The 72,089-nt window shown below is 36.2% G+C and overlaps 4 protein-coding genes across 5 annotated transcripts in view; 2 read left to right on the top strand and 2 right to left on the bottom strand.

Annotated features, from left to right (window-relative positions):
- The window catches only part of LOC134656991 (glucose dehydrogenase [FAD, quinone]-like), a 12,997-nt gene extending 7,950 nt beyond the window's left edge, over positions 1-5,047 (bottom strand). The window contains exons 1-5 of the mRNA XM_063512556.1: positions 4,980-5,047; positions 4,122-4,364; positions 1,876-2,047; positions 1,201-1,400; positions 355-482 (exon numbers count right to left, since the gene is read on the bottom strand). Of these exons, the coding sequence (XP_063368626.1) occupies positions 355-482; positions 1,201-1,400; positions 1,876-2,047; positions 4,122-4,364; positions 4,980-5,000 (764 nt within the window). The 5' untranslated portion in view covers positions 5,001-5,047. The remainder of the gene's footprint in view (positions 1-354; positions 483-1,200; positions 1,401-1,875; positions 2,048-4,121; positions 4,365-4,979) is intronic.
- Positions 5,048-31,095: 26,048 nt separating this feature from the next.
- LOC134657140 (uncharacterized) lies at positions 31,096-36,677 on the bottom strand. The gene is made up of 3 exons (XM_063512692.1): positions 36,459-36,677; positions 35,078-35,177; positions 31,096-31,314 (listed from the first exon to the last, which is right to left on the bottom strand). Exons 1-3 carry the CDS (start codon positions 36,675-36,677, stop codon positions 31,229-31,231), a joined length of 405 nt encoding a protein of 134 aa, XP_063368762.1. The 3' UTR covers positions 31,096-31,228.
- A 3,358-nt stretch (positions 36,678-40,035) lies between these two features.
- Positions 40,036-45,357, top strand: LOC134656871 (uncharacterized). 2 transcript variants are annotated; one of them, XM_063512405.1, is made up of 8 exons: positions 40,036-40,928; positions 41,449-41,521; positions 41,658-41,741; positions 41,860-42,796; positions 43,323-43,399; positions 44,293-44,348; positions 44,540-44,664; positions 45,055-45,357. In XM_063512405.1, exons 1-8 carry the CDS (start codon positions 40,364-40,366, stop codon positions 45,055-45,057), a joined length of 1,920 nt encoding a protein of 639 aa, XP_063368475.1. In that variant the 5' UTR covers positions 40,036-40,363; the 3' UTR covers positions 45,058-45,357. The 2 variants fall into 2 exon arrangements, with proteins under 2 accessions (XP_063368475.1, XP_063368476.1); XM_063512406.1 differs by lacking the exon at positions 44,293-44,348.
- A 10,256-nt stretch (positions 45,358-55,613) lies between these two features.
- Positions 55,614-69,317, top strand: LOC134657139 (medium/long-chain-fatty-acid--CoA ligase FadD8-like). Its single transcript, XM_063512691.1, has 9 exons — positions 55,614-55,727; positions 56,243-56,450; positions 57,626-57,818; positions 59,739-59,876; positions 60,120-60,270; positions 61,320-61,454; positions 68,695-68,838; positions 68,977-69,142; positions 69,199-69,317. Exons 1-9 carry the CDS (start codon positions 55,614-55,616, stop codon positions 69,315-69,317), a joined length of 1,368 nt encoding a protein of 455 aa, XP_063368761.1.
- Positions 69,318-72,089: the final 2,772 nt, after the last annotated feature.

Here is a 72,089-nt window from a genome sequence, read left to right as displayed (position 1 = left end):
CTTAATGGGTGCCTCCAATAGTACGTAATTAATATCTAGGGTCCGTCTAACTAAACTAACTATGCCCCTCCTTTGAAGTGAAAAAGCCAGGAGCCAGTATGGAGGCAATTCCACACTGTCCCCGCCAAGTTCGTGAAGAGTTGGTGGTCTGACTCTATGTGTAAGGCCTGAGTGGACGCTCGAGTTGGGCGTGCAGCGGGGCGGGGCGTGCGGCGTGCATGTTAAACAAATGCAAACGTATAGTAGCGGCCTTAGTGCACGCTGCTCAAATCACTTGTGAGCCCGACGCCACGCTGCACGTCCCGCCGAACGCTCCGCTTCGAGCGTCCACTCAGGTCTTACACTATGGCTTACTCATTAAAGGTCTGTGCCACGGTGAATCCTTCCGGAGTGTTGGGGTCGTTCATGTCTGCGATGACCGGCAGGCCAGCCTCGCTGATGGCCGACAGCAGCTCGTATGTGAACGGGGGCTGGTATCTGAACTGCAAACATTTCCTTAAGATTATTAAGTATGTAGTTCTATTTTCTTATTCAATTTATGTCACGATGTCCAATTTTTTCCGTCGAAATAAAATTGAATCTCATTTATGTCATGAAGTTTCACTAAATTATTTATGTAGAGATTATATTAAGGACCTCTCTTCGAGTAAAGGCCTCCTCCATATTATTGCACACGTCATTTAGTTAGCTTTGGTCATCCAGTTTTTACCAGTTACTTTCAAAAGCGGACTATGGCTCGCCTTATTTAATGCGAAAGTGCTAAGATTAATAGGAAGAACACAACAGATCTTATGATATCCTTACCTGCTGAATGGGCATCTGTCCTTTATCCGAGTGGTAGTCCTCGCTCACTAGTGAGCCGACCTGCCTGTTGCCCTCATTCACGCCGAAGTAGGGTAGGTTCTCTTCCCAGGACCAGCCCGTGGCCCCAGCCTTCACCCAGTCGTAGGCCGAAGCTTAATGCTTTTATATCACTTTACCACGAACTATTATGACCCTTACCTGCTGAACGGGCATCTGCCCTTTATCCGAGTGGTATTCCCCGCTCACTAGTGAGCCGACCTGCCTGTTGCCCTCATTCATGTCGAAGAAGGGTAGGTTCTCTTCCCAGGACCAGCCCGTGGCCCCAGCCTTCACCCAGTCGTAGGCCGAAGCTTAATGCTTTTATATCACTTTACCACGAACGATTATGACCCTTACCTGCTGAACGGGCATCTGCCCTTTATCCGAGTGGTATTCCCCGCTCACTAGTGAGCCGACCTGCCTGTTGCCCTCATTCATGTCGAAGTAGGGCAGGTTCTCTTCCCAGGACCAGCCCGTGGCCCCAGCCTTCACCCAGTCATCGTAGTCCGCCGCGTGGCCGCGGTGGTACATCATGCCGTTTAGCACGCTAGAGCCACCTGTCAACCGAATATAGTTAAAAATAGTGTCCGACCGAAGTTACGGTTTCGGCATAAAATCAGATTTCTGCCGAAGGTTTGGTTTTGGTCTATACTCCATCATCATCATCATCCTGGCGTCAATCCCAGCTGTGCCCCCGCGCGGGGCGCGAGGACCCGGGGTCCGCCTTCCGACTCCTTCGTGCCCACTTTGCCCGATCTTCGGCGTCCCTGGTGGTGAGACCGTTGGCACGCATGTCCTCCTTAACGACATTAAGCCATCGCTTCCTGGGCCGGCCTTTTCTTCCCGTACCGGGACGAGGCGGCATGGCCAGGCATTTGTTACCCACGTAACCGGTCTGCGCGAGACGTGGCCATACCAACTAAGGCGGTACTCTATACTATCTAACATAATATAACTCGTATTTTGCATTCCTCATTTTGCAAGATATAGTTATATTGGAAGAGTGCCACTCTTGTAGTAAAAAGAACTCACCAAGAACCTTGCCTATCGGCCACGAGCAGCCTTTGCCATCTTGGTTGAGACAGTAACCCTCAGGAACGGTGTGGAACCCCCAGTTATAGCGAACGTCGCCCCAGAATGTGGTGTAGAAGGAAGGCACTTGAGTGGCGATGGGCGCTTCGCCACCGGCCTCCAGAAGAAGTACCTGAGCATTTTAGAAAAATATATTAATATACGTACCTCATAAAAAAATGGTGTCCATCAAAAATTTCTTGCACAGCAGAATTATGCTTAGCTATGCAATTCGTTTTTTTTGCTGTTAATCCGTTTTTAGGTCATGTCAGGTTAGTATTTTTTACTGATCGTTTAAATACCAGCCTTTTAGACATAGGTAACAAAAAATATGAGCTTTTGCGTTTGCGTCCCCCGCACCAACTGATTTGATCAGACAGTTTAATCAGATTAGCGAAAAAATGTCCCGTCTGGACTGGCCTTAACCTTTTGGACGCCAATGACCGATATATCCGGACCGTAGACCGTAGGTTCAACGCCAAAGACCAATTAATCGGTCACAGACCACAGAGCAACATAGACCTACGTGCATATGCATGCATTCGCTATAAGCCCCCTCCATACTCGTGCGCGAATCGCGCGAGTGTGGAGCGGGCTATAGGTTGCCGGCGCCGGCGTTGGGTCAAAATGTAGAGAAGGATCTATAGGTTACAGTCTGTGCGGAAAGAGAAGAGTCGTGGCAGAAACGGGAACTAACATTTTCAATTTCATATGGCAATCAAACCTTTGACACCTGTCTTGTAAAAAGTAAACAAACTTCTCTCATTGTATATTTTTATTAACAAAAACCGCAAGTTTTATGTATAAAATATTTTCAAAACACGATAAAACAGTACATAAAACCACAAGAAAATAGTTATTTGTACAACAACAGATCAAAGTTTGATATTTCTTCGAGTGCTTATTTGAGTCCCATGCAAGCGAAAGATTCTATAGTAGATTCACGAGCGTAGCGAGTGAATCTAATTTAGAATCTTGAGCGTAGTAAGGGACTCAAAAGCGCACGAGATGTAAATAACTTTGATTACGTGTAGTTCACAAAACTTTTCACCTCAGCAGTGAGAACATATTAGACAACCCGAAAAATGTAATCCTTCTTCATCACTTACCTATTCAGTCATGTTTTCTTAAGATATACTAACAATTAAGTTTAATTACCACAATCAAACACAAAAAAAAACGTAGTAAATTTCAGTAAAATAGGCAATATATGAAAACAACGCCCAAGCCCTCTCGCGCGTGAGAAGAGGCCTGTGCCCGGCAGTGGGACGTATAAAGGCTGAATTATTATTTTATATGAAAACAACGACCATCAATTGATTGACATTTGAATCGGCAACTTTATTTTTGTAAAAAAAAAAACATTGTAAGATACGGTCCGAATTGCGGATACTTACTATTTGTAAACTATTGTAGAGATTCTTAAAAGTATAATTATTTATTTTACGTGATATAAGTATAACTATTTATTTTACGTGATATACTGTGTATTTTTTGAGTTCATTATTTTAATCGTACAATAAATTACGTAAAGTATAGTCTTTTTGTCAGTTTTTATCAAATCTGAAACTTTATTTTCATTAATTAATTATTAAGAATTCATACGTATGTGTTTTGGAACGATGCATGCTGACGTTTTTCGAGGGTCTATTCTAAACCGTCAATATACCGTTAAATGTCGTTTGAACTTTTTTTGTCTTTTTCTTTTTGATAACGACGTGAAAGGGACAGAGATAATAAAATCCAAGTATTTCGAACTTGTATTAGACCCCGCATGTTGAAATGACATTTGAATATTAAGGTCACTTGAATGTCATTTTGTCTCACTCAGTGAGCAAAATGCGATTTTGCTCACTGTTTTTAAGTAGCAAAATACCCTTGTTCGAGCTGCTGAGGTGAAAATTATATTTAACATTGTTCGGTTTTGTCAGCGGGAAAAAAACAGCTATAAGTCGATAGTCGGCTTGTCGCGGAACGTGTTTCCGCTATTCACGGGTATTGATGCTGTATTTAATATTAAATAATTACCTATTTAATAAGCCCCCTAAGTAATTTGTCTCCGGTACATAATCGGTAAGTATATTCATTCAAAATATATATTCATTTTCATAAATATGCAGGTCATTCATGATCTTTAAAATAATTGATAAATAGTGTTGATACTTGCCATTTTATGCATATTTATTTGTAAAACGGTAAGGACTCACATTGAACGTGGTATTCTCTGCAAGACGCCCCGCGACTATAGCACCGGCCGAACCGCCCCCGACGACTATAAAGTCGTATTCGGCAGCGACCGTGTCCACGGAGTGTACTCTACGGCATGGATCGTTGATGGCGCAGCGCCCTTTGATGTACTTCTCTAGAAGCACCATGAACAGTATGGCGCCCCCGTAGAGCGGAGCGTCAACTAGGGCTGAAGGGGAGTCTTCCAGGGGACATTGGCAGATCTGTGGGTTTAGAATAAATAAGTCTTACATATTTATAAAAACAAATAAAATACTAAATGTATAGTCGACGTCAAAGATATGTTCACATATTTCGTCATATTACAAAGAAGCAAGGTGCAAAATTGTAAACACGACTCGTACAGTCGAGTCGTGTTTACAAATACATCACGAAATGGACCCAAACTCAGCAAAATGTCATGCCTAAGTTTTTTCGTGGGACCGATTCTGAAGTTTCGTTTGCACTCTATTCATAGCCTCATTTTATTCATAGCCTTGTAAACCAAAATATAAATATTGATTTCTTTGGAGTAATAATATTTGCCTTCAGTTTTTACCAGGTTGTCTTTTTGGAACTAGGTTTCTAGGCTTTAATATTCCTAGGAAATATTGCTTACATATCTGGACTTGTGAAACAGAGTGACGCCTACGCCTTCATATTAAATAATATATTATGATATTTATGATATTATGGCAGTTGAAAGGTAAAGACATTTTAAGACCCAGACGTTTTGCTGCCAGGACATATATTAATCGTATTAATATAGAAAATCACTTACTACACAATCCATAAATACTTTTAAAATTATTTTCAAGCAAACGCATGTTTTCACTTACCTCGGGTGACAATAACGACATTTTAACAACAGCGTATACGCCAACCGCGCCAACTAATAAGTAAAAAAAAAATCCTTATAATTACAACGATGTATTAACAATATAACATAATCTTTAATAGAAAAAAACCGACTTCTCTAACTACTAGCCTGGACCCACTTAACGGCGCTTATACTTTATTTGGTAATATAGCTGGTCAACCAAATCTTGTCAGTAAAAAAAGGCGCAAAATTCAAATTTTCTATGGGACGATATCCCTTCGCGCCTACATTTTTCAAATTTGCCGCCTTTTTCTACTGTCAAGATCTGGTTGACCAAGTATATGTATACATTTTATGGTAATCATAGTGGTATATTTAGTTTAGGTACCATAGTGATTTTCCGGGTCAAGGTCCGGGTCCGTGTCCGGATCCGAGTCCGGGTCCGAGTCCGAGTACGGGTCCGAGTCCGGAGTCCGGGGCCCAGTCCAAGTCAAAATCGAAATTCAAAATCACAAAACGTGTACTATGCGTCGTTGAAGAGTTCTGTTCTGATCATCATCAGCAGTTCCACTTCATCAAATGCCGCAGTTTGTAATGTAAATGCTTGATTTTCTGATGAAAATATATAAAATTCTATACGTATGCCTTTAAGATTTTAGAAGTTCCCTCTATTTCTCATGGATCCCATGTTCAGGACTTGAGATTGACATAAATGTGCCTGAAAACCTAACTTGCTTAACAAACATAACGAAAAGGACAAATCGCCAAATGCGAGCTATGCGTCGTTGAAGAGTTCCGTTATGATCATCATCAGCAGTTCCACTTCATCAAATGCGACAGTTTTTAATGAAAATGCTCGATTTTCTGATGAAAATACAAAAATCTCTATACGCATGCCTTTAACATTAGAGGAGTTCCCTCGATTCCTCGTGGCCACATGATGGGAATCATCAGAACTCGAGCTTGACAAAAATGTGGCTTAAAAACTTAACTTGCTTAACAAACATAACGAAGAGGACAAATCGCCAAACGTGAACTATGCGTCGTTGAAGAGTTTTGTTCTGATCATCATCAGCAGTTCCGCTGCATCAAATGCGACAGTTTTTAATGAAAATGCTCGATTTTCTGATGAAAATACAAAAATCTCTATATGCATGCCTTTAAGATTTGAGGAGTTCCCTCGATTCCTCATGGATCCCATCTTCAGAACTCGAGCTTGACAAAAATGTGGCTTAAAAACTTAACTTGCTTAACAAACATAACGAAGAGGACAAATCGTCAAACGTGTACTATGCGTCGTTGAAGAGTTCCGTTCTGATCATCATCAGCAGTTCCACTTCATCAAATGTCACTTTTTTTAATGTATATGCTTGATTTGTTGATAAAAATACAAAAATCACTATATGTATGCCTTTAAGATTTGAGGAGTTCCCTCGATTCCTCATGGATCTGAACTGGAAAAACATACAACCGAATTGATAACCTCCTCCTTTTAGATTTGGAAGTCGGTTAAAAAATGATCGGACATGCTTTTAGGAAGACGAGTCTTACTTTATTGGAAACGCATGCCAAGGAGTAAGTAGGTATTTAATAATGAAAATACCCTTGGACAAACTAACGATTCCACATAAATTTACATTATGCAGCCGTGCGATGGCCAAGTCATTATACGTTTTACAAATTAAAGATATCTTATTGATACGGTTTTAACACGCCCTGGCACTGATTAAACCGACTTGGTTTCACATTACATCTCAAAACCTTTTTGTAGTAGAAGCGTTGGGAGATTTGCACCTTTTTACATGTAATGTTTTTGATGGGATTACAAATTACAGGTAACCGGTGTACAGCCGCCATCACATATATCGGAGCGACCAAGGTGCTCACAAACATCTGAAGACACCTCTATTATTAAGGCGCTAAAGTGCGTGTTCAGATATGTTTGAGCACCTCGGCCGCTCCGATATATCTGATGGTAATTAACTCTACACGTAATATTTATTTTCGTCCTGTTGCTGTTAGTTTGACGTGGAATATTGATACGAGGGGTGTTCAAAATATTCTCGGTATGAGAATGAAAACAAACAAGTACGAAAAGTTTGATATTTTTATTTTTCAATATACTCCCCCCCTATGTTCATACACTTAAAAGATCGATCAATTATTTTTTTTAATCCCTCGTAAAAATATTTTTTATCTTTCGTGTAAAAATGCTCCTCCACTGCCGCCTTCAATGCTTCATCGTCAGAAAATTTATTTCCACGCAGATCCTTTTTAAGATTGGGGAGCAAAAAGAAGTCGCTGGGGGCTAAGTCCGGACTATACGGTGGGTGAGTAACAGTTTTAAACCCACATTCAACAATAGCTGCCTTGGCAATATGAGCAGTATGGACGGGGGCGTTGTCATGCAGAAGCAGAATACCTTTGGTTAACTTTCCTCGCCTCTTTTCTTTAATTACATCCTTTAATTGACGTAGAATGTTAGCGTAGTACTGTCCTGTGATATTTACACCTTTTTCTTTATAATCGATTAGTAATACTCCTTCACAATCCCAAAATATCGTGGCCATGACCTTGCCAGCTGAAGGGATGACCTTGAACTTCTTGGGATGAGCTGAACCCTTAATGTGCCACTGCATGGACTCTTGTTTACTCTCTGGGTCATAATGATGAACCCAGGTTTCATCTCCAGTAACTATTCTTTGCAGCACCTCATCAGGATTTTCACCGCACAGGTCAATAAAATCGGAACAACAAGCTACACGCATGTCTTTTTGAAGCCGAGTCAGCATTCGCGGAACCCATCTTGCACTTACTTTTGACATATTAAGATGGTCATGTATAATATCATGTACGGTACCAATAGAGAGATTGGTTACTTGTGCTATAGATTTTACCTTCACTCGACCATCTTCCAATATAAGTTTTTCCACTTTATCAATATTTTCTTGTGAAGTAGCTACTACAGGCCGGCCAGGTCTAGGGTCATCTTCAATACTCTCCCTTCCGCGTTTAAACTCGCTTGACCACTTTTGAATGGTAGATAAAGAAGGAGCAGACTCACGGTAAACACAATCCATTTCCTCTTTTATGGTTTTTTGATTTTTACCCTGTTTTGTCAAGAATTTTATCACGCATCGATGTTCTAATTTAGTTAACATTGTCAATTCGCACATGATGTTCATGTTTGTTCAGCAATTGCAGAAAAACAAAAGACCATCTCGGTTCGAATTATACTTTTTTTTAATGTCAATGAATAAACCTTAGCGGCCAGTAACGAAAGAAATTTTAGAAGAGGTCGTAAGATATCAATACCGAGAATATTTTGAACGCCCCTCGTATCTTACCCAAAACAGTTTAATTGTCATAAACTAATTGAAATGCAAGAACAGAATTTACTTACAATAGGGATGATGACACATGTTGAATTTTATAACAAAATATAGTAAAATAGATAGCAAACGAGCAATTTATCACAATAATGTGGATATTAAAATAAAATATTAAAATATTACAAAAATACAGGACCTGAAAGTTTCAAAATTTAAGTTTTTTTTTTAACTTCCAAAAACGATAAAAGTAAGGGTACCATTCGATTCCTTACATTTCATTCAAAAAAATGTTGTATAGCAACTATATAGGTACATAAACGCAATATTTCACCGACAAAAACGCAATTTTCTTATTTTGTCCATACTATAGTTCGTTTTTCTAGCATTAGAAAGAACTTGAAGACTTTTTTTAAATCAATAACTATTACTTATGAAAGAAGAAGACTATAAAAGATCGTATTAGATTCATAATTGTTAAATATTTACCGTAACTTATTTTTAAAATCTGTTTTTTCAAATAAAAGACTCATCAAGATTGTTTACCAATGCAAAAAAAAAACGAAGTATACAAAATGGGCTCCCAGAGACCTTGACGTCACGTTCCCTTGCCGTTTTGTTTAGGGCGTTTCGCGAGTGAAGTGCGACTGTCGGCCTTTGACTACAATTTCTGATTTTGTGTTACTTGCAATGGGTCCCATATAGACATTTGATCCTAAAAACAAACCCGATCGATTGATACCATAAATAAAAATTAGTCATGTAGCCTATTATTTTGGAGCCATGTTAGCCTGATAACGAGTTAGTCTTAGTTTGAACTTTGAGTAAGTCACGTTCAGGTTTTTAATTTTGAAAAAATGAAAAATTTCGTATTTTTTATTTGTCAAGCGCGGTTTAAGCGTATTCGTTTAATTTTTGTTTGTAGCTTTATGTAGTTTTTAATTTTTTGTTTATATTACATGTACTATACCTATATTTTAATAAATATTTTTGCCATACATTTATTCAGTTTTAAGCTCTGCTCGCGAGGTCTACAGCTCACAGAGCCACTAGTTTATTATTTAAATTACTTTTTAGTGTACCGCACAAACTTTGTTCGCGGTACACTTATGGGATCACATCGGTCTTGCAAATCAGTTAAATGTGTTTATCTCAGAAACCGTTTGACGTAGATAGCTAAAATTTGGAACAGTTATAGCAAGTACCAGCACTAACATTACTAAAAAGTCAAAACCGCTTACTTATTATTTTAGGGGAAAATTTGGGGTTAAAAGGGTCAGCTGAAAATATTTTTTATTTGTAAGAATCGTGTCGGGAACCATTGGAAAGCTTGCAAAAAATTGAGCCGACGGACTGATTTTGACTTCATTTTAGAGTGCAGTGGTTTCGCTAAAAAATGCATTTAAAGTTGCAAGTTGTCATACAAAAAATTTCACCTCTGTCCTGGCGATTTTCGCGAAAACTATAGCTAACAGGCAGCTGATTAGTCAGTCGATACCCAACTAAAACAGTCTTGGAGAGGGCGGGAAAATTATCAGCGTAAAATTATCAGTTTTTCAACTGCAGTCTGATCTTTGGTTTTGGTTGCTTAGGGTTAAGGTTACTAGCTAACACTGGTCATTTCATATAAGGAAGTAGTTTTAGCGAGAAAGATCCTTACTTCCAACTTTGGCATTTACAATTTATGACTTATGTGCTTGACACAAAGTTTAATTCTCCTTGCTTATTCTTGTGGGATATTAATTTTTTTCTGAATAGCCTACTATAAGTACGAGTGAGAAAAAGATCTACAAAATACAACCTTGTTAAAATGCTAATAAGTTTAAATTTCGAACGGGCTTTGGAACCAAAAGACTTTCTCAATGTGCTCAGTAAGAATCATATTTATTATTGGAGTTTGTGTAAAAAATTAAATTAAGAATTCCGTTCTTCACTGTCTTGTGTTTTGTTTTTTTTCACAATAAAGCACATAGAGCACTGACTTAATATAAAAGAAATAGACACACAAAGCAGAACAAAAACGTCAAGAAATGTGGATCCCAATGACGTTTCGCACCATTTGCATTGATGATAAAAACGCTTACGTAAATTTTGAGTCAAGATAAATGTTTCGTACAGAAAAGAGCTTAATGTCGTAAGCATTAAGTGTCAAATTTGCAAACATAAGTACCAACACTGTTAAAAAATTTAGTCCGATGGTACTAAACGTAACGTATTTACGTCAAACAACGTCAAACGAGAATAATGAACGAATGGAGTCACTTTGGTACACTTTAATATGTATTACTGTACAGGAAAATATTAAAATTGAAGTAATAAATAAAACAAATTTAATTTAATCGGGAGCTCAAATAAAATTAATTCGTGGTTCAAATTCAAACAAATTAAATTTTTAATTCGTAAGTATACGTCTTTAAATACTAATTTCCTTGAAATAAATTCTACTTATTAAATAACTGTGTATTTAAGATCTACATTTACTCATAGCACGGGTGCACGGGGACATTTAGATACTGATTGGATTTTTTTTTATAAAGTCTACCTATACTTTATAAAAAAAAATCCTGTGGTTGTCATTGTGTTCCGACAGGTTTAGCATTTACAGTTAGTCGATATAAGCCCTTATTGGTGGTGTATATGTCGGAAACAGGGAAATGGGCCAAACACACAAGTGCCGTTTTGCCTTGTTTAAAACTGCATCACCCCTATCTCTTGCTATAATTAAATAGCAGTCCACTTTGCACGTCGCATAGGTTTTCTTGGAAATCTTCAATTTAAACATTAATAACATTAATAACATTATTTCTTATGAATTCCATATAAAAATATAAAAAAAATATTGACCTCACATCGACTCAATAGAATTTTGTTCCTTGACATCCCTTCTTTGGTACTAACAAATTAATTTATTCAAAACCATAAAATTACCACCAGATTACATAAATTATGTAATGCTATCCAAAGAACTAACCGAAAGAAATACATTCCATCCTTTTTCCTTGTTTTATCATTGTTATTTTTACATATTTTAACGGCACATTTCGTAATTGTTGACAACTTCACATTTGAGCGTTTCAAACAAGACTAAACGAAAAAGTAATGCATGATCTGTTTTGACATCACTTTTGTGGGGCCATTTTTGGCGGCTGATTATCCAGTTCTTTATACTATATCAATGACATAGAGTTAGGAAGGCGTATAGTATAGAGATAACAAAGTCATCTAATACCTTTGAACGAGCAATTCTTGTATATTTATATATTTCGGGGATCTCGGAAACGGCTCTAACGATTTCGATGAAATTTGCTATATGGGGGTTTTCGGGGGCGAAAACTCTATCTAGCTAGGTTTTATCTCTGGGAAAACGCGCATTTTTGAGTTTTTATGTTTTCCGAGCAAAGCTCGGTCTCCCAGATATTAACTTATTAACGCGGTTTATATTGCATGAGAAGTACATTATAAAAACTGAATTACAAAAACTCGTACTGTATTCAGTATCAATTGAACGTAATTTAGCGAAAAGGATTCATCCACATCATCCACAAAATGTCATTTAAATTAATTTTGCTTACACTCTCTCACTTTGTTAGCTTAGACGAACTCTGCGTTTTAACAGTTCTATATGTATAATATTTAAGTCTATGTATTTATGGTATGGAACTAGCACAGAAACAAAATCTAATCAAAATAATAAGTTCTAAATTTAATTCAAATTGAAGCAGTATAGAATACCGAGCTATTCTACGGTTCACGTAGAATACTAAGGACCTATCGAGTCTGAGCGTTTCGATGTAACGTTGCACTGTAGTTTTGTCATTTTGACTCCTATAATTCCTACTAGCGACCCGCCCCGGCTTTGCACGGGTTAACAAATTATACATAAACCTTCCTCTTGAATTACTCTATCTACTAAAGAAAACCGCATTAAAATCCGTTGCGGAGTTTTAAAGATCTAAGCAATACAGGCAGACAGCGCGGGAAGCGATTTTGTTTTATACTAGCGATAAATTATTTTCTAGGTTGTTGTCGGATACAATGGCTCGCTTTTCGTATATATTTACTTGCAAATGATTACATCGAGGGTGAATGTGTCAGTTTCATAGGATACTTTCCCAAAATACAAATTACCGTCGTAACCCGCGATGTACTTTTAATGCAGGCTATGCAAATAATAATCTCTTAACGACACGGTAAATTAAACGTAGAAACTATTAAAACTGATTATACACCGTATATTGAATTTATTTACTTTTGTCTATCTTGATGTAGTATAAATTCAATATGTGCGATATAATCCGTTTTAATAGTTTATTTCATGAGTAACTATCGCGGTAACCGAAGACAATATTAAACGTAGAAGCTAAAAAACCGGCCAACAGCATGGTCATGCTCAGTGAATCAAAAAATGTGTATCTAAAAACAGCCAAAACAGGCAAACAATCTCTGTAAAATATAACGATGCGTGCGGTACAGTAAATGCCACGAGCTATGACTCGGGCTTGGCCAAATTTTTATTTTTTTAATTCTCTTTTGCGTAAGTTGCTCTAATTGTTTGAGTTAGAAATTACTTAATTAATGTATAATGTAACGCGTCGAAGACGTTTAGAGCGGACGGAAGGCTTAAGTAAATTAAGCATTATCAACACTGTATGTTGATTAGGGTTTGCTCCCGGTACTGAGTTTGTATGGCGAGAACCGGGAATTCCCGGGAATTCCCGGTTCTCGCCATACAAGCTCAGTACCGGGAGCAAACCCTAATGTTGATAATGCTAATGAATAGATTACATCCGAATAGTAAATGTGCACGTGTGAGAAAATCGAATTAGGTATATAGCTATCTAAGTAAATAAGGAGAAATAAGGAGAAACCCCACTTCCATGTAAATAAGCAAATTTAAATATTAAACTCAAAATTAATAATCAATATTACTTGTATTCTCATTACTGCTTAATAGGACTATGTTTAGTGTACAAATTAGGCATAACTTGTCGTTAAGTAGTTATTTATTTATCTTGATTCAAAGTATTGCTAAATCACTGGTTATTATTGGGGTTATAAGTATGATAAACTAGTAGTTCGCCCCGAACTGAGAACTCGCGGTTTGCCAAAATGTTAGATCATTATTTTAAAATTGTAAATTTAAAAACTATATTATAAATGTGTAAGCCGAGCAGTTTCATTTGATACCAAAGTCGACCATACTTTCTTGCAAAAAACATGACCAGAATAGCAAGACCCCTCACAAATAGCTTTTTAGCCTTCTAAGCTCTTCTAGCTCAATAACCCCTTGATCGAGCCTGCTCATAATTTAAGGACTAAAATATAATGCCCTCGACTACACGTTTACCAAATGTCATTTAAAATAGAACAAATTTACTTAAGTTATTGTGTATCAAACTATCCTCTGATAGTTCAGCTTAAAAACATCGAAATGCCGGGACGTGCCCCTAGCCAGCCGTGTGTTCCAAGTTGAATGTAAGAACTTCACTTCGCTTCGCTCGCTCGTTCGATGAATGTAAGAACTTCACTTCGCTTCGCTCGCTCGTTCGATAAAATAATAAACAGATCTAATTGAAAATAAAACTGTTTATTAAAGTCAATAATCCAATTTATTCACCTTATTATCAACAACGAATAAATATAATTACTAATAACTATAATTACTAAGAGTTATAATTACTAAGAGTTATAATTCACTAAGAGATGATTGAATTAATTAATCCATCTAATTAATCATGATGCTTGGTAGGGTACGCGGCAGCCGCCACAGCCTCCTGGACGTCGTGGCTAACAGGTGGGACAGCGGCCTTCTGAAGCACTGGTCCTCCATGCACGTTAGCCTCAATAATACATTTAGTAAATTGTAATATATATTTAGTTTTATTGTAATATTTTATTTGTATAATTTTATTTGTATGATTTGTTTTAATTTTAATTTTATTTTAATGTAATTTAGTTGTAACTATGGATTTTATGGTCCGAAATGTTTTTTTTTTTTTTTTTAATTAAGTAAATACTTAACTTTAAATATTCCTTTGGTGACGATTAACTCGGTGCTGATGCGCAAAGCAGACTGACTCAAATGAATTTGGTCGGGCCCTTTTATGCGCATCGCTAGCCAGCCACTTGCACCTGGTTAATCATGCCACTTGTCATTCCAGAAATCGTGGTTTCTCATGTACCTCGTCCATTTATCGAAATATGCAAAATAAAATGATTATAACATCTTTTCATTAAATTCCGTTATACATAATTAGTATAATTACTAATCAGTAATATAAATCCCACCAAAAACCTTTTCATGTAAAATGTTGCCAAGACGAAACCATAAGGCTCGCACTGACAAAAAGTTATCAGATTTCTTGTAGAGCCAAACTTCTAACTCTACAGGCCCTACCTTCAGAGACTCTACACCTTAGTCCAAATATGTGGGTTGACCGTTTCGTCACATGGGCGTTAGGCGAAAAATGTATTCACTATTCATTATTTTTTATTATAAAATAGTTCTTGTAATAATGAAACGGCCAAGCCACATATTTGCACTAAGGTGTAGAGTCTGTGAAGGTAGGGCCTGTAGAGTTAGAAGCTTGGCTCTACAAGAGATCTGATAACTTTTTGTCAGTGCGAGCCTTATGGTTTCGTCTTGGCAACATTTTACATGAAAATGTTTTTGGTGGGATTTCACATCTTTTTGTAAGTTGCTTATGACAATCTTCTGATTTAAAGGGTTGCGGGTGATTTGCTATTAAAAATCCTGAAATACGTACCTGGGGGCATATTTTATATACAATCTGCTTTTTACTGATTCCCCATACAAACTTCAACTCCATTTTTCCCCTAACGCCTTTTTCCACCCCTTTCACCCTTACGGGGTGATTTTGGGGTTGAAACTATTTTATATCCTTCTCCATAACAATAACTATCTACATACCAAATTTCAACTATATCGGTTCCGCGGTTATTGATTTCCCATACATAATTCCACCCCCCTTTTCACCCCCTTAGGGGCTAATAATTTAAAGTTTGTGACGTTTAGCGTCGCAGTTAGGGTTGGAAAGAGGTAGAAAGGAAATGAAAGTTGGAAAGAGGTAGGAAGGAAATGAAAGTTTAATTTAGAAAAGTTAATTAATATTAGGTATTAGGCCGTGAGTCCTTATAACTGAGCCGGCAAGAATGAAATAATGAAACAAGTCTTTAATAGGAGGCACTTTTCTGGGACTCTACTACGCAGGCGGGCAGTTGTAGATGGCTCCGCTGAACAAAGCAGCTCAGGCATCGCAGTCGCAGGTCCAGAGTATTCTAAGATGGCTCCGCACTGTGGTCCAGGATCCTCAGCTCGGAATGGAAACCTTCCAGATTGTGGAGCATGCGCATAGCGCAACCCGGGGTAGTGCAGGCTATTGGGTTTTCAGAGTCAACCCCAGACTTGATCCCTAGCAATATTGGTCTTATTAGAATATGCACACAACGGTGACTGCGACATCCGGCCCGCAAGGAAAGAAATATCAGGAAAGTTAACCTTTTAGTATTTCTTAATGTTCACGGATGAAGCAGTCAGAAAAGAACAGATTAGTTAACAGTATAAAAGAATACAATGTAAAATTATTCCCATTAGAAACTTAAATTAAATATTCGCAACACTTACCCGATCCGGGGAAATGTACACAGCGTAATACTAATAGGGCACGATCTAAATAATATCAAGTTACATAAATTATATTATTTTAGAGATTTTTAGTATCTTCTTTGCATAAAATTTTCGACGATGTCATTAATTTTCTTCAAGTGACAGACTTCTGAAAACTATTTGAAAATGTTTTCTAAGTTTTTACAATCCGCCAGCACAAAACGCTTAGCGCAAACGAGGTTTTATAGCAAACCATTACAAGTTTTTGAATTTTTTTGTTGTTTGTGGATTAATACTATCTCACATACCAAATTTCAGCTTCCTATGACTTCAGGAAGTACCCTAGAGGTTTTGATGATCAACAGTGAGTGAGTGAGTGAGTGAGTCAGTGACGAAATCGAAGTTTTTTAGATATTAATAAAATCTTAAGTATAAGAGCTATGCAATTGAAAATTTTTATGCTTAATAAGTCCACTATTGACATCATATCCCGAGAGTTTTGTTTATCTGGTATAATCCAAACCCAAGTTAAGAGGGTTCAAAAAAACGACGAAGTGCTTCGAGAAAAGGTAGGTAGTGCCCTTGCGCTTCGCTTTGCTCGTCTTGGCGGGGGCACTTCCGTGCCCCCAGATACATAATAAATCATTTAAAAGTAATGTACAAATCTTAGTAGTAGGTTAACTACTATTTTAAAGTTACCACTACCCATGTTTCTTTTATCAACCATCGTTTCGTATTGTACCAACATAAATCACCAATTGTGTAAACTTCACAATAAAGTTGTGTTAAGTGTTTAAATAGTGTAATATATTATCAACATTGGACTTCAATGAGAAACTTGTCAGTTTCATACGTACTTAATACAATTTGTATATCTTAGGATAATATTCTAACACACGCGTTTATTATCTATCTATCTATACAGGGTGCTTCCTGTAACATGAGCAATAAATTAAACTAAAGGCTGTACTCCTCAAACTGACCAACATTTGTTCAGCAACTTTTGAAAATTATGAATCCTTTAGACTTCCTCTTTTTCATACAAAATAAATATTGCCTTCAATGTACGCTGACATCAGTGTGTTTGATGTTGCTTGCCACGCTTTAAACATAACAAAATTTGCAATACATTGCGTCTTAGAATAAACTTTAAAGTGTAATAAAAATCAAAACAAGAGTTATTTTCAAAAGTTTCTGAACAAATGTTGGTCAGTTTGAGGAGTACAGCCTACAGATTAATTTATTGCTCCTGTTACAGGAAGCAACCTGTATATATAAATGTACGTGTCCTGACTGACTGATTCATCAACGCAGAGCCGAAACTACAAAAGCTAGAAAGTTGAAATTTGCACAGTAGGTTGCATTTATAAAGTGTACAAGAGATAAGAAGCGATATTGAAAAATTCAACCCCTAAGGGGGATATAAAGGGGATGAAATGTTGTATGGGGTGCAAGTTTTATTTTAAGCTAGGAATATGAAACTTTGTAAAAAACATTGTTGTAAAAATTGGGTAATGTACCTACCCTTGGAACGCGAGTCCGACTCGCACTTGGTCAGATTTTTAAATGTAAATATCCGGTGACATGTAACAATGGTAGTATTCTACTCAATGGGTAAAACGTGTACAGGTGTTCCTATTTGCAATATAACAATTGTGTATACTTAACAGTAATTTATTTGCATTTTATAATATTTACCTTTTGTTTTATAATTTGCTTTTGTTTTATAATAAATGATCTCATGTTTGCTAAATGTAAATGGAAAAAAGCAGGAAAACGAGTGATCAGACTTTGGCCACGTATTGGGTGGATGTTTATCACGTGTTAGGTGTGTGACCCTGTATGTATCTATGTTAGCATGGTCAACCATGCCTGCTTGTAAACATACTGGATATTCAATGGTCGTATGCCACGATTACAAACTTTAAGGTGAAGTGGCATACGACTACAGCTATCCCCTGAATCTCTGTACCTGTAAGTACATATATATAAACAATTGTAAATTATAAAACTTATTTTTTCAGCTTTAAGCAATGCTCGCGAGGTCTACAGCTCACAGAGCCACTAGATAGAGTAATTAAAGAGGAAGGTTTATGTATAATTAGTTAACCCGTGCAAAGCCAGGGCGGGTCGCTAGTGTTAAATAAAACGAACCTATACCTACTGTATAACACGTATAAATATAAACATTCATGAGATAGGGGTTGTGATACACAACTCAATGCATTATCTTCTCGACACCGCTACGGACGGTCAGCGTAATTTTTTTTGGACGAGTAAGCTATTGGTGATTATTGGACTGTGTTTCAACCATTTGGGGGTGTACTATATGAAAAATGCTGGGATATAACCGCGAAAATCAAAGTTTGCAAATTGTGGACATCTTTTTCTGTCACTCTAATTACGCCTTCATTGGAGTAAAAGAGAGTTTTTAGTATTTGTTGTTAGATATAGCGGCAACAGAAATACACAACAAGTCCTTCGCAGTGCGTCCAGTGAAGCTGTGGAATGAGCTGCCTGTTTCGCTCAGGCAGGCACAATCGGTTGCGTCGTTCAAGGAGAGGTTAAAGAAACTATGGCTATCTGATCTGACTGATTAATTTGTCTATATTTCTATTGTATAGTTGCTTTATATCTTTCTAATTCTTTCCAATTTTTAGTGTATTTTCCCCATTCCTTTTTGTGTAATATATGTATGTTTATCCTATACATTTTGTATGTATTTATATCCTTTATCTTTCTGGTACCTTGTTGTACATTTTGCTGCATTTGTCACCCTCTTTTCACTTTCTCCTCTCATCTACTCAAAGGTTAACTGGAAGAGATCCCTCAAAGGGATAAGTTCGCCTTTGTACTTCTTACTAATTGTATGTTATTTTTAATATGTCTTTTTGTACAATAAAGAGTTTACTACTACTACTACATCATCTGTGAAAATTTCAACTGTCTAGCTATCACGGTTCATGAGTTACAGCCTGGTGACAGACAGCCAGACGGACGGACAGACGGACAGCGAAGTCTTAGTTATAGGGTCCCGTTTTTACCCTTTGGGTACGGAACCCTAAAAACAACGATGGTTCTCTCACGTCATGAATAAACCTGTAAGGATCATTATTTATAAATAGCTTATATTTTGGTCATTCTTACTTTTATTCCTGATTAGATTATGAAAGAGTATCAATTGACTCTTACTTGTCACTGGTTCCCGCCATCTTGAATTGTTATAAAAAGGGCGGTAACCAACGGCAAGTGGCCAGTTTGAGTACGGACAAGTTACAGTGAAGACGTCTTGTAATAATTATTGTAAAATGGTTGTTATTATGCTTGTAGCAGACGAATAAAGTTAAAATATTAGTACAAGTATCAGTTTTCATCATCAACCCAGTAATACCTCCAACATCTCAGAAGTGGGATCGTACAAAAATCTATAGGATTTTTGCCACGCCGCACAAACGTAAGGTTTTCTTTTCTTTTTCTTTTGTATCAGCAAATAAACTATACCGGAAAGTATATAAAATTATGGTAAGTCAGTCTTTTGTTTTTTTTTACTTTCTTTTATTTTAAATAAAATTGGTTTGATAATCTACCGTCATATATAATTAAAGATAATATAATTTGGAATTAAGTAATTTTGGTAGAAAGAACGTATGAACGAATGACGGGTAGCCTCAGTAATAATAAGAACTTGAAATTTAAAATATACAGTTGTCAATTAAGCGTGTCGTCATATGAGTTATTGGAAATTAGATCAAGTGTTATTATAATGTTTCTTTATTTCTTATTTTATGAAACATCGATCGTATGATAATGTAACACGTCGATTATTTCAAGTTCAGACTAAGGATTCATTATTTAGTTTCCTACCTAGCAAAATAACATAGTACAGCTGTAGCAGCCTGTAGCAGGCTACAGTATTGCAGTAGGATATTGTTTTATACACATCACGATTTACGATATGTTGCACGTTTGAAGTCAGTTTGTGATGCTAAAATTGTATACATAAACTGGCCTAGTGACCGTGACACCGATGAGTAAACTTAAATTATAACTTGTCAATTAAAAATCTCTGTTGCGTTTGTTTAGCAATGCCGCAAGTAAAACGTTGTTAAACGCGATTTGCGTCAATGTATAACTTAATATTATTGTTACGAATGCATCTATTAAATTGCTTTTATTAGAATATTGGGCCATTTCTGTCGTTACGTATCATAAATAAACTGCATACGTCTAGATTTCAACTTAAAATATTATTATATTTTAATATGAGCTTATACGTAAGATTATTCACATTAGAACAAAATTTTAAACAAGTTAAACATTATATTTACACTTTACTCATAATATTGCGAGTCCATGCGCACACGACTGATAAGACGAATTTTTTTTCGAAAGAAAATTAAAATGTGTAGATCTTAATTCAAATTGGAAACCATAACGCAGAGTTACGGTATGTAACTTGGTACCTAGTAAGGTTAACATGAATTTTAACGTTTTTATACTGATATCCGTTTTTATTCGGCGACGCTGCCATCGTAGCATTACAATAAAAGCCTCGATGACGTTAAATGACTTGAACACATATGTAAATGACTTGTTTCCCTTTTTTGTGAAATACAAAACCTCTATGACAATCGGATAATCAACGTAATGATGGTATGAATCAGAGTTGGGCACTTGTAATTGCAATCTATGATTAAAATGAAATAGCTGTCTCGATTAAAACGTTAGTTTAAATAACCATCTGCTCGAATAATTGAAATACTTTTCAAAATTATGACCGATAATAAAATCGTAAGAGTTTAACATGTCAAATTCAATTTGACTGATAAGCTCATGATTGAATTCACGAATTAAGTTGTGGTTATTAAAAACTAACGTTACCATTCGTAATCTGATTTTAATCAAACTAAGATTGTCCAACTCGTATGAATATACATCTATATTAAATCTCCATGTTGTGGAGCGTGTCTCGTCTGCGAAATAATTGTAGAGTACATGAGTAGTAACTCGTTAACGAAATGCTTCTATTATAAAAATAACCTAACTTTATGCGCTGAGCTTTCAAGTATTTTTGTGTCAATTTACACATAATACTTGCATACTAGACATCGTGAACTTATTCAATTTAATGATTGGTCACCTTTTGTTTATTGACGGTATGTTACCACATGTAACAATTCACTGCGACACTTCTCATAACAATTTTATAATGGCCAGTAATGTTGGCACAAGTACTTAATCAGTGTTTATAAATCTACGTGTGTTACCATGGTGATCATGGAGAAATATGAGGTCGATGGGAAATCGATATTATTATGATTAACTCGCATAATTTGAATTATAGAAACTCTCATTTACCCCTTTTTATTATGTATAGGATGTGGATATTCTGAATGACGTTGAAGTCATAATTTAAGTGTTATTATTTGATAGTAACGTTTGCTACATTTTATTATTTTACTTATCCGTAATAATACCAATTATGCTCGTGTTTGTGGATCCATAAGCCACGTGTAGTGTTGTATTGTAAAGTTGCGGTTATGAAGAGTTCACGTGTAGAATGTAGAGTCAGTCATATGTAGAGTCATATGTAGAGTCAGTCATATGTAGAGTCATATGTAGAGTCAGTCAAATGTAGAGTCAGTCAAATGTAGAGTCAGTCAAATGTAGAGTCAGTCAAATGTAGAGTCAGTCAAATGTAGAGTCAGTCAAATGTAGAGTCAGTCAAATGTAGAGTCTGTCAAATGTAGAGTCAGTCAAATGTAGAGTCAGTCAAATGTAGAGTCAGTCAAATGTAGAGTCAGTCAAATGTAGAGTCAGTCAAATGTAGAGTCAGTCAAATGTAGAGTCAGTCAAATGTAGAGTCAGTCAAATGTAGAGTCAGTCAAATGTAGAGTCAGTCATATGTAGAGTCAAATGTAGAGTCAGTCATATGTAGAGTCAAATGTAGAGTCAGTCATATGTAGAGTCAGACATATGTAGAGTCAAATGTAGAGTCAGTCATATGGAGAGTCAAATGTAGAGTCGTATGTAGAGACAAGGTGATTCTCATACATAGTCGATGGCGTATGTGTAGACGCTAGTATCAGTTATGACACAGGGTACAAATCTTGTGGAATCGATGTGTAACGCACGTGGATGAACGTGTGAGACTTTAACACACGTGGATGAACGTGTGAGACTTAACGCGCGTGGATGCATGCGCTAGACTTTTATTCCAACTTTCATAAATATATTTACAACACGTTAAAATAATTTGTCAAACGTAAATAAGCATAATATATAAATCAACAATAATAATAAAAGAGAAACTTAATGACATTGCTACACGTCTAACTCAACATATTAGAGTTCTCATCTAAGTTCAATTTAGACTAACACGGAATAAATTACAGATTATGTGAATGAAATATCATATTATGTGTGTTATACACAAGTTTCTAAATTCCCAAGATTGTAAAAATACTTTTAACCACTAAATAAACGCGTTATTATCGCTCGTTCGTAAATATAAAACTACATGTAATGAAAATTGATATACGCGTAGATTAGTGATACCTGTTTTCTTAATGTTCAACTTGAACTTTTCTGAGCGCCTGAGCCATACAGTTTAGACATTCTTAATGTAATATATATGTATATATGAAAACTATGTTTATTACCGGGGAATATTCGATAAACTCCCTGCGAAAGAAATAACGAAATCTTATAATTCATAAATATAGCTTTTATATTTACAGATAAACTCATTCCTTCCATTATTTCAATAACCATAGTGCAATATCAAGATGTACATATCAAATAGTAATTGATAAGGTGTTTCGCCTTTAACATGCTGTCGAACTTTGTTCAATACTACTTAACAACTAAACATGATTATTATTCGCATGTAAACTCTCGTATAAATTATTCTAATACTTACTTACTGTGTTTGATGATCGACAATTCATAAGAAAGTCCCATTTATTCGAATAACAATAACAATACAACTAAGTTGCAAAAAAAAATGTATGCTTCATTTAATGAGGTTTCAGAAAGCAGTTCTTCATTTGACTCAAAAATAATTATTTACGAATATCTCGATTTAGTATTTAGTATTTTATATAAAAATAATATGCATATAAACTGTATTTCTATATACCCACACTTTATTTGGCCCAGGGTTTGGCATACGTGAGTTATAAGAGATACCTATATTATTTTCCTTGTGTCTAACGAATTAATTTATTTATAAAGTTTTATTTTCGTAAAGCAGAAATAATTTGAATAATATAATAATAAAAACGAATTAGGATAACCAATGCACCATAACACCTATTAGGTTTTGTTTCAATAAAACAACACTATATTAGTTTGACATCTAATATTTGGTAGTATTCAAACTCAATTAAAATAATAAACTTAACGTTGGTTTAGATAAAAAAAAACCTGTTGGAGTAAAAAAAAAAAAAAAAATAATAAGCAAAAAGCAAGGGTGGTAAAATTATAAAGCATTTCTTAGTCACTTTGTGAAACGAATATTGTTCGGTCTAGATTCACTAAAAACTAGTATATGTCTGATGATTAAACCCATCCATTGTGATAAGGTTCTTGTAATGAAATTATGAACTCCTTATTACTCATTCGTTTATTCATTCAAATTTTACAAAAACCCATGACTATTTAGTTTATACTTGGTTTAGTGTTCATGAATCTTTAATGGCTATATTAATGATCAAAGGTGTGTAAGCAGTTCTAATGAGGATTAGTAGGTCGCATTCATATTAATTTATCTCTTATCAAACTTGAACTCGTCGATCGAATTAAGTCATTTTAATAAAAATCGTTGGCAACAGGTAATATTCAAAGTAATAACAAAAGTTTAATTTAAAAGATATTGTCTAAAAATCTTAATACAAACAGGAGTTAATCGTGTACACTTGCGTTTATTACGTCAACATATATTATCAAATAATCAGTAGTCAAAACAACATAATTTGTTACTAATATTATTATTATCAAGAGGTTTTTTATATCTCAGCATTATGCTTGCATTCACGTCAACTACGGGCTGGGCCCGAGGTTATAAAATCAAAACCATACATTCTTTATAGATGTGTAAGACTTATTATGTTTTTAAATCAAATTATTAATATAAATATATAAATATAAATATAAATTGTGAACTATTTCACTTACAAATAGTAAATAAATAATTAGGTACAATACTTGGTAGCCATGTCGTTTATGTACTAAAATATTTAAAACGTAACAATATAAATCCATAACAAGTTTAATCGATATAACGACTAAGAATAAAATAAATCAATTAAATAAACCCATGAGTTATACATTCAATGATAATTTAAAAGGGAGTCTTAATTTCATATTTCTAAAGAAAGTCTTAAAAGTTTCAGACAAAGGACCCAGGAGCGTCCAGGTGAAAGGGCCAGGGTTTGGTATTCCATTACCACCCAAGAGTGCCCAGGTGAGAGGGTCGGGGTGTGGAATCACTTCCGACCCAGGAGTGCCTAGGTGAGATGGCCAGGGCGATGACATTCTAGTTCCTTGGCAAAACAAAGGTGTTTTTACGCAGAAGTACGATCCTTGACTACAACGAAGAGTCTTCGAAGGCTGGCATCATGGCACGGGAGGCTGCGGCTAGTAGCGGCGCGACATCCGGCGCTCCGTGGTGAGCAGCGTCAACGTGGTCGGCGTCTTCATTGCGGACAGCGACAGAGAAGTTGACGGCGCTATCGTAGCATGGTCTGTGATGCCATTGCAGTTAACGAAGTCGTGGCGTCGGGTCGGCAGACGCTGCAGCATGCGGTGTCGCAACTATCTTCCGCAGGGGAATCGTGTGGTGATACAATATAATTGCTAATCAAATTGTGTGATTCGTATATAGCGGTTTTAATATTTACTTGTGAAAGGTGAATAGTGTTGCGTACGATATATATTGTATTTTTTGCTCATAATTCTTGAAATGTAACAAGTGTTAAGGAAAATTTAATAATACTAGATTGCGTAATTTAACTATACATAATGTTTGAAAACGAAATTAAGCTTATGAATTTTCTATGATTTAGTATTTTATTATATTTCTGCAGGCCGAACTAATTAAATTTATTTGTTTCTATAATGACACATACAGTTTCTTTAATCTTGATAACAGAGTTATGTAATTTCTTCGAAAACCATAATTTAAACGTTTAAATTATATTGTTTCGATATCGGCCACCTACTTCTTAATTGTCATTAATTGCCATTTTATTAATACCTAATAATTAACAACAATACACATTACAACTGCAATCGTATTTTTATAGCACATCGTGCAATCATGAGTGCATATGAGCATTATGCATTTTCTCTTGTTGCTTATTATAATTTTGCATATAATGTGCATAAATAATGTTTTTAATGTATACATTTCTGATTCATTATTTGTATAAATTAGTCATTATTTTTATCATTTTAACTATTACATGGCGAAGGGTCTCGCCTCGAACAGGATGGCCGAGCTGTAAGGATCATTATTTATAAATAGCTTATATTTTGGTCATTCTTACTTTTATTCCTGATTAGATTATGAAAGAGTATCAATTGACTCTTACTTGTCACTGGTTCCCGCCATCTTGAATTGTTATAAAAAGGGCGGTAACCAACGGCAAGTGGCCAGTTTGAGTACGGACAAGTTACAGTGAAGACGTCTTGTAATAATTATTGTAAAATGGTTGTTATTATGCTTGTAGCAGACGAATAAAGTTAAAATATTAGTACAAGTATCAGTTTTCATCATCAACCCAGTAATACCTCCAACAAACCAAACTAGACCCGTTAATTACATTAATTATGTGTTAAACCAAAGAGAATTTGAAATAGAGGAATACGATAGGCCAAAGGTATGGTGCCATTTTTTCGAGCGATTGCGTCATACCTTTGGCCTAATCTCGAATAGATGGCTTTTTGACATTTTACAAATTTAACACATATCTGTAAAAAAGAGGTTATTTGTCGACCGCCATTTTGGTAACATCGCCTCGTGATTCATTTCTTTGTTTTTGCTTATGAATGTTGTTTAAAGTGTAATATTGATAGCGTATTATGCAGTAAACTAATGTGGAAGTGTGCAGATAATGAAAAATTAATCATGAAACGCGTTTAACCACCATTCTGGCGTCAACGCCGGGTAGCCCTCGCGGGTCCTTGTAAAGTCCAGCTATCGCTTTACAAGAGCTGCATAACCCAACTACCGAACAACGTCGTGCTCTAGAGCATTAATTTTGGTATTTCTACCTCTAACCGTGACTGGCTAGAGCCCTAGAGGCCATAATTTTATACTTTTTTTTATACCGTACACTGGCTGAAGTCTTTTACAAATAATACCTATTAATTCGATCCCACGTGGGATACACTTTGACGTTGGCGAAATCATCGACAGTATCGATGGAGCCATATTACCCAAATATTGAATTGAATTGATCAGTAAAAAAAAAACATACAACCGAATTGATAACCTCCTCCTTTTAGATTTGGAAGTCGGTTAAAAAATAAGGACCAAAGTCAAATAGCGTTCTAAAAGTGTTAATCATTTGTGTCGAAAGATGTCAGCAAATGTACTGACTACATAATTTATATACTTTGACAATTAAACGGTCATTTCTCAAATCCTCAAAATCTGATGTAGCTACCCTACCCTCAAAAATATTTTTAATTTCTCATACTCTGAAAGAGGGTCATTGTTGTTCTAAAAGGTGTGCAGAAAATGATTCGTTTATGCACTCGAGCATTTTAGGTTCCAATTCCAAGTACGATTTTATTAATTTTTTTACGATAAGTAATACAATTTCAATTCTGATATTTGACTCCCCATTCCATAAAGAACAATACTTTTGCCTAAATTGTTAATTGAAAGTACCCTCAAAAATACTATAAAAATGTATACTTAGTCATGTTTAAAAAAAAAATGCGTTTTACTTTCATCGTATTCGAAATTAAAAGTATACCCTAACTCGACTCACTCGAGTAACTCGGGTGAAAGGCATCATTTCAGGCTCGGATTATTGGTGCTCTCACTGCGTTCGAGCGCCAAACTACCTCGGCAGAAATGAGTGCTTTTCATCCCTTGGTTAACAATCTACTACTGTTTTTCACTATAAATTACATGTTTATTGAATAAAAATATGATTGATAATGATAAAAGATACAAATCATTTATGCATTCATTCAATCTTAACAGTGAAGGTACATCTAGTCTACCGTCTCTCTCTCTTGTGTTAACAATCGGTGGTCTTATCTTATGGCTAAAAAGCGATCTCTTCCAGACAACCTTTACACATTTACAGACACATTAGTGACACCTTAGAGACATTAGTATCACTTATACTTAGATGATCATTAATTATTTTCTTACTGCCTTTATTTTAGATGACATTAATAAATATTAACTACTTGATTAATCTACTTAATTAAAAATAAATAATACATTTGCACCTACTTTCAGAACAGTGAGAGACTCCGTTTGAAGGTGGTCTTGAAAAAGATGACTAACATTTTCGTAGATTCAATTTCCTTATATATATTTTCTCTCTGATTAAAAGAAATCTAGGAGCTTTGATTAGATATGGCTTTAATAACATGCGGTTATTACATGTCCGCTTTAAGCTATGGTAATCTGCAATAATCCATGCCTAAGATACTAGTTATTAATAGAAATAGTTTGGATATTGTTATCAAATTTCTATTAGCAACAGAAAATACACATTTGGACGGTAATAAAGATTTTAACTTGACCTTTAAGAATAAGAAGAATAAGAATAGAATAAGAATGATTGATTGCGGTACTGTGTACATTTGTAGATGGTAATCATGGTACAATCATGGTTGTAAGTACTTATTTTAAGTTGAATCTATGAATGTACTAAGTTAACAGTATGAGCGATGATGGAACAAGAACGCTGAAAACAAAACACTTCTTTTGGGCAGTCGTGTAAAAAATGCAATTTGCAATAGGGGGATATATGAACATATATAGCAATAGTGACTTACGATCATTATTGCTGTGGAAAAACATCCAATTGTGGCCTATAAAGACCCAGCCGGCCGGCCTTGCCAAGGTGACAATCGCTATCGCTTCGACAACGAAACGCTTTGTGTCTCTCTATCACTCTTTTCCGTATTAGTGCGACAGTGACAGTTGCGTTTCGATCGCTACGGAGCGAAGCGATTGGCATGTTGGCTACGCGGCCTGGAACGAAAAGCGTGCGAAATGGAGTAGAGGAAAAAAGCCGGTAGCGGACCCAGAGAGTCTACCGCGAACAAATTTGGCGTGTTGCCTCTCTGTCGCACTTTAAATTCGTACGTAAGTGTGACAGGTCTCCGCAGCAGCAGCTGAATCGGGATGAACACTTTGTGCGTTGGAGAGAGCAGAGCTATAACCGCGAAAATCGAAGTTCGCAAATTGCGGGCATTTTTCTCTGTCACTCCAATTTCGCCTTTATAGGAGTAATAGAGAAAGATCCCCGCAATTTGCGATTTTCGGTTTTCGCGGTAGCCCCTCAGCTGCCTTTGTTCATACTGGTCCAATTTCTACTGGTCAGTATTTCAACTTTATACTGTGCGTGACATTAATAACCATAGGGTCGTTGAAACATGTTGAATTTTATAACTAAATCTTGTTAAATAGAAAATGAGCAATTTATCACAATAAATTGGAAACTTAAAAATATATGGAAATAAAAAAAAATACAAGACTAAAGTTTCACAATTATTTTTTTTAAACTTCCAAGGGATAATGGTTCCATTCGGTTCCTTACATTTTATTAAAAAAAATATTGTATAGCAACAATATATATAAACGCAATATTTCACAGACAAAATCGCAATTTCCGCGTTTCGTCTGTAAAGTGCGAGTGCCAGACTTTGACCATAATTTGTGACAATTGTATTGCTTTCAGTTAAGACAATGGGTCCCATACAGACATTTGATCCTCAAAACAAACCTGATCGACTGATGCCATTCAAAAAATTGTCAAATACCCTATTAACCAATAAATTCAAGGGAGATAAATGCTGTACTTATTCGAAGATAGTAGTTATAGTAAAGTACTTACCTACCTCATTTATACTTACAGAAATTATATAAAGGTTAAAAATTGACGCCGCGCCAGACGCCGGGTTTGGAGACGGTGACCTAAACGCACGCAGGTGCAATTAATGAGCGGAACGAGTATTTATCTATTCAAAATATTCAAAAAGATAATAGTTTTAGAAAAATCGATAGAACTTCTGACACACATGGGGGTCTTACAACTATTTTAAGCTTAACAAAGTACCTATCTATGTATTTGTATAAAGTCTGTCTACATGTAGTGTGTATCTTAGAGCCCAGTTAAGGATTAGAGAAAATTGGCCCAATCAGGGCCGTCTTAAACTATGCCGGGGCCCTTTTGGAAAGTAAATAAAGCTAATTAAACTATAGTAGTTTATGCAACAGTGATATAATAAGACTCGACTACGTCTCGTTTTGTAACTTCGACCCTTGAATTTTAAGAACCAATTTTATTATGAGCTGTTGCATACATTACTTTTTCTGACAGCTGCAGCAAAAAAAAAAAAAAAAAAAAAAAAAAAAAAAAAAAAAAAAAAAAAAAAAAAAGTTATTATTAAAAAAAAGAGATTATTAAAAAAAAAGAGTTAATATTTAAAAAAAATTTAGTTATTATTTAAAAAAAAAAAGAGTTATTATTGTAAATGAAAACATACCTCTTTCAATCAAGATGATCGGAACTTGTATCTTTTCTGCTAGCAGTCATCTTATGAGCCTATAGACAAATCATTCAAATGACATTGCTTTAGATATCACTGTCAGTCATTTAATTGACACATTTAAGTGCTGGAGTAGAAAAACATTTTTCTACTATGATCTCCTATTTATTATGGGTAATCTGGGGGCACGGTAGTGCCCCCGCCAAGACGAGCAAAGCGAAGCGCAAGGGCACTACCTACCTTTTCTCGAAGCGCTTCGTCGTTTTTTTGAACCCTCATAACTTGGGTTTGGATTATACCAGATAAACAAAATTCTCGGGATATGATGTCAATAGTGGACTTATTAAACATAAAAAATTTCAATTACATAGCTCTTATACTTAAGATTTTATTCATATCTAAAAAACCCAATTTCGTCACTGACGCACTCACTGTTGATCATCAAAACCTCTAGGGTACTTCCTGAAGTCCTAGGAAGCTGAGATTTGGTATGTAAGATAGTATTAGTACACAAACAACAAAATAATTCAAAAACTTGAAATTTTTTGGCCCTAAGGGGGGGAAAAGGGGGGTGGAATTTTGTATGGGAAATCAATAACCGCTGAACCGATTTAGTTAAAATTTGGTATGTAGATAGTTTTTGTATTGGGGAATGGCATAGAATAGTTTTCAACCCCAAAATTACCCCGTCAGGATGAAAAGGGGGTGGAAAAAGGCGTTAGGGGAAAAAGAGGGTTGAAGTTTGTATGGGGAATCAGTAAAAAGCAGATGTATAAAAGATGCCCCGAGGTACGTATTTCAGGATTTTTAATAGTACCTTAAATCACACGCGCAACCCTTTAAATTAGGGGATGGAAGCAACTTACAAAAAGAAGTGAAATCCCACCAAAAACATTTTCATGTAAAATGTTGCCAAGACGAAACCACAAGGCTCGCACTGACAAAAAGTTATCAGATCTCTTGTAGAGCCAAGCTTCTAACTCTACAAGCCCTAACTTCACAAACTCTACACCTTAGTCAAAATATGTGGCTTGGCCGTTTCGTTACTCCAAGAACTATTGTATTATAAAAAATAATGAATAGTGAATATTTTTTTTACCTTACGTCCATGTGACAGTAGCGAAACGGTTAAGCCACATATTTTGACTAAGGTGTAGAGTTTGTGAAGTTAAGGCTTGTAGAGTTAGAAGCTTGGCTCTACAAGAGATCTGATAACTTTTTGTCAGTGCGAGCCTTGTGGTTTCGTCTTGGCAACATTTTACATGAAAATGTTTTTGGTGGGATCAAATATACTGTTACTGTCTGTCCTTCGGGGCCTCCTGACAATGGGGGCCCTGGCCACGGGTCCCATGTGCCCTTATGGTAAAGACGGTACTGGGCCCAGTTAAGGATTAGAGAAAATTGTTATCTGAAGAATAATATACTTATTTCCAAGCGATGGTTCATAAATAGGTGTTATGGTTTTTAACTCACCAGAGGGCGCTGCTCGATTTTTGTTGGGGTATTTTAAATTGAGAGTTGTCAGGGTTGAAGTGGCTTCTGGTATTCATTACATCGTATGATTTATTCGCAAAGTTCTTTTCCTTCGTTCAGTAGAGCGGCCCACTCCAGCACGTTGTAAATCCGGGTGTGGGGATTCTCGGTTTTCACTAAAATACACAAATTCAGTAAATAAAGTGTTCTATAACTGTTACAAAATTATGGGTGACATAATTTTTAATTTGCACGTGTCATGACTTAATCTTATCTGCAACAGCCAGATGGTTTTTAAAAACAAACAAGTAAAGGGTATAGCCGGGTAAGCATGGCCAAACTGCCCTTAGCGAAAAAAACAATATCCTTTTACTGGATTATTAACCTATGTATATGTAGTGCTTTCACCAAATATTAAGCCTGAAATGCTTCAGATTTAAAAAAAAATGCAAAAAAAGAAAAATCATTTTTATTTTATTACAGCCAAAGTAATAATCCGATTTCTTTGTAATTTGGGTATGTTGTATATACAATTAAGGTCGCTTTCTGAAAAAAAAATAATATTGAATTATCTCTTAAAATAATAGTAAAAAATTGAGATGAAAATTTTCAGAAAAATAAAAAAAATACGTGCGAGATAGCGACAGTTACCAAATTTACATATTTTATGTAGAATTTAATAATGTTTAATATATATTTTTTTCAAAAATTAAAATCGGGATTAACAGTGTGAAAAACTCGAATTTGTAACATCCCATAATACTCTCTCTTCATACAAGCAAAGCTAAGTAGTCATAAACGAATGAAGTATATTGTGAACGCAGTCTTTACGAATTTGAATTTAGAATGTGACGTATTTTATTCATCAAAGGAACAGACATTTTTCAATCGTTAACGCTCTGTATAAAATTCGTGCCTATTTTCCTGTTCCCGCGCTTTTTTTAGGGTTCCGTAGCCAAATGGCAAAAAACGGAACCCTTATAGATTCGTCATGTCTGTCTGTCTGTCCGTCTGTCCGTCTGTCTGTCCGTCCGTATGTCACAGCCACTTTTCTCCGAAAGTATAAGAACTATACTGTTGAAACTTGGTAAGTAGATGTATTCTGTGAACCGCATTAAGATTTACACACAAAAATAGAAAAAAAAAACAATAAATTTTTGGGGTTCCCCATACTTCGAACTGAAACTCAAAAATTTTTTTTTCATCAAACCCATACGTGTGGGGTATCTATGCATAGGTCTTCAAAAATGATATTGAGGTTTCTAATATATTTTTTTCTAAACTGAATAGTTTGCGCGAGAGACACTTCCAAAGTGGTAAAATGTGTCCCCCCCCCCCTGTAACTTCTAAAATAAGAAAATGATAAAACTAAAAAAAATATATGATGTACATTACCATGTAAACTTCCACCGAAAATTGGTTTGAACGAGATCTTGTAAGTAGTTTTTTTTTTATACGTCATAAATCGCCTAAATACGGAACCCTTCATGGGCGAGTCCGACTCGCACTTGGCCGCTTTTTAAATCTCTGAATGCCGTTCGCCCTAGCCGCATACAGCCACGGAGTTTAAGGTCCGCGCTCAGCGAAATAAGTCGCGTTCTAAATTCAAATTGCGTTGGGAATATAACTTTCTAGTATAACGTACAAGTTATTTTGTATGAAGAGAAGGTATTATGGGATGTTACAAATTCGAGTTTTTAATACTGTTAATCCCGATTTTAATTTTTGAAAAAAATATATGTTAAACATTATTAAATTCTACATGAAATATGTAAATTTGATAACTGTCGCTATCTCGCATGTATTTTTTTTATTTTTCTGAAAATTTTCATCTAAATTTTTTACTATTATTTTAAGAGATAATTCAATATTATTTTTTTCAGAAAGCGACCTTAATTGTATATACAACATACCCAAATTACAAAGAAATCGGATTAGTACTTTGGCTGTAATAAAATAAAAATGATTTTTCTTTTTTTGCATTTTTTTTTTAAATCTGAAGCATTTGAGGCTTAATATTTGGTGAATGCACTACATATACATAGGTCAATAATCCAGTAAAAGGAAATTGTTTTTTTCGCTAAGGGCAGTTTGGCCATGCTTACCCGGCTATACCCTTTAAAATTTCAGAGATGATGCTTTTAGAACAAAGCTTATAGGTATTTTACGCGTGTCTTGCGATTTTCTATTAAGGCCCAGTAGGTTCGTGTTCTTCTCTCACTCTCACTGAGCGTAATCGTGAGGGAGATGGATACGTGCTCGGGACCGCGGATATCATCATGTTTTTAAATTTTATTTTATGTGTGTTTAAATAGTTAAAAAAAGTAATCGCTGGGTTCCCCCAGGTATAATATTGCTCATTTAAAAAAAAATCATAGTTAGGTAACTATTTTTAGTGTTTGTGCAAAATATAATTTTTTAAATTGCATTTTATGTTCGTGTTTTTAAAGTGAAAACTTCTTTAGCGGCGCTGGTGGGCACATTTTGAGGTGGGGAAAAAATTATAAACTCGAGACAGCGTAAGGCGATCACGTGACCGTAAGGGGCGTAAGGCGATCACGTGACCGTAAGCCCGGTGGCCACTCATAATTTAAATGGCATTTAAATCAATAAAGAAAAACTCAATGTTATTTGACATTTATGTTGCGGACTCCTTTTCAAGACTCTTTACCTATGTTCAAATAATTTGACGTTGTCATGGCAGTCATCATCTTCCTCGCGTTGTCCCGGCATTTTGCCACGGCTCATGGGAGCCTGGGGTCCGCTTGGCAACTAATCCCAGTAATTGGCGTGGGCACTAGTTTTTACGAAAGCGACTGCCATCTGACCTTCCAACCCAGAGGGTAAACTAGGCCCGTATTGGGATTAGACCGGTTTCCTCACGATGTTTTCCTTCACCGAAAAGCGACTGGTAAATATCAAATGATATTTCGTACATAAGTTCCGAAAAACTCATTGGTACGAGCCGGGGTTCGAACCTGCGACCTCCGGATTGCAAGTCGCACGCTCTTACCGCTAGGCCACCAGCGCTTCATCATGTTGTCATGGCAGTATTTAAATAAACATGTCAATGAAAAAGTGTGATCTTATTTGAGAATGATAATAATATGTAATAAATAAATAGAATATCTCCGCTAAAAGTATGTATCTTGTTACCGGGCGTCGGTAACATAGTGAGGTGAGTTTTCACTGCTATCGGCACTCCCGGAGTGCAACCGTTGTTGCTTGTTTTTCTATCAAGCGAAAGTCAAAAACTCAGAAGTCCCTAGAGACAGGTTTCATGATTACTAATTCAATTAGCAGCCGTATTGTGATCTAAAAAAGCGACTACGGCTTTTCAAAAACTCCGTCTCTGAGCTTACTACTGCACCTTAATGTTCTAAATGTCATCTGTGTGATATTCCTTATTCCCTAGAAATCCTAAAGTACTGAATAGATTTGTTCTTTCTCATCCTCATACGCTGTTTACAGTGGCGGATTTGCAGTCTTTGCCGCCCTAGGCCCCAGGCTCTGTAGCCGCCCCTTTCTCAGCGCCCATCATATTGACTACATTTTTAGTTATTTCTTGTTATCATGAGCGAATTTTTTGTCACAATTTGCCGCCCCCAAAAAACTTACCGCCCTAGGCCCGGGCCTACTTGGCCTTAAGGCAAATCCGCCACTGGCTGTTTATACTGTTACATATATGCATAACTGGCGACCCGCCCGGCTTCGCACGGGTTACACAAAATCTTAACAAATTATACACCTAAACCTTCCTCAAGAATCACTCTATTGATAGGTGAAAACCGCATGAAAATCCGTTCAGTAGTATTTGAGTTTATCGCGAACATACGTACACACAAACAGACAGACGCGGCAGGGGACTTTGTTTTATAAGGTGTACATATAATGTTTTTGTTCTGAAAAGTGTACCGAAACCAACCAAGGTTCACAAACCTTGTATTTTAACAAATTCCTTGGTTGGAACATCGAGTATTTTCCACTTCGGTCGGCCGAGGACAAAATGCGATGTTGAAGGGATGCCTTTGTGATATTCCTAGAAATAAAAAAATTAAGTCATTCTTCCTTTTTTGTCTGTGTATGATAAGAATATTTACCAATTTTTAAGCCATCATTTTGCAGCATAATTCTTTTTCGACATTATGCTGGATGGATAATTTTCCTAGTTGATGTATTTTAAATTGTTTTTTTTTTTCCACTTTGACGTATAATTTCGAGTGGACAATTTTCCATTTGTACCTAATGATAGTAAACTAAAAATTCGTAGGTGCAGAGAAAAGCATAATATAAAGTCGAACTGAATATTAGGTAATTTAATTTTTTTACAAGCAGAAACGTCTGCGACCGATGCTATTAAGCTTAGAATAAATCGGTCACAGACGTTTCTGCTTGTAAAAAAATTAAATTAGTATGGGTAGCACATCGTAACTGATGAATTTCCAATATGACTTGGAACTCCGGTAGCCGTTTAAGAATTGTAACGGTCTTACGGTAGATGTCGCTAAGGGTCCCCTAGACCCATAATATGGTGGAAAGATTTGCTGGCTATGGATGAGGTCTTGGTGGCTCAGATGGCAGAGCGCTGGAATATCGATCCAGAGGCCGTGAGTTCAAGTCTCACCCAAGACAGTAATTTTACCACTTTTAAATTTGTTCTAAGCTGAATATTAGGTATCAAATAGTTCCCCGACGTCGAACGGATTTACACAAAACCACATACACTTAAACCTTCCTCAAGAATCACTTCTATTGTTATGGTAGGTGAAACCCGCATGAAAAAATCCGCCTCCTAACATAGTCGGTAGTGACCCTGCTTACGAAGCAGGAGGTCCCGGGTTCGAATCCTGGTAAGGGCATTTATTTGTGTGTTCATTAAATGCCAAATGTATCGGTACATATAAGTATTTATATATATGTGTATATTATATATATCGTCGTGTAGTACCCATAACACAAGCCTTATTGAGCTTACTGTGGGACTAAATAGGTTGATCTGTGTAAAATTGTCCTATAATATTGATTTATTATAAGGGGTTGTGCACAAATCACGCGATGTGTTTTCGGCTACTTTTTGATTTGGTGATATTTGGTGAGGATTTTGGCTACTTGGCTACCCCCCTCCCCCACATAACCTCACGTGTATTTTTTTGAAAGTTTTCCATCCGACCGGCCAAGGCCACACGCTCCAAAGACTTAGAGATAGCGGGAAGTTGTAGCTTTAAAAAGTGTAGAATAAATAAAACATAAGAGTCGCGACGATGTCGAGCCACTTGGTCTTTGTCTATTTAATTTTGAGGAAAATACGCACAAGCCATACCTGGTCCCATATATTCCTCCTTATGATCTTAGGTTCCTGGCGGTCGGATCGTGCGGCCTTAGGGTTATAGTCTGGTGGGTGGTACAACATGTCATATGGACATAACGGGACCTGCTTCGGTACCCATTTTGTGTTGAAATACGTGCCTTTTGACACTGGTATAATCATGCCCGTGGCCTCGGTACCTTCTATTTTAAATGACGCAACGGGAGGAGACATCGCCGGATTTCTTTAAAACTTGAATTTTGACAACTTTATTGCGGCAACTTGGAAAATGCTTTTGGGCATATGAAGTTGACAGCTAAAAGGAGGTAACGGTTATGTAGTTGGCAAACAGGAATCGGATTAGGCTTATAAAACACACGTAGGTATTACTGATGAAATCTAAATGTTAGCTATTTCTATTTTTTCCACTGGAGATTAAATTGATAAGTGATTAAACAGATTAGGGACCTATATATAATATCCTAAACTTTCATTTTAGCTATTTCGTAATTTTTCCACAGGAGATTAAATTGATAAGTGATTAATTAGATTATAATAGGTAATAATATTCTAAGACTTGCCTAAACCTAAATTTTAGCTATTTCATAATTTTTCCACAGATGACTCAGTACCTATTCAGTCATTTATTGACGGTTTAAAATGACGGTGTCATTGTCTATGATGTCTTTACAAGGAAGTACGAGTATGGTATGATTATACTAGATAGGTATTATTTACTATGGTACCTAAAGCTGGTCAACCAAAGCTTGTCAGTAAAAAAAGGCGCGAAATTCAAATTTTCTATGGGACGATATCCCTTTGCGCCTACATTTTTCAAATTTGCCGCCTTTTTCTACTGTCAAGATCTGGTTGACCATCTATACTTAATAAATTAAATTTGAGTTATAATGTGAATCTTTGATGTGAATATAATAATAAGATTGGTTAATTGTTCTGTGTACCTATATATGAAATACCCTAGTAGATGTACGTAGAATCAATGAAGATTGTAATTCTATTTTATAGTTTAGTTTTTATTTTCATTCCGCACAGACTCTAATCGAGAGCGTATCATACGGAGGGGGACAGTCACATATAAAGCCCTTTATTCAAAAAATAGCGCCATCTATATCATTGAACACTACACTTTTTTTTAATATGGTTACACTTTATTTCGTCAGAACGTCTTAAAATTCTCGTTTCTAGGACATGAAACAAAAAAGAAAACATTTAATAGAACAGATTATTTATGGCCATCGTTGCCATGGAGGCGATTGTCACAAAAAAAAACATCTTTGTCAAATAAAACTCAAAATATTCTCAATATATTATAACATCGTATTTATTGTACTACAACATAATTCAGATAAATAAAAATACTTTCGGTTATACGAGTACAATGTTAAAAGATACAAAGTTTTCATAAGCCATCACAGTCGCTGAGAACTTTACAAGAAAATTCAGAAAAAACCATGGCGGGTAGATTCCCGACCTGCTGCGTGTAATTGTGTTTCGTGGTCAATTGTGTGTTATTCCAGCCGTGTATGATACTTTATTTACATCAAACGTCAAATTAAAAGCAATCTGTTTTCGTGTATTAATAAATATCCTGAAGCCTTTCTTCAAAGTCGAAGTTCACGTTCGCAACATTGAGTGCATGTTTAACTGTTTTGCAATGCCGCATTGTTGTCCATTTGGATTATTAAACATTATGTAAATAGAATATAAAGTAGTGAAAAATCGACTATTTTTACTTTATTATTTATACTCTCCTCAGTATGTAACAAGCTACTTTTAATACTGGAAAAGCAAATTACTTTCGATGTGACCCATCATGCCATTGATTAGTGTTAAAGTGCGAGTTCATATAACTGCTACTTGCGTTTGGTAGCAAATGTATAACTCGCACTAAACATTAATCATTGTATAGACCCTATATGTTAGGTAGACCCTGATATTGACGTTGATGTTTTCTGTTAAGAAATACAGGTGGCGCATCAAAATGGATACATAAAACTTCCACGAGAGGGCTCTCTTTGTCCTATATATTATACTACTCTTTGCATAGATGGTAGGATCCTAATAGATGTGGTATACGCGTGCGTCCGTGAGGGACAAAACATAGACAATGCGACACTAGAGTCTGTGCGGAACATGTGCGGAAAGAGAAGAGTCGTGGAATGTATGGGGCCCAATACATTCTACGACTTTTCTCTTTCCGAACAGACTCTATAATTGGTCGAATTTATTTGTTGCCCACCATAATCCATACTAATTTACAGGTGGGTAATAAAAAAAATGTGAGACTGTGACAAGGACAAACAATAGTAGCGCTTTCGCTGCTACTCCTACTGAAAGATACATAAGACTATCCCGTTCGGTCGTTTCCCCCTCTCCTCATGCCTCATCCAGTTAAAATATTAGATTCATGACTCTTTGGTATCTGTTGGTATCATACGTCACGATTTGGTCACGACTGTCACAAATGGCATTAACATTGTGTCAAAATTTTATTTAAAGATTCTTTTGATAAACAGTTTTTAATTTTCTATCAATTTTTATTATGCTAATTGAAATATATAAAATTATGTAAAATGGATGATTTCGAACTAGCTCCTGGAGTTCTAGGTCCGTGATTTATATTATAATTATGTAAATATTTTTATTTTGACGTTTATTTTATATTTTGTAATTTTGTAGATTCTTGGGATTTGCTTTGTCCTGTTTCGGATACATACATAAACAAGAAAAGAAGTGTAAGAGTTAGTAATTTAAATCTGCTTTCATCATCTGCGTCACTTTTTTTAAAGGAAACATATACTCCGGTAAGTAATACGTATCTAGTATCTATTTAATACCTTTAAACGAGCAATACTTGTATATTTATTTATATAATATCTGGGAGACCGAGCTTTGCTCGGAAATCATATAAAAACTCAAAAATGCGCGTTTTCCCAGAAATAAGACCTAGCTCGATCTATTTTTAGCCCCCCAAAACTCCCATATAGCAAAATTCATCGAAATCGTTAGAGCCATTTCCAAGATTTCACGTGATTTCAGAGCAAAGCTCGGTCCCCAGATATTGTATTTAAGATATGAGTAGATCACAGTATGGCTAAATAGCTCACACTCCCTTTGTGGCGTCTCACTTATTCCCATGTGTAAGTAACTGAAAATCGTTATTCCCTATTTCAATATATATTTTCACCCCCCTATTTCCCCCACCGCCGTTATCCTATAGATAGGTTAGGTTTGTTTTATGACAATCCTGAAAAGTGACGCGTTTCTGAACCAAATAAATTATGACTAACGAAAATGCGGGCAAACAATACATTGTGACATAAAACTTTTTGGGAAACAATAGAGACCCAGATTACCTATCTACTTTTCTAACCGCGTTGAAATCATCAAATAAAGCAGTTTTCACCCTGGATTCTGGTTCGCACGCCGCTCCGGTGTGCGAGCGGGACATCGCTATATACGCGCATAGCGCTGTCACGCTCACACACCGGAGCGACGTGCGATTTCGCATCAGTATGATAACCGCGTAATTATTTCGGTGGGTCCCTCAAATACTGTCAATACTTCTTTGCCAGGTGTTTAACAGCATATATTACCCCGTGTTTGGTGGCTTTTACAAAAGTTATTCCTCAGAATATCATAGGCCTCTCATACAAGTGACTGTATGTCCAAAATCTCCAATAACTGTCGCCAACGCCCACGAGAGGCGAAAGCGACATAAAAAGAAGTCCGCTGACTACTCCGACCATTCCATTTTTGCAAAAAAGGCTTTCATCGTTGTACCAGCAAAGAAAAAAGATAAAATTTGTGTCATTGAAACTACAAATGCAGGGATATATAAGGAAATAAACGATAATAAGTTATTATCGGAATGCATAATAAAGAGCTATTTTGAAGATATGAATAAAACGAGAAAAAAGCGCTCGGACAAGACGAAGGAGACAGAAAATCCATTACAAACTATTCCAGAATGTAGCCCCGGTTGCGCTTATATGAACATGAATAAGACAAAAAATGTATCACCGGATAGATCAGGTTCGGCATCCCCTGTCAGATCAAGTTACACAAATGGCACGAAAACCGAATCAACCATAATCAATAAAACAACGACTTTGTCTCAAAAACAAATATCGAAGTCGCCTGATAGAAACAGTTTGAAGAAAGACGAAGCGAAAACAAAGTCGCCTGTTCGCTCAAATCAACAAAAGACAAGGATTAACATTCATCAGTCAGATAAGATTCAAAAGAATGAAACTGCTAAATCGCCGGACAGATTTAGTATAAGTCGCGAGCGATCCATAGAATCAGTAATTGCTGAGGAAAAACGAAAGTCACCAGCAAGATACGATATGAGTGGCGTGGATACCAGTCGCCCTGGTCGGATTAGGATCACAGGGCGATTAGGACTCACAGAAGATGACGAATGCATCCTAAAATGTGATGCTACTCTTAATGACAAGCCGAGTAAGTAATAAACCTATTTAATTCAATTACTAAAGTTATTTATGCATAAAATTCCATCTTTAAATATATTCTGGTATTTTTAATACATGGGTGAATCAACTTTTTCTTGTCACTCGTTGCCATGGTTACGTTCTCCTGGGTCACTCTTTAAAACCTGATTTTTAGGCATTTAAACTCACCAAACACGCTTTTTTGTGATACTTATAAACCCTTTCCATTGAGGGTCGTCTACCAAGCGTGTCAGAAGAAGGTGGTGTACAATGTCTGCTAACAAACTATGCTAATATTGTCTCTTGGCTGACCGGACAGAATAACAACAAGAAATAGTTGATCCACCCACATATACTTAAATGGTGTAAAGATAAAGATATTTTAATATTCAATTAGGCATATTACAATGTGCTTTTAGAACGTCAAATAAAGCTACAACGGATCTAACCCTATACCTACCTACCTCTGCCTGCAGATGATTTAAATCTCCGCTCAATTGGACTACTCAATTGTACTTTTTTTCTTTTAGTTCCGACGCAATTTCATGGAGCAGATTGTGCAATGCTACCTCTATGTTACGAGGCTTGTAACGAAGGACTAAGGTAAGAAGTTTTGACGATACATGAGTTGAAGTTACTTTATAACAATCAATAAATTGAGTTGAAGTTACTTTATAACAATCAATAAATTTCAATCAATTACCTAAGAACATATCTCTCATATCATATAATATTACAGGTCTTTCAGAAAACAGCGCGACGCTAAAGTACAAGCAAAAGAAAGTCCCGTGGGAGCCCGCTTTTATGCACCTGCAGCGACAGGGTAATTTAAAACGTGATCCATTATTCAATAGTTTATACCCAATTTTGCCAGTAACGTTATTTTGATTTAAAGAAAGCGTCCGTTATAGGCATGTTTTTTAAATTAATCTATTTTTTAGGAAAGAATCGCAAGCGACGCAAGTCGATTTTCAATTCATATACTCAACAGCTACTAGTCCAACGGAAGACTTCAGCCGTGGTAAAGTAATGCAAAAATGTGCTTGCGTAAACACCGTCGATAATGCTAGGGCCATATATGACAATAAAGAAAATGCAGGTATTGGCCTCAAGAAACATCAAAGCCCTCTTATTGTAATATCTGTTTATCCTAAAAATGATGAATCAAGTGAGAATAGCGGCGATACAAAACCAGCAAGCATTAAAACAAAGGAACATAAAAAAGAAATTAAAAAAATTGGACGCAGTCGATCCCCTTCACCAGCAAAAAACAGCAAAAAAATAATTGAAAAGAAATCTGACAGTCGTGTTAATGCATCCACCTATAAAAAAACTGTTCGTGAAACAGCTCGAAAAGTAACCAGGTCAAAACTTAATCAAACACAAAGTCGAAGTACTGTCCGAACAACAGGTACCAAAACTAAGACCGAGAGCAGAACAATCAAAAGCACCCCTAAAGCTCAAAAAACTCCACCACAAAGCAGGCGATCAAATAGCCCTCCAATTAAACAGGAAGAAGCTAATGTTCCTGAACAGTTGAAAAGGGCTTTGATAAACGATTTTACCAAGACTTATACTGAACATATTAATCAAAGAAATCCTCATTTAGATATACCACTGCAAACGAAACACAATGTTTCTAATATTACCATTGATATAAAAGGCGATAGTGAATACTACAATGTTAAGCTGGAACAAGATGCTGGGAAGTTGAACACAGAGCTGACTGTTCGCAAGCCGTCTCGAGGGCCTCGGGCAGGTGATAACACTATGTCCACTATGGGAGAGACGGATACAACGTCGTTAGAAAATTTTTTATACATGCCAGCCGACGAGCATAGAAAGCGATCATTTTCACAAACATTAATGTTTGATGGGGTAAATAATGTTTTCATTATAAAATTATCTTTTTAGGGTTCCGTACCTCAAAAGGAAAAACGGAACCCTTATTGTCTGTCTGTCTGTCCGACCATTCCCCCCCCACCCCCCACCACCTTTATCACAATGTATTAATAGATATAGTCTGTTGGCCTTTTCATCGCTATTGTACTATTGACCTATTGGTCTCTATGTCGCTCTTGCACATTCAAGATACCTAATAAAGTATAGTTTACGGTTATATGTAGTTCTGGTATACAATAAACAAAAATATACCAGCAATTGAAATTAAATGGTTATTACGGGTTTTGTTAACCTTTCATATATGTGTGGTTCTCAAAAATCGTGGGTTCAAACCCAGGTTCTGCTTTACCTAAAGAAAAATCGTTTATTTTTTGCATACGCTTTATTTTTATGTGCTTATTGCTTTATTTATATGTGTTAATTCGAAATAATACTAGTAATATTAACGCAATTAGTTTAGACTAGTGTTTCTTTTCTAAAGATGCAAGCTTGTGTTTCACAGACAGATCTAACGATGGATGGTGAAGATGCTGAAGGCAATACATTAAATGTAAAGGACAGTATCGAATTATCTCACAGGTTGGTCATTAGAACAATATTTCTAGGAAATCTAGTGCCCATTGCACACAAATAGGTAGGGTCAGCAACATCAATGTATGTAGCATCGAAATATTTATTTCGGAACTGGAACACGCCCATTCATAGAAGTCTGTACCTAAGCGCTGTGCCTATATCGAATAGAGTAGACGTGTATTTAATTATCTTTGAATTCTACCAAATCATCGATAATCTTCGCGAGAGTACTTAAGGACAATCATCATCATTAACGCATTTAGGTTAATTTTGAGCTTGACAATTGTATCTTTACAAAGCACATTACATAAAGGTAGGCTGAATTTGACTGTACTAAATTGTCTAAATTTGACGCCATAATTCCACGGAATAGATTGAAAAGTAAGTCGGTATGCAAAAATGTTGCCATAGTTTCCCCAGTGTTGTTTATATATCGATACTGGCGGTCTAGGTCTCGGCGAACTTCGAGCTATGAGTTAATTAGTATCGTAATTTTCTAAATACGAATCCCAATAACCTAGAAAATGATACCTATAATGACGTTTTCGAAATCATAGACTCATTCTTAGGATTCAATAAAGTAATGGAATTTATTCATTGAATTGTGATATCACCTTTTTGTGTTTTATAACGCGCACGTGCACGTGCACGTCTAAGCACACGCGTCCAGTGTGTACAGCGAATGGAGAGCTAATAAAAAAAAAACAATAATGACTGTATTGAACTTATCATTATGATTCTCTTCAGTATTTATCAATCAATCAATTGATCTTTTTCAATAAAGGTAAACTAATTATTTATTAGGTCTTCATTTGCATAGTTCCGTTTCCTTGCCGGCTGTGCTTATTTTAGTTAATTTTCTTGAAAAAAATACGTAGTTTCACTGAACGTCGTTTCAGGCGTGAAACCAAGGCCAGCAACGATGTTGCCAACGAAGTTAAATCCAAATATTTTGGTAATATCTTTTTCATTTTTTATATTTCTTAGTTCCATTCAATGAGGTCCGAGGTCCTGATTGAGTTAATATTTATGTAATTATTAGATATTTATGTAAGTCCCACCTCACAAAATCGGGCATGAGGCAAATAATTAAGTGTGAGGCAGTCGTATTTTTTTATTTCCACATTTAAATGGTTTATGTTCTAGCCCAGAAAAAACACTTCCAAGGCGACGACTGCTCGATTCCCAATCCAGTAACAAGAGACAGGGAAATTCAAAAGCTTCTAGGAATAGATAAAGGAGTCGGAAAATATCAGACTAAGCCATCGCAAGTACGTCGACATTTTTTGGCATTTTAAAATATTAGTGGGTGGTGGTGGGTTGATGGTTTTTATTTACCTCTACGATTAAGTTTTGTAACTTATGTTTTGTGTTTATTAAATTTTTCGAAGTGTGCAATAAGTAGTATGTTGTTTTAAATATTTTTTTATTTTTTTTTAGCCATCAACTGTGGCCAGGAAAAGCAGCCATGTTGGAAAAAAAGAAAATAATAGGTGTTATATTTACGTAATATATTTAAGGGAGAAAGGATCTTATTGTGTTGTAGGCGTTTATGTTATTAGGTCCCTATTTCCTAGAAACGACACGTGTATGATAATTTATGTATATTATGTTACTTTACCTCTGGATTGGTGTTTTAAATGTACCTACTTTTTTGACAGTAACAGAACTATTATGACAAAGAAAACAAAGAACGAAAACGCCACCCAATATTACAATAAAGACTCTTTATACGATGTTATTAACAATGTTATATTAATCAAGCCTCAGCATCAAATGGCATGGAATAAGAATATTCAATTGTTTTATCAATATCATTTGAACTTGCGCAGATCAAAACCAATAATTTTAACACGTCTTCAATACAATACATTAAAAAGAAGAATTTATAACAGTCTTTTGGCAAAACATAATTCGTATCTTGCAAAAGATTACTACAATGATCGCAGGCTTCATAAGTATAATCTGAAAATGGTTAGAACTGATGCAAAAAACAAAATTCTGCATTACGACAAGGACTCTCAGACTGAAAGCGTTTTAATGGATGAAATATGCGCTACGTCATCTGACTTACATACATATACAATTAGTAAAACAAATTGTGGAGATGCCGGCTCTACATATATCGAAGATTGTAAAATGAGTTCAGGTTCAATTACTTTTGAAAATTCTAGTAATGCTAATTGCCGTCAGCAAGTAATAAACTTCAACAATTACCATATTATGCATAATACTCTAAGAACGATTTACATAGCCAGAGATCACATAAAACCTTATTTTAACGAACGATTTAAACAAGATCGTGTTATGAAAACTCAGTCGGTTAAAGATATTCAATATAGAAAGATGGCTATTAGAAAACAGAGAGTAAGATTTTCGTCTTCAGACTCGGCAAATTATCTTTCAAGAGATGAAGACGTTAAAAAAATAGATACATGCTCTATTAAAACCATTTTTAAATGTGAGTTAAAATAATGTATTTTTTGGACTGTTTATGGGAATAAAAATAATAACTTCCACAGTCGCAACATTCTTACATAGAAGGGGAAAATTTGGTTCCAAAATTTAATACAAAGTTATCCCTTGGTCTTGTAGTATTTTTTATACAACAAAGCATTCCCAAATCCCGGTTAACTGGGAGCATAGCCAAGTTTTTTTTATTTTATTTTATTATTCAAATAAGTTACACAGCATAAACACAAACGACGATTGAAAAGAAAAAATGTACCTATCGGAAACGGATGAAACGAAAAGTTACGTGGTCATTTTCATATATTACTCCACTTTTGACGAGCGTTTTCTATCAAAGATTGTCACTATGATATAGAGTCTGTTCGGAAAAGAAGAGACGTGGAAGGAATTGGGCCCCATACATTCTACGACTCTTCTCTTTCCGCACAGTCTGTGTTGTATGCGATAGCTGCGGGAAATTATATCTAAAGCAGCAATTAAGTGTCCTTTTCTATTTACTAATTCTCAACTTTTTCCTCTAGGTCATCGAAAATCTGCGACACCAAATCTCGGCACCTCGGCTTGTACACTGAGCAACAGTAGCGGAAATATTGACTCGAGATTTAAATTGTTCGAGGATTCAATTCAAGACAAGCCAAAGAAACCGTTTCTGAAGAGACTAATTTCCTGCTTGGTCTTCAAGATCTCACCGGTGCCACAGACCAAACATCCAAGAACTCTGCTTGATAGGGGTCCGAATAGCTCTTTCGACTCTTATTATATCAGCACTTCGCTTGGTGTAAGTTTTTACAAGGTTTTATTTTTAGGGTTCCGTACCCAAAGGGTAAAAACGGGACCCTATTACTAAGACTCCGCTGTCCGTCCGTCCGTCCGTCCGTCCGTCTGTCACCAGGCTGTATCTCACGAACCGTGATAGCTAGATAGCTAGTTGAAATTTTCACAGATGATGTATTTCTGTTGCCGCTATAACAACAAATACTAAAAACAGAATAAAATAAAGATTTAAGTGGGGCTCGTTCGTAACAAACGTGATTTTTGACCGAAGTTCAGCAACGTCGGGCGGGGTCAGTACTTGGATGGGTGACCGTTTTTTTGCTTGTTTTGCTCTATTTTTTGTTGATGGTGCGGAACTCCCCGTGCGCGAGTCCGACTCGCACTTGGCCGGTTTTTATTCTTGCTATGTTTGTATGCGTGTAACCTATGTTTGTTTTCAGAATTTGCAAACCAATTAATTGACTTTAATTTTTGAATCATTTGAAAAATCGATGATAGTGTTACATATTATGATGACATAGAACTGATCTGATAATCCAAACTAGTTTTCACCAAATCAGTTTGTGAAAACTAGTCTTGACTGAAGAATGTCAATTATAACTAGTTTTTACCAAAGCGTTTAGGAAGTGTTTTAACTAGGGAATCCTCAGGGCACAGATTTGTTGTTCAAATCTCGTTGAAGCAAGCCACCATCGCCATGCCATGAACTAAGTTAATAAAATTATTACAATTGATATGCAATACACGCCTTTCATTGCCGAGGTAGCAATGTCTCGCGTATCATCAATCACTATACAAGTACAATAAGTACAACTTACTTAATATTGTTATTGTGATATATTATATCCGTGTTCGTAATCGTTATATTATATTATTATATCCGATTGGTCTAACTATGCTATGTTTTTCATCGCTACCAAATTAATTGTCTCCAAACCACATCTAAATCAGTTGATCGGTTTAAGCGTGAAGAGGTAACAGTCAGACAGACAGAGTTAGTTTCGCATTTATAATATGAGTAAGGATTAGTAAGGACTGGTTGACTGAGAATGCTGCATTAAGTCCGCCATTTGGACTTAGTCTGTCAATGACAGATTTTTCGGGGATCTTTTCACTAGGCCGTACAAGCTAAACAAGACCTTATGTTGCAGGCAATAGCGATGAGTTCATCCTTGTACGATACGAGTGCTTCGTTCTACAGCGACCACACCATACCTGGCACCAAGATCAAACGCGGATTCCTTAGTTCGGTCCGGGGCTTGCTCAGAACTCGCAAGAGTTAAAATTCTTCTGGAGTATTGCGTATGATGTAGATTTTCATTGAAATTGTATAACGGTGACGAAATGGAAGGAACGGAAAATGTACCTACCCTTGGATGTTTTGGGGCATTTTTTTCCCAAATAGGGCTTAGAGAGCTCGTGATTCTGGATAAAAAATTATATATGTATTTCCAAATTTAAAAAAAAATTGTGTGTACCTAAACTTTAAATTAATTGACCCATTGAGGTCTTGCTTTCAAATAATTTTGAACTGTTGGTATATTTTGACTTCAAGATTGAAGTTTATTTTTAAAAAGCGCCTAATGGCTATGTAATTACAATTACATTTTAAATACATTATATCATAATTCATAATAACTGTGTTTTCATTTATAAACTGACATTTTTACGAAGGTTTTCGCTGAAATATTCATATTATGTACCTATATATTTTGGTTATCCTTAAAAATGTGTGAGGCTTCGCATTTTTTTCGCAATTTCTATTGAACTCCACTTTAGATACTAAAATCATTTATTTACAAACAAGATATATAATACCTAGATACAGTGGTATTACTAAAAGAAATTAAAACTAGCTTAAATCTAAAATAGGCCCTTGATATTTTTGGCACTTTTTCCGTGTCGAAATATACCTTTGATTGTAGACATGATAGCATTTATCTCATAAAGAAACCACGTTACTGACTGATTATTTGCCGTAGCCTTGGTTACAATCTATACACTGATAGGTAAACAAATTATGCAGGCATATGTCGTCATTGTAGTGCGATTTGTATCAAATAATCTGACTAGACGTTAATGTCGCAATGTTAGCTGTACGAGTATTGAAAGAGTGTATCACGCCTACCAACGTAATCTTCTACCTATATTATACATATAAATGCAAGTGTCCTGACTGATTGACTGACTGAATGACTCTCACCACAACAGCTCGTAAAGGCTCTCTTTGAGAAAGTTGCATTTAATCCACGAGAGTGGCAAAGTAATTTGATGCAAATTTTGAGTTGTTTTCTCATGCTAGCTCTGGTGAAATTGACTTTTAAGTGATGATTTTGATAATTCGTTTGGATTTAATTTTTTATGTTAGAGGGGGGAGGGAGAGGGGAGAATTTGGCCATGTTTTGAGCTTATCATTTGGTCAAACCCCAAAAGGTTCTCCAGTAAAAGCCATGCGATAAGGAAAATGATAAGTAATAATAACACACTTGTTAACACAACTGTTTTTGTTAACACAGCTGTTGTTCAAAAACACAATTGTTTTATTATTATCTATTTATTTAGCATTCCTTTATCTTATCTTTTACCTTGAATGATTCGACAGATTTGTTGTGCGTAAATGATTCGATTTTTGATTGGTTCATGCACGTGTGCTATGACGTCTACAATCAAAGGTATTACGACTCGGACAAAGTGCCAAAAATATGTGTACACCATCTTTTTGCCCATACTTCATTACCACCAATTGAAGTTTTGTTTATATTTTGTTAATTTTAATTATTTACCTACTTACAATAATTTGTGAGTTTTGTAACATACCTACATACGAGGGGTGTTCAAAATATTCTCGGTATGAGAATGAAAACAAACAAGTACGAAAAGTTTGATATTTTTATTTTTCAATATACTCCCCCCCTATGTTCATACACTTAAAAGATCGATCAATTATTTTTTTTAATCCTGCATAAAAATATTTTTTATCTTTGGTGTAAAAATGCTCCTCCACTTCATCATCGGAAAATTTATTTCCACGCAGATCCTTTTTAAGATTGGGAAACAGAAAGAAGTCGCTGGGGGCTAAGTCCGGACTATACGGTGGGTGAGTAACAGTTTCAAACCCACATTCAACAATAGCTGCCTTGGCAATATGAGCAGTATGGACGGGGGCGTTGTCATGCAGAAGCATAACACCTTTGGTTAACTTTCCTCGCCTCTTTTCTTTGATTGCATCCTTTAATTGACGTAGAATGTTAGCGTAGTACTGTCCTGTGATATTTACACCTTTTTCTTTATAATCGATCAGTAATACTCCTTCACAATCCCAAAATATCGTGGCCATGACCTTGCCAGCTGAAGGGATGACCTTGAACTTCTTGGGATGAGCTGAACTCTTAATGTGCCACTGCATGGACTCTTGTTTACTCTCTGGGTCATAATGATGAACCCAGGTTTCATCTCCAGTAACTATTCTTTGCAGCACCTCATCAGGATTTTCACCGCACAGGTCAATAAAATCGGAACAACAAGCTACACGCATGTCTTTTTGAAGCCGAGTCAGCATTCGCGGAACCCATCTTGCACTTACTTTTGACATATTAAGATGGTCATGGATAATATCATGTACGGTACCAATAGAGAGATTGGTTACTTGTGCTATAGATTTTACCTTCACTCGACCATCTTCCAATATAAGTTTTTCCACTTTATCAATATTTTCTTGTGAAGTAGCTACTACAGGCCGGCCAGGTCTAGGGTCGTCTTCAACACTCTCCCTTCCACGTTTAAACTCGCTTGACCACTTTTGAATGGTAGATAAAGAAGGAGCAGACTCACGGTAAACACAATCCATTTCCTCTTTTATGGTTTTTTGATTTTTACCCTGTTTTGTCAAGAATTTTATCACGCATCGATGTTCTAATTTAGTTAACATTGTCAATTCCCACATGATGTTCATGTTTGTTCAGCAATTGCAGAAAAACAAAAGGACATCTCGCTTCGAATTATACTTTTTTTTAATGTCAATGAATAAACCTTAGCGGCCAGTAACGAAAGAAATTTTAGAAGAGGTTGTAAGATATCAATACCGAGAATATTTTGAACGCCCCTCGTACCTCCTATCTTAATCTATAGAATATTCTTACCGTATCTATAGGACGGGTCGATTCCCATATTTCCCATAATTGGATGTCCATTAAAGTATCCAAAATAGAAAGGGATGTGCACATCGAGATGATTCATGCCAGACACGGCGATCACGTCGCCCGGCTTAAAACCGGCGTTCCTCAGACATCTCGCCCCAAAGGTGTGTATATTATACATATTAAGGGAAGGGTTGTAATGATCTGCGAGGTTCTGGTAGGCTTCCGTTCAATTGGTTTAAGGGCAACGCACGGATTACGGAGGTTGCGAGTTCAAGTCCTGCCGGAAGCGTAACTTTTTCCATTTTTTCCTTTAATATAAAATGTGTAGTATTGCTTGCAGACGTATCTGCTTCTTAAAAAAATGATTTATGAAACTACCAGTTTAGCTACTGGCGTAATGATCGCGGAGCGTGATGGTACATACTCGTACCTACGAGTATGGCTCTATGACGGCAATACAGACAATAAAAGTGTATTGTAGAACTGAGGAACGTGATTGCAATTTTTATGCACAGAAAACTGTTGACTCTATTTTTTCCGGACACCTCTGCTCATCATAATTATATTCTAGTTATATGACCGCTAAAACCTGTTGCCAAAAAAAATTCCTACCTTACCTGCCAAACAAAATCTTCAGGTTTATTGAAGAAATCCAGGACCAAATGTCCAATGTGGTGGGAATCAGCGGTCGTTGCTCCATTTGCCGTAACAATGCCGTTTCGTAACTGCATGTTTCTACGGGTAATAATTTTACAAAGGCAATATCTTAAAATGATAATTTCAACAACCTAAAGATTATTCCCGAATTGATTATAATGAAATGAAATGATTTATTTCCATATATAGTTTCCATATGTTACAATAGAAATATACTATTAAACTGACACACACACACACACTTTGTATTGACATATAATTAATTATTTTGACTTATACTATTTTATAACTTATTAAACTAAAATCTACAATGAATACTTAAATACTAATTAAAACTTAACATTAACTAGACCTAGGGGCGTGTCACACCGACCTCATGGTGACAGGTTTGTGGTAGGTCCTCCAGCGCTCATGAAGCGGGCTTCCGTCCCACTCCCTCACTGCGGACAGCAGCGTGTTGGAGGATGCATATATCGCCCTTCTGGCGGCGGCACTCCTCGCTCTTAGCAGCGCGGCCCAGCCCGGTGCGCGACCCTCCGCGAACATGGCGCTCGCGCTGCAACAGCGCGGCAGCCAGAACAGCGCCCGCCAGGCGTTATTATACTGTGCGCGCATGTCTCCCACTGCTGCACAGGTGTAATCCGACCACAACTCCACTGTGTACACGCAAGTACAAAAACTCAGGAATAGCTGCCGTTTCACGTCGTCGCTGCATTTGGCGAATGTTCTGGCTAGCATGTTCGCTCGTACTGCAATAGCTCGTCTTTGCCTTTCAACGTCCCTGTGGTCTTTCAAACTAGACAGCAGAATGTGGCCTAGGTATTTAACCTCGTAGACTCTCCGCAGTTGAACTCCATCAAGTACCAGTGGCGCGTGATGCGAACTCGTCTACCAATCGGGTTGTAGCGATGTCACACCGCTGTACTGTCTCCATTCATGCACCATTCTTGTTGCCCGTAAGGTCAGTCCTGAGATATACGTCAATGACTATTCTCCATTCGCTTAACAAAAAGCATATAAGGGTTTACTTTGATCACTGATCCCTATACCGACTACATACCTATAGTTTTTTAGATTGCTTAGATATTGAAGGTTTTTTAACTGTTTTTTTTTGTATTATTGTTTTAGAATAATGCCTGAGCATATAGGAACTACTCTGAAAAAGTTTTAAACCGGGCTGTGACAGAAGTGGTCGAAGGCGTCCGTCGATACGCCAAGCATCCGTACATCATCGTATTGTTATTACATATTGTTAATACATTTTGATAGGTTTCTATTGTTCAATTATGCTTCTTACCTTAAATAAGTTAAATATCTGTTTGCAATAAAGTAGATTTTTTCTAAGCTAACTTTTTTTCTCTTTATCAAAGGCAATAAAATCCTTATAAATCCTAAACCTGCGAACGGATATTTTTGTAGTGTTTTGAAGTTTTAGTCCCTATAGGGGTTACTATCGAATTCCGTCGAAAAAAGGGGGGTATCAAAGTAACCCCAAATTAAGTTTAAAGTAGATCACCACTTTAGAATTTTTTTCAAAGGACACATTAGTATTTAATAAAATATAATTGGTAAAATCAATAGAGGAGCAAAAACCGATATTGTCATTTTTTTAATTTATTTTTAGATTCCATATTCGGGGAGAAATAAATATTAATTTTGAAATTTATCAAAGTAACCCCATTCCACGGTAGGTTTTTACACCCCATACAAACTTTCATCCCCTTTTTAACCCCCTTAGGGGTTGAATTTTTCAAAATAGCTTTTTAGCTCTTGTACACTTTATAAATGCAACCTAGTGTTCAATATTCAGCTTCCAGCATGTGTAGTTTCGGCTCTATGTTGATGAGTCAACTGTGGTGAAACACTCTTTTTTAAACGTAATCCACCGTAATGTCCGTAAACCTAAGACTGGCGGCATTCCCTCATTTCTACTATAATTATATTAGCCAGAGAATGCTTTTATAATGCGGTTTGTTTTTGTAATTATGTTCAGATTATCTCATATAGAAACCACGTTACTGACTGATTATTTGACGTAGCCTTGATTAGAATCTACACACTGATAGGTAAACAAATTATGTAGGCATATCGCCGCTATACTTACTCAACCTCGTATCTGCAACACTCATTTGATGACAAAAACACCCGTATTCCGAATGAAAGAAAAGCGACATTTCCATCAAATGATTGTTGCAGATATGAGGTTGAGTAAGTATAGCGATGATATGTCGTCATTGTAGTGTGAATTGTCAAATAATCCTTCTAGACGTTAATGTTGCAATGTTGACTGTATTGAAGGAGTGTATCACGCCTACCAATGTAATTATTAATATCTGGGAGACCGAGCTTAGCTCGGAAAACATATAAAAACTCAAAAATGCGCGTTTTCCCAGAGATAAATCCTAGCTAGATCGATTTTTTGCTTTCGAAAACCCCCATATAGCACATCGAAATCGTTAGAGCCGTTAATAAATATAAATATACAAGCATTCCTCGTTTAAAGGTTGTTATTATTATAACTAAGAACACACCACCATCTTTATCATTAAAATCCCGTGTTACAAATGTTACAGGACCTAGGTATATTATGTTTATGTTCGCATAATAAATGTTTGAAATCGGTGCCATATGCTGATGTGTAAAAATCAATTCAAAATCCATATTAAGCCTCTTTTGAGGTGGTCATCAACTCGGTCAAAAGGGCAAGTCTTTTGTGATTTAAGTGAATCATACATTTGGCCAAATAAACGTTTAATATTCGAACGGTTTGAAGGATTTGAATGATATTACTCGATTCTAGTCCCCATCTCCAAGTGGCTAACTCAGTTCCAAATGTTTTATAAACAGACATAGGAATCCGTGGAGCAAATTTTCTTGATAGGTCGGGAGTTCCTATATCGATAAACTCAATTATCGATGTTCGTTCTATGTACTAGTGATCGCCCCCAACATTGTGTGTTTTTTGTAACTATTGTTTTGAAGACAAGTATGAAATTCACACATAGCATATTTTAAATAATCGCTAGGTTATATAAAGGTAGGGCGTAATACTTATTGCACTATGAAATTGTCAATATTATCTCAACCTCTTTATTGATTGATTATCAATCAAAGGGAATTGAGTTATTATTTTATTTTATTTTTACACTTTTAATAAAAACATTTTTACAAGTAAACCATTGAGTGATCACTAGTATAGAACGAGCAACGATAATTGATTTTATAGACATAGGAAGTCCCTACCTGTCAAGAAAATTTGCCCCACGGATTCCTATGTCTGTTTATATATTTTAAGATACTTAAACAAAAGATACTCGTATCTACAATCTAAATGTCCAAATGAAAAATCCATATCTCAAAGTCTGATAGTTATCAAAATCATGTCATATTTAGTCAGATATGTGTGGTACCAATAATAGGTATTGCTTTAAATCATTTGTATCGGATAATGATCAAAGCCATTTTATTATTCTTACATTCTTACTTACGTTAACCAAAATTCAATTTTTTTGTTTAAATCACCCTGACAGACTGGCTGACTGTTTTTAATATTATAAATAACATTAATCTAATCATCTATCGGTTAAATGGTATTAATGTGCAATTTATGAGAGGAAAGATATTATGCTTTCATAAAAAAAAACTATAAGTAGTCGGAGTAACGTAAGAATTAATATTAGTCAGCAGGTAGGTTATGAATTGATTAACCTGTATTTCCCATTACGGAACAATGGCGTTCCGGACCGTTGGGTGCGCGGAGCCGAAGCCAATACGTAGAGGAAAACTTGTAGATAATTTAATCAGCTTTCGTTTTGTGCAAGTAGTCATGTCGCTAAGATACAAAGTTTCCAAGATATACGTGAACAACCGAAAAATGGCCCCTTCATGGCCGGGGACCTCCCTCTACCTCCTAACTAGTCCAAACAAAGTTATGGAGTCAAAAAAAGTGTTCGAAGCATTTCCCTCTATATCTTCTTGTTGGCCTAAATAAATAAAAAATACTCCTACAAAAAATTGGCAGCATTCTTCGCTCTATCTTATCAACTTACACCATAACAAGCACTGATTTCAAAATCTTATAAAAGCTGGTGATATATAATCAATTTGGTAATTACGTTTAGGTCGTTGAGATTATAATTTTAAGATATTGCCTTTGTAAAATAATTACCTGTTAAAACATGCAGTTGCAAAACGGCATTGTTACGACAAATGGAGCAGCGGCCGCTGATTCCTACCACGTTGGACATTTGGTTCTGGATTTCTTTAATAAACCTGAAGATTTTGTTTGGCAGGTAGGAACATTTTCAGTGCAAAGACCTTATACTTATACAATGAACGCTGCCTGCGTGATGGGCACCCTACCAAGGGCTCAAAATTTTGATAGAAATTTTGAATTTTGAATTTTAGTTATTTTAATTGTAGTTAGTTTTAGTTTTTATACCACTTATTATATAATAAATGAGTTCTTATACAATACTCACTTTAGTTCGTTTTTAGCGGTCATAATATAACTAGGTCGTTTGTTAGAAGCTAAATTTCAAGTATCATCGTTCATAAACTCTGATACTGCATAATAACATTTCTCCACTAAGAATGATTTTAAATAGTTTATAAAAATATTGGGTTTTCCTATTGTTTTGAAAGAGTTGGGTAATTTAATTATTACGTTGTAATAGGGACCTTTCTGATAGATGTCAAGGACAGATTCCGGAATAATTATTTAAATTAATCAGGTTCCTCAGTTCTACAATCCACTTTTCTTGTCTGTATTGCCGTCATAGTGTTATAGTGAATATGTTGTACTCAGATCGACGCGGGGACTGGCGAAGTTGAAAATAAATCATCGGTGAAGTCCCGTTCCGTACAATTGGCGAAATGTCTGAGGAACGCCGGTTTTAAGCCGGGTGACGTGATCGCCGTCTCTGGCATCAATCATCTCGATGTGCACATCCCTTTCTATGCTGGATACTTTAATGGACATCCAATTATGGGAATCGACCCGTCCTATAGATACGGTAAGAATATTTTGTAGATTAAGATAGTACCTATGTTACATAACTCACAGAATTTTTGTGATATAACTGGTGAAAGTAAAATAATTGGTGATATTATAGGTATAAAGGCATTATAAAGTTAGCAAGGCCATCTTATCTTCCGAATCAAATCAAAAGTTATCTATTTTTCATAGATTAGCACATTTAATAATTTCGATATAAAGGAAAAAATCACGGCAACTTTCTTACTACGAGGTTAGTTAAATTCATTTTTTCAATAGTTATTTGTACAACAAGAGATCAAAGTTTGATATTTCTTCGAGTGCTTATTTTGAGTCCCGTGCAAGCGAAAGATTCTATCTAATCTAATTTAGAATCTTGAGCGTAGTAAGGGACTCAAAAGCGCACGAGATGTAAATAACTTTGATCTCGTGTAGTTCACAAAACTTTTCACCTCAGCAGTGAGAACATATTAGAGAACCCGAAAAATGTATTCCTTCTTCATCACTTACCTCTATTCACTCATGTTTTCTTAAGATATACCAACCAGGGATGTTGCGAATATCCGCATCCGCATCCGCAACCGCGGAACTTCCGCATTATTTTCAACATCCGCATCCGCATCCGCATCCGCATAAAATCGATGCGGATGTAATGCGGATGCGGATGTGGAACAGGTCGGTACAGGAACGTCTTAGCATCGGCGTAAGTGCTAGACTGCTAGGTAATTTAGTCATTAACCAAAAAACCTATTAGAAATGAGCAGTCAAGCGTGAGTGGGACTTATTGTACGGAGCCCTTGGAATGCGAGTCCAACTCGCACTTGGCCGGTTTTTTGAAATAAAAATTACTAAAATGTAATATTTGACGTTTTTTATGGTACTATCTTGACATCCGCATCCGCATCCGCATCCGCGGATGTGAGCCTTTAAAAATCCGCATCCGCATCCGCATCCGCGGATGTCAAAAAATCGGCATCCGCAACATCCCTGATACCAACAATAAAATTTTCACCTGAGCAGCTCGAACAAGGGTACTTTGCTACTTTGGGTGAGCAAAATCGCATTTTGCTCATTTTGTCTCACGTAGTGAGCAAAATGCGATTTTGCTCACTGTTTTTAAGTAGCAAAGTACCCTTGTTCGAGCTGCTGAGGTGAAAAATATATGTTCTATGTTTTTAATTGTATTTTATACAGATGAAGTAAAGAGGCTATTTGAAATAACTAATCCAAAAGTGACGTTTGTCGAAGTGGGTCTCGTGGAAGAATATGAAAAAGTTATCAACGACCTTGGACTAGATACAAGGATTATCACATTCGGCGACAGCGACAGATCTTTGGCCAAATTTATAAGAACGTATGATGATGGTGCTCCGGACAGCGAATTCAGGTTGGTTCATCAATCATCATTATCGAAAGATGATAATATTATTCACCAAGCGACCTTCACCAAGGAGGAGTTTTGGCCGATGAGTGTCTAGTTCTGGCGTTTTCGCGGCCAGCTCTATGAAGCTGTGGGGTTGCGAACTGCATCGCAGCCATAATTGACTGTTTTTAGTTTTAGAATAAATTTTATAATCAAGGCTCGGAAAAACGCCTGTCGTTGAAAACAAATCATAATTTTAGGATCCATTTACGAGTCGAAAATGTTCGTTTACGGTCTAGGGATGTCATTAGGGCATATTTAATTGTTCACATTGGTTCAAAGAAGTCGGTGTTGTACGGAACAAGGTCCTAATGTTTTCAAAATGACTGGCGTTTTTCCGGCGTGAGCACTTAACTTAATAAATAATAACTTAAAAATAATTCAAATAAGATTAACTTAAAAATAACATACAAAATATCAACATAATTAATCAGGGAGTGGTTGTAACAAAAACAAACAATAATTTGAACAAAAATTCGTGTACGCGCACATTTTTTGTGGCACTCTTTATTAACACTAAACTGATACCTATTGTCTACGGTTACCGCGATAGTAACTCATGAAATAAAACTATTAAAACGGATTATAGCGCGTATATTGAATTTATACTACATCCCGACGTTTCGAACCCTTTCCAACGTTCGTGACTGAGGAAAAACTACACTGCATGTGCAAAAACAGCAAAACAACCCACTTACAAAATAATGAACCATGGTTTATTATTATATAACATTGTATAACTACATGCAAAATTGGTTCATAAGGCTAGTTATACACTAAATCTTATAACTTTAAAGGAGCAGTTCTTGTTTATAAAATATGTTATATTATATATTTCGGGGACCTCGGAAATGGCTAACTCTAACGACTTCGATGTAATTTGCTATATGCGGGGTTTTCGGGCGCGAAAAATCGATCTGTACGGATATGATGGTCGTTCTTGTCTACGTGACAGCGTGATAAAACGGTGTCCGTCACTTTCTTTCCCACGGTGTTAAACAGTGACAGTTATTTTATCACGTGGATAAAGATGGATAAAGCTATCCATAATAGGCTGGCAGGTCTCATTTTTGAGTTTTTATATGTTTTCCGAACAAAGCTCGGTTTCCCAGATATTTACTATTATTTGGTAGGTACCTATAGTAATAGGTTAATAGGTAAATCATTATGTTAATTAATCAAAGTCAGAGATAATCTGGAATATTTAACGATAAGATTTTATTTGCTTAAATACCTAATTCCTTTGAAAAACCGAAACGACTTATTATTGTGGTGTTATTTCACCGCCCGCCCTAGGGCGTGCCACAATACGTGCGTATGTCGAAAATGTAATGGGCCATACCTATGTAGGTACCTACTGTAAAACGTTGTACAATACACGTGCGAAAAGGTAATTCGCAACTTGTGTGGATTTAAAACACTCCGGTCGTGTTTCAATTTATCGCCACTCGTTGCGAATTTCCTACTTTTCGCACTTGTATCGTAATGTACTATTATGTCTACATACAAGACGTATTATTTTGTTCTAGGGATTTCCTTAATGCGCAATCTCATACAGTGTAGGTATTGCTTATTTTTTTTAATTGCGTATCACATGTGAAGAATTATTTATTTGTTTTAGAAACTTTGAACGTGGCGTAATTATACATATTGTTGTGTGGACATAAAATAATAGAAGAGTTTTTATTACAGGTTTTACATTAAGATTACCATTTAACTAAGTTTTTATACCTACTACTACTACAAACAGCCCCAAACAAATCTACTCTAAAGTCTTAAGTAGTTTAAATAAAACAAATCAATCGTACATAGAAGAGCCTTTAAACTAGTACCTATAGTCGTACCTCGTATATGTATAGTAAGTAATACCTCGAAATGTTTCAGAGTGGCCACCATTGACACGAGCAAGGTGTACGCGTGGCTCGTCCTAACCAGCGGCACCACGGGACTACCCAAGGTCGCAGCCTTCAAGCACTCTGACATTATCACCATGATCAAAATCAACTCGGCTATAAAAGACAAGTAGGCATCTTGAGGCAGAAATTCGTCAAATAGGGCCACCCGGACTAGCGTCTCTCGAGCGTCAGCGTCTAGTCAACTTTATGGATGGCTGCTGCGCGACGCAACGTTGGCGCAACAGCGCAGCGAGTCAGCGACGCTATTCCATAGCGCCGACTAGACGCCGACGCTCGGAAGACGCAAGTGTGGGGTGGCTCCAGGTTATGATTATTATTCTGGTAATTAAATTTTTATTTTTATTTTTAGAGAAATGGCACCGCTTATGCTTCTGCCGAGTGTGCAGTGGGTATCTTCATACTTAGCGACATTGTGTACGATCAGTGCAAACCAAATCAAGTTGCAGTCCTCGACGCCCGTTACCGTGGAGCATATTATCGAAATCATTAACAAATACAAGGTAATATTACCTACATAAATTAGAAGCCAGATGGGGTAAGGTTGAACGGATTTTTGATGAAATGAGCGGTGTTGCATTAGAACTTACCGTTTAATTTGATCACTTGGCTAAAATAACATCTTATAAAAACATTTTTATCCGTATTGTGATTATGTTTACTCCACAACGCAGCGAGGTTTATACTAGCAAGAACTTGCATGCAAATTTCATTACATTGCGGTATCTGATCAAACTTTTGATTTTACCTTAGTAGTCGGCAATGTAACGTAAATTGTATGCAAGTTCTTGCTAATCTTAGTATAGCCTCACTTTAACGTTGACTGAAAGTGCGCTCCAAGCCTTACTGAGTGTGGACTTCTTTTTAAACGGAATAGGAATAAGTGTTGAGTATTAAAATCTTTGTCTTATTTTTACCCATGTCTTATACTTACCCCACCATCGTGTCTTCATGTAGTTCATGTCTAGCCTTAGGAGTCTTTTAATTAAAAGTCATGGTGATTTGTAATAATTTTTAGGGTTCCGTACCCAAAGGGTAAAAACGGGACCCTATTACTAAGACTCCGCTGTCCGTCCGTCCGTCCGTCCGTCTGTCACCAGGCTGTATCTCACGAACCGTGATAGCTAGACAGTTGAAATTTTCACAGATGATGTATTTCTGTTGCCGCTATGACAACAAATATTAAAAACAGAATAAAATAAAGATTTAAGTGGGGCTCCCATACAACAAACGTGATTTTTGACCGAAGTTAAGCAACGTCGGACGGGGTCAGTACTTGAATGCGTGACCGTTTTTTTGCTTGTTTTGCTCTATTTTTTTTGTTGATGGTGTGGAACCTTCCGTGCGCGAGTCCGACTCGCACTTGGCCGGTTTTTTACATACATTTTAAAATGTTGACATAATTATATTTTTTAAAGTTTATTTATTAATTTTGATGTGACATTGTTATTTTATTTTTGTATCTATGGGGTTTTTGCCTGAAATAAAAATTTTGATTGATTGATAAATATACAAATTTGTGGAATGTACTTATCAGCTCTTTATTTTTCAGCCAGTTGCCGCCATATCAACCCCGCTAGTAATTAATGAAATCTTGAAACACGAGAAACATTGCGATTTGACGTGCTTTAAGAGGCTCGTCGTCACAGCATTTGCCATGAACCCTGTAACCCTTAACCAACTGAAGGTAAGTTGCCACTGAGAGTGAACCTTGGAATTTCGGTATAAGCTAGATAATATTGATAAGCAAATATACGTAATTATTATCATCCTCATATATTTAAGAGTAAAGGTGACAGTCCATTTCCAACCGCAGCTGCACTACTGTTCATTTTACTATGGAAATTGACAGTAACGGCGATGCGTTCAGTACCAGTAGTGCAGCTGTGGTCAGAAATAGAATGGTACCCTATGACACTTGTCGGTGGAGCAATTTCCACATTTGACAGTCCTCTGCCTTCTCTCTGGCAGCCTGATACGACACGACGTTGAATTTTTCCTAAAATAATTTTGGTACGTAGGTAGAATCCATTCGGCATTTACGGCTTAACTTTACCATCCTAATTACAAATTTAAAGGTTGATTGGTAGAGAATTCCGTGTGGCGTTAAGTCCGCCTTTTGTCACTGTGTATTTTTTACTGTGATTTTTTTTTTAAATATATAAATAAAATTACTTTATTCTGACCTTGAGGTCTATTCTAATATAATAATGTGTTATGCTTATGAACTGGTTTTTATGGTTTTACTGGTTTTGGCACAAGTTTTGGTTTGGTTACGATTAAGGGAATGTACACTAACACTATGGACATGGTCTGAAAATAAAATATTGTATCTCACGCACGACTTTCACTTGTCTTCATTTCGCATGCAATTCGATCTTCATGGTCGTATAAAAAAAAGATCAAATCATAAATAGTATTACTATGGCGTACTTGATCTTAGAAAATTAGACAGGCTATAAAAAATTGTAGGTACATATCTTTATATTATAATGATTGCTACAATTTTAGATTTAATCTTCTATGATGATAAATGTGAGGTCTCACTTCCGGATACTGTACTATCGAACATTGATAGGCATCACCCAGCTGTCCAATTCGATATCGACTTAGAGTCACCCCCACCTATCCCTTTAAATTGTTTACCTTCGTATAATTTCAGAAAAGCTGACTACTCGCGTATATCCACGGAGTTGAATAGAGTTAACTGGGAATTAGAACTAATTAAATTACAACCTAACGAGGCCGTTGAGCGCTTTTATTGCTTAATCTTTAATATTATTGACGACTGTGTACCCTTAAAAAAAATCAAAGTGTCTAAGTATCCAAAATGGTTTTCTCCGGCGCTTATAAATGCCCTTAAAAGGAAAATGAAGGTATGGTGTAAGTGGAATACCTATAAGGCTTTAGCTGATTATCGTGAATTTGCATTACTTCGCTCCCGTTGCAAAGTACTCCTCTTAGAATGTTTCAACAGCTATACCCATAACACAGAGATATCCTTAAAACAGAATATAAAATCCTTTTGGTCTTACGTCTCATCCCTTAAAAAGAATTCCTCGGGCTATCCTGCTACAATGTTCTACGAAGACAGGCCATTTTTTGGAGGTAAACAAATTGCTAATACCTTTTCAGAGTTTTTCTATTCAGTCTTTGAGCATAAAGAGAATGTACAATTGAATGACCTCATAGCTCTCCCAACTTCAGAAAGCGCACCAAATATTTCTAACTTACACGTTTGCAAAACAGATATTCTAAAGAAACTAATAAATATTGATGTTAATAAGGGAGCTGGGCCTGACAAGGTAAGCCCATTTTTTATTAAAAACACTGCCACCGCGCTAGTGATCCCGCTATATATAATCTTTAATAAATGTTTGCATTCAGGAACTTTCCCTGAGAAGTGGAAAGTATCTCATGTCACCCCGATTCACAAATCCGGTTCGCGCTCCCAAATAACTAACTACCGCCCGATTTCTGTACAGTCCTGTATTCCAAAAATATTTGAGGCGCTCGTTCGTGATCAAGTGTTTGCTGCTCTTGAATCTTGTCGGAGCAACATGGATTCATGAGAAACAGATCAACAATAACAAACCTTTTACCCTACACTAACTTATTGTTCGAGTCTATGGATAAAAGACAGCAGGTAGATGTAATATTTACTGATTTTAGGAAAGCGTTCGATAAGGTTGACCATCTGCTTCTTCTTAAAAAACTCGCGTTCAATGGTATCCGCGGTAACCTTCTACGATGGTTCGTTTCGTACCTATCTAATAGGTCTCAAATTGTTGCCGTCAATGGCTTTGCATCACAGCGCAAATTAGTCACATCAGGAGTAATCCAGGGATCGATATTAGGCCCACTCTTGTATACATTGTTCATTAACGACATCAAACAATGTTTTAAGAATAGCCATTTTCTTATGTTCGCCGACGATCTGAAAATATTTAAAGTCGTCGAGTCTATTGACGACAGTAATTTACTTCAAAATGATGTAAATGTTTTTCTTGATTACTGTTCTAAAAATAAGCTGCAATTAGCAAGTGATAAATGCTTGCAGATGACCTTTACAAAAAATAAAAAAAGAATTATCAACTCTAAATACAAAATAGGTAACGCGAATATCAAAAAAGTGTCAACGGCTCGTGATCTAGGAATCTTATTCGATGATAAACTAGACTTCCAATTGCACATAGAGCGTATTATTTCAAAAGCGTATCAAATGCTAGGTTTCGTTCTGAGAACAGCAAAGGTCTTTAAAAAATCTTCAAGTTATCTTCTGCTGTATAAATCACTGATTAGACCCCACTTAGAATATGGCTCAGTAATCTGGAATCCACTGTATAAAAAATATACAAATGCAATAGAGATGGTTCAAAAAAAGTTCTTGCGGGCATTGCACAGACGATTGACAGGGAAACGTCTATCTTACGTTGATCTGTTGCAGTATTATAAGTTGCAGTCATTAGAGACCAGACGCAAATGCTGTGACGCAATTACTGTCTATAATATCTGTAAAGGGCATTTTAACAGTATGGAATTGCTGGAGCGGATACGGTTCAGAGTCCCAGCTCGATGCAGCTCGCGCTCTAATGCTTTGTTCTCAGTTCCCACCGCCTCCAGTAACGCCGGGTTGCGAGCCCCCTTGCGTCGTATTTGTAACACTTATAATAAAGAATTTACTTCCATCGATATATTCAATGTCACTAGGCCCAAATTTCGTAACCAAATACTCAATATCCTCAACGGCCATCATAGTGTCCGTCAGTGATGTGTCGTCATCATCGCTAGTATCTCTGCTGTCATTGTACCTAATAATATATTGATCAGATTGGTTGTCAGTATTTTCAACTTTACTATATTTTTCTTGTTTCTCTAATTTAAATTTTAGAACCTAAATAATAAATATTATAATTCACATAAGAATGGTCTACAACACTTGGTTAACTTGTATGTAAAGATACGTTTTAGTTAAGTCCGTTTATTTTAAGTAGGTATGTTTTAGTGAGAGCGTTTAAGGAAGTAAGTGTTCATCTCAATATTATATGTATCTAACAATGTAAGCTATTATCCTGTCGCATACTTCTGTTGTTTCTCCAATAAATAAAATAAAAATAAAATAAAAATTGGCGCCCGGATATTGACGGCGCGATTGAATGAATTGCTGATTCACTAGATATGAAATAGTAAAGATATGTGACGTTCCACGGCAAAAGGTACCTTATGGCGGCTGGGGCTTACGATATCATTAACGCCGCTCCAATATTCAGCCGGGGCAATAGTACCTTTTGCCGTAGAACGTCACATATCTTTACTATTTCATATCTAGTGAATCTTTTATTCATTTTCCGAATCGCGCCGTGACACGAATTTATCTTATCTTTCGAAAGTATTGCCACCGATTGTCATTATGTTATCGCGCATTTTATTATTTTTCAGGCAAAAATGCGACCAGGTGGTGAAGTTTGGAACCTATTTGGGCAGACGGAATGCTTAGGCGCTATTCTGATGCCGGCTCCCAACGGGCCCCAGGGCAATTGTGGAACAGAGATTCCAATTAGACCAGTAAAAGTAAGAAATTATTACTATCTTTAGTAACGGGCTTACTTATGTGTCATTCTGAGTTTTTGGAACAATTTAGGTCCCAATCCCTGGAAATATAAAAAAAACCGGCCAAGTGCGAGTCGGACTCGCGCACGGAGGGTTCCGCACCATCAACAAAAAATAAAGCAAAACAAGCAAAAAAACGGTCACCCATCCAAGTACTGACCCCGCCCGACGTTGCTTAACTTCGGTCAGAAATCACGTTTGTTGTATGGGAGCCCCACTTAAATCTTTATTTTATTCTGTTTTTAGGGTTCCGTACCCAAAGGGTAAAAACGGGACCCTATTACTAAGACTCCGCTGTCCGTCCGTCCGTCCGTCCGTCCGTCCGTCCGTCCGTCCGTCCGTCCGTCTGTCACCAGGCTGTATCTCACGAACCGTGATAGCCAGACAGTTGAAATTTTCACAGATGATGTATTTCTGTTGCCGCTATAACAACAAATACTAAAAACAGAATAAAATAAAGATTTAAGTGGGGCTCCCATACAAGTACAACAAACGTGATTTTTGACCAAAGTTAAGCAACGTCGGGCGGGGTCAGTACTTGGATGGGTGACCGTTTTTTTGCTTGTTTTTTTTTTGCTTGTTTTGTTCTATTTTTTGTTGATGGTGCGGAACCCTCCGTGCGCGAGTCCGACTCGCACTTGGCCGGTTTTTAGGGTTCCGTAGCCAAATGGCAAAAAACGGAACCCTTATAGATTCGTCATGTCTGTCTGTCTGTCTGTCTGTCCGTCTGTCTGTCCGTCCGTATGTCACAGCCACTTTTCTCCGAAACTATAAGAACTATACTGTTGAAACTTGGTAAGTAGATGTATTCTGTGAACCGCATTAAGATTTTCACACAAAAATAGAAAAAAAAACAATAAATTTTTGGGGTTCCCCATACTTCGAACTCAAAAATTTTTTTTTCATCAAACCCATACGTGTGGGGTATCTATGGATAGGTCTTCAAAAATGATACTGAGGTTTCTAATATCATTTTTTTCTAAACTGAATAGTTTGCGCGAGAGACACTTCCAAAGTGGTAAAATGTGTCCCCCCCCCTGTAACTTCTAAAATAAGAGAATGATAAAACTAAAAAAAATATATGATGTACATTACCATGCAAACTTCCACCGAAAATTGGTTTGAACGAGATCTAGTAAGTAGTTTTTTTTTATACGTCATAAATCGCCTAAATACGGAACCCTTCATGGGCGAGTCCGACTCGCACTTGTCCGCTTTTTTTTTAGTATTTGTTGTTATAGCGGCAACAGAAATACATCATCTGTGAAGATTTCAACTGTGATTTCTATCACGGTTCGTGAGGTCCCGTTTTTACCCTTTGGGTACGGAACCCTAAAAATTAAATTTTTTTTATATGGCCTATACTCGTATGGTAAATTCAAAGTCAACTCGAAATCTCGAATTATTGCATAGTCTCGATCAGCTCCGAGAATCTCGCCTCAATTTGCCTAGACCAAAAACTGATATCACAGCTCGATTTATGGCCGAGAATGATAAAACTGAGACCGAGCCCCAGCGGGCTCAGCACGGTTCCATTTTTTATCCACTATCACTAAGCCCGTCACTTTCGCACTTACATACTTGTTAGAACGTGACAGGCATGGTGATAAATGATAAAAATGCGACCGTGCTACTAGAGCAGATCTCGGTCAGATATTTGTCCCATCTAATGAGGTCTTTGAGAGGGTTAAAAAATTAAGATTGTAATGCTTTGACTATGCTACACAAATTGACGTTCCATTTTGAATATACAGACTAGTTTTTACTAGATTCAACTTTTCCCCTTCGTAACTTATTATAATTTGCAGCTGGTAGATACAACAACCGGCCAAGTAATCACAGAACCCAACAAGGTCGGAGAGCTTTGGACAAAGGGCCCAAAATTGTCAGTAAGTACCAAGAAAATAATTAAGTAAACCATCATCAGTATCATCAGATCATCACACCTTACTATACTATATCTCCACCATAATCTGGGGGCACGGTAGTGCCCCCGCCAAGACGAGCAAAGCGAAGCGCAAGGGCACTACCTACCTTTTCTCGAAGCGCTTCGTCGTTTTTTTGAACCCTCATAACTTGGGTTTGGATTATACCAGATAAACAAAATTCTCGGGATATGATGTCAATAGTGGACTTATTAAACATAAAAAATTTCAATTGCATAGCTCTTATACTTAAGATTTTATTCATATCTAAAAAACCCCAATTTCGTCACTGACTCACTCACTCACTGTTGATCATCAAAACCTCTAGGGTACTTCCTGAAGTCCTAGGAAGCTGAAATTTGGTATGTAAGATAGTATTAGTACACAAACAACAAAATAATTCAAAAACTTGAAATTTTTTGCCCCTAAGGGGGGGGGAAAAGGGGGGTGGAATTTTGTATGGGAAATCAATAACCGCTGAACCGATTTAGTTGAAATTTGGTATGTAGATAGTTTTTGTAATGGGGAATGGCATTGAATAGTTTTCAACCCCAAAATCACCCCGTAAGGGTGAAAAGGGGGTGAAAAAGGGCGTTAGGGGAAAAGGTGGGTTGAAGTTTGTATGGGGAATCAGTAAAAAGCAGATTGTATAAAAGATGCCGCGATCGTACGTATTTCAGGATTTTTAATAGTACCCTAAATCACACGTGCAACCGTTTAAATTAGGGGATGGAAGCAACTTACAAAAAGAAGTGAAATCCCACCAAAAACATTTTCATGTAAAATGTTGCCAAGACGAAACCATAAGGCTCGCACTGACAAAAAGTTATCAGATCTCTTGTAGAGCCAAGCTTCTAACTCTACAAGCCCTAACTTCACAAACTCTACACCTTAGTCAAAATATGTGGCTTGGCCGTTTCGTTACTCCAAGAACTATTGTATTATAAAAAATAATGAATAGTGAATACATTTTTCACCTTACGTCCATGTGACAGTAGCGAAACGGTCAAGCCACATATTTTGACTAAGGTGTAGAGTTTGTGAAGTTAGGGTTTGTAGAGTTAGAAGCTTGGCTCTACAAGAGATCTGATAACTTTTTGTCAGTGCGAGCCTTATGGTTTCGTCTTGGCAACATTTTACATGAAAATGTTTTTGGTGGGATATATCTATTCTTTTCAATTTGTTTGGTGATTTGGGCTTACAGTCTCTACAATAATCCTTAGTGGATCGGGGATTTTACATACACACCTGAATTTATTTACATGCCAGTCCTAAAAACTTGTCCGAACGATTAGAGCGAACCTAAATTAAAAAGAGATGTTCTGAAAGTTAGCAGCCAAGAATTGCAAGTGCTTTTTTTCGTTTCTAAGCTAAACTGATTATGTTTCGTAGGAATACTTCAATAATCCAGAGGCAACACAGGCTGCGATCTCAGACGGCTGGTTAAGAACTGGAGATTTGCTGTACAGAGACGAAAAAGGATATTTCTTCTACGTGGAACGGATATCCAGCTCGTTCAGATATCGTAACTATTTTGTGAGTCCATGTTTTACTATTTTGATTTGTAAGTTTGCACATGACACTTGCCTACCTATTCAGTGTGACGTAGGTCTAATGTGGGATAGATTGACATGACAAAAAATCTAGTCAACATGAGTATAACTTTGTTCCCAGATCACACCCCTTGAGCTGGAGCATGTGATTCAGGAGCACCCAGATGTCCTGGACGTATGTGTAGTGGGCGTACCGCATCCCGAAGACAACAAGCACGCCGTCGCTTGCGTCATGCGACGGCCCGGCTCGACACTCACAGAGCAGGCCGTTAAGGACATCATCTCTAGTTAGTATTAACTTTCACCTACTCAAGTGTCACACGGCTGGTGATCCAGCACCCAGATGTGCTGGACGTGTGCGTGGTGGGCATGCCGCACCCTGAGGATTACAAACACGCCGTGGAGTGCGCCATGCGACGGCCCGGCTCGACACTTACAGAGCAGGGGCCCGTTTCTCAATAGCTTGTAACTTGTAATACAATTGGAACTCCCATTCTAACAAAAGCTGTCGAAAAGTGACATCCGCTTGTATTACAAGTTACAAGTTTTTGAGAAACGGGCCCCGGGGCGTTAAGGACATCATCTCTAGTTAGTATTAGTAACTTTACTTTAAGATACCGTAAATTATTTGATAACTATGAATATGATACAGCATAGAGGTACAAAATCCTCTTATATATACCTCATATGTCGTCAATAAATGTCACGGAAGAAGATCGAAAGGATTATTCATATGAAATAATTGCTAATTAGCTTAACTAACTGATTATTCTTGTACATTTCAGATAAACTATCCGCATACAAACAAGTGAGTAGCGTCATTTTCGTCGACAACTTCCCTAGAACAATCTCAGGTAAAGTCGCCCGAGGAAAAGTTCTCGAGTACGTCTTAGAAGTCCAAAAATTGGGAACATCCGAATGGCCGAGCTCCGGCAACACAAAGAAGTTGATCAGTGCGTTCCAGCAGCTCAGCACTACGGGTAACACCAGATACTTGTCAAGAGGGCGACACTGATGGACTATTAAGTATTTAAGAAAAACGTGACAAAATGGCTTCAACAAAATTGTTTCTACAGCCTAAATGAATATTTAAATTTTAATTATAATGCCATTTAATTATTGAATTATGTGCCTGATGAGGAATAACAGGATACCATCAATTATTGAATTAATATTTCTATTATACGTGATAAAAAAATTGACCGATATTAAACTGAGACATATTTTAAACTGTTTATACGACAACGGTTTCACTCACTTGAATTTTTAGTCGCTCTTGGCGACATGTATGTCAAAAATTGACATTCTAATAAATGACTTATGTAATGTTACTTCATTTTGCAATACTTACTTAATTTGTTTCTGTTTCTGGTATTCTGTAATTGACATGTGTGTAATAATATTAGTATTATCTTACTTTAAATTATTTGTAAATTTGTTAAGTTTAGTGCAAACCTTCTTTGCATGCTTTGTTAAGCAGAATGTTTTGGACATTTTTATATTGTAAGAACTTGTTTTGTGAACTAAGTACATTCTTGCAAATTAATACATGATAAATGATAAGGGTTAAGGACGGAAAAAAATCATTAACTATAAGATGTAAAGTAAGATAAAATGTGTCGCATCATCGCATGCTAGTTTTATTATTGTAAATATTTTATTTTAAATTATGCTACATCAATGTGGTAAAATAGTATTGAGACAAATCAACATATGTCTTAAACTGTACCATTTTATGCAAACATATATAATGTTTGTGAAATAAAATAAACTTTGTCCAATCTGCCACATGAAACTGTTTAAATCATGAACAGTCAAGGTCACAAATATTTTTACAAGCCAAAGTTTCAAAAAATTATTAACACGCCTCTAAGATACTGACAATAAGGACTTGTAATTTATATATTTTTGGAACGTAGTACGTATTTAGTTAAAAGAATACACTCAAGAATTATCAGATAGGTAGGTAGTTACGTAGTTTAGGTACATTATACATTTTTACATAAGGGAGTTAGTATGCTGCAACTGAAAAGTGCTAGTATGAAAAGAAAGGACAGAAATAATTAGAATAATATTTATTTAAAAAAAAAACCTTATTTACAATTAATAATACCCTGTGGCCCCACACTAGAAATAAGTTCAGAAATTATTCACGTACCTAGATGATGTGTTATGTCTATAGGTCGTTTTTTTAGCATTAGAAAGAACTTGAAAGAAGGTACGCGATTTTGACATGTCTATTAATTGAAAAATACTTTTTAAAAATCAATAACTATTACTTATGAAAGCAGAAGACTATAAAAGATCGTATTAGATTCATAATTGTTACATATTTACCGTAACTTATTTTTAAAATGTGTTTTTCAATTAAGAGACACATCAAGATTGTTTACCTTATTTCTAATGCTAAAAAAAACGAACTATAAAGAAAAATGATTTTGAAGTTTTGATGCAAGATCACTGAAGGTGTTACTAATTAAGTTGTAATAAATATGGTTTAATTCGTTTTGTTTTAGGCATTAGTTAACTTACGTAGTTAGGTGCCCCAAATTACATCTATTGTGTGATTTTGGTACTTATATTAATTTATGTACCTAATAAATACATTTACAAATACTTATAGTGTTTTATACGTATTTAAGTCATCGCTTGTTAATTAAGTAAGTACCTAGTAAATAAATATTTAATACTCACTAGGAGAAGAGCATCTCCTCCATTCGATAACTTTTATATCGATTTTCAACAATAAAATTCAATTTTTTTTAACAAGCAGATAATTTTTTCCTTTAATAAGTATCTAAAGTCTATTTTTTTATGCTTATGTTCATACTATGAACTGTCATTTCAGTCTACCGAATAAAAAAATACATTTTATACAATTTTTAACAATGTAATTCTAGCAAACTGCGTATTACTAGCCACCTCAGCCCAAAGAGTAAAGTAAGTATATTAGGAAGTTTTAGCCTAATTATATTATATAGAATTATATAATATTATATTAGCCTAATGCAGACCTAAATTTGACGACCGCTTTAGCGTAAGTCAAAGAGTAAAGTAAGTATATTAGGAAAAAAGAGAGCCCTACTCAGTACCCCGACCAAAGAGAATTTGAAATAGAGGCGGATTGTCAAAGTAAATTATGTAGACACAGTAAATTTACTGCCATCTTTCGACAGAAGATTAAAATTGTTAGAACGCCATTAGACTTTGATCCTTATTCTCTCACTGATATAC

This window comes from Cydia amplana, chromosome 19 (genome assembly GCF_948474715.1).
Source record: "Cydia amplana chromosome 19, ilCydAmpl1.1, whole genome shotgun sequence".
NCBI lineage: Eukaryota > Metazoa > Arthropoda > Insecta > Lepidoptera > Tortricidae > Cydia > Cydia amplana.
This window is presented reverse-complemented; position numbering and strand designations above follow the sequence as displayed.

Bases quoted from the DNA above. Each gene is read 5' to 3' on its own strand.
- LOC134657140 (XM_063512692.1), bottom strand. From the start codon at position 36,677: ATGTCTCCTCCCGTTGCGTCATTTAAAATAGAAGGTACCGAGGCCACG. The intron at 35,178-36,458 runs GTATGGCTTGTG...TTTTATTTCTAG, and splicing joins GGAGGAATATATGGGACCAG to GAATATCACAAAGGCATCCC. The intron at 31,315-35,077 runs GTTTGTGAACCT...TGTGTATTTTAG, and splicing joins GGAATTTGTTAAAATACAAG to TGAAAACCGAGAATCCCCAC.
- LOC134656871 (XM_063512405.1), top strand. From the start codon at position 40,364: ATGAATAAAACGAGAAAAAAGCGCTCGGACAAGACGAAGGAGACAGAA. The intron at 41,742-41,859 runs GTAATTTAAAAC...TCTATTTTTTAG, and splicing joins TATGCACCTGCAGCGACAGG to GAAAGAATCGCAAGCGACGC. The intron at 42,797-43,322 runs GTAAATAATGTT...TGTGTTTCACAG, and splicing joins AAACATTAATGTTTGATGGG to ACAGATCTAACGATGGATGG.
- LOC134657139 (XM_063512691.1), top strand. From the start codon at position 55,614: ATGCAGTTGCAAAACGGCATTGTTACGACAAATGGAGCAGCGGCCGCT. The intron at 57,819-59,738 runs GTTGGTTCATCA...GAAATGTTTCAG, and splicing joins GCTCCGGACAGCGAATTCAG to AGTGGCCACCATTGACACGA. The intron at 61,455-68,694 runs GTAAGTTGCCAC...TATGTTTCGTAG, and splicing joins TAACCCTTAACCAACTGAAG to GAATACTTCAATAATCCAGA.